We start from the raw sequence: 67069 nt of genomic DNA, 5'->3' as shown, positions 1-67069 counted from the left end.
ATATAATATAATTGTTTATAAATTAAAATATAATTAATATATAAATGTGAAATTTAAATTAATATATAATTTTAAATCCACCTATTTATTGTATAAATGAAATATGTAGTATTTATATATAGGCATTTTTTTAAATTAGTTGTTTTTAAGCAAAGTCTTTTTGTAGAAATCACATAAAAGACATAAGACTAATTGTTTTTAGTGAAATTTTTTAGTGATTTGTAATTTTACTAAATAATCATCTTATTTAAAATTAGTTTTTGATTGTATATATAAATTTAGCACCCTGAAAAACTTCTTTAACACTCAAATTATAGAAAGTCGATCTAACCTATTCCCTCCCAACAAATTAATGGTAGGATTCAAGAACCAGGTCTATTCTACTCTGTGTATAAACGCATAAAAAGTGATCGCTTTCATGGTTGTATTTTTGGTGGTCCACTCGATATGAAATAAAAACTTGTATTTTTGGTAGTCCCTCGATATGAAATAAAAACTTGAAATACTTTACAGTTAAAATCTTTAAGATATCTTAACCACCGTTAGGTTCATTTAAGATGCGTAGCCGTGCCGTTCATGCATTGTGATTAACTAATATTATATGTCATACGTGCATTTCAATAAATAAAACCCAGAGGCCAATCAAATGTTTTATTCATATGCAGGTGTCGTTATATTAGTGGAGGGGAATGTTAGAAGACCTCGTTGAGGTTATTTGTATTTTAGTGGTATTTCTTGGAATTTTTGGTGCATAAAATTTTGAAGTGAAATATCGATATCTGTTATTCAAACAAGTTTTTGATTGTATATGTAAATTTAGTATTCTGAAAAATCATAAAACGTTTCGATTGTGCAGGAATTATTCATCAAATTTGTGATTTTAATAATTTCCTAACAAATTTTAGAAAAATTAAAAACAAAAAAAAAATATTCTTAATGTTTTTTATATTCTTTATAAAATCGAAAAAATACTTTTTTGTTCGCGTCATCAGCCGTGTTTATTGACATAATATATAGACACTATTATTTGAATTTTTTTTCACATTTTTTATATTTTAAATGGAAAATAGTTTATTTCATGATAGCATTTAATGGTGGTTCTTCATTGTTAGTTTGAAATTTTATCCTGAAATGCTATGCTATAAAACTTGTTATTTTATGTTTGTGATATTTAAAGTTGAAAATAATTATATTATTTTGTATTAATGGAGAAGACGGTTACATAGTTGTAACGTATCTCCCTAGTTTAGGATTAGTTCCTAGAGTTTAGGGATTTGGTTGCAACTTCCTAATTCCTGGTGTTGTACTTAATGATGTAATCTTTCATTCATGAGTAATAGAGTGTACGAGAGTGATCTCTCTGTTCTAAGTGTAGTCTCCAGGTGCAGGCCTCACCTGTGAGCTACATCTCCTTCATTTTTCAATTCTGTTCACATTTTATCTTGGTATCAGAGCTCAGATTGGGTGAGCCTGATCTTGTATCACCTCTTGTGACTAAAGTGCCTTTGTGGCCAGCTTGCCTTGTGGCAGAATTGCCTGTGTGGTGTGAGGTGCCTCTGTGGCCGCGTGTACACAAAGAGCTTTGTGCTCAATTGAGTAGGTAGACTGCAGAACACCTGGCTCGGACTCGGATGTTTTTTGTTTCTCTGAGTAGAAGGGAATTGGCGCGCTTTTTGCACTGACAGTAGCGCCAAGAGCGCAATTGGCACGACTGTTGGTCTATTAATCGCGCCAGAGCTCCAAAATACTCAATTGGCGCGGAATATCGCGGATCTCTCGCGCCATCAAATTTTACTCTAACCAATTTTCTCTTGGCGCGGATTTTTTGCTCAGGAACACACCAATCCGCTCGGGAACACGCCAATCCACCTTCAAGGAGATCTGTGGGAAGCCTCATCTTCGTTTGGCGATTTGTGAGGGAGCAGATCGGAGAAGTTGTAGATCTATCTGGGAGAGGCAGATCAGATCAGTTTTGATCAGATCGATTTTTGGATGTATTGAAAAACGGCGGATTTGCTCATCGGAGCGCGACTGATTTTGCTGACTTATCAGATATTGGTAGATCTAAATCGGTGACAGATCGATTTGACAGGTATCGACTTTTTACTATTGGGTAGATTCATTTTTTGTAGACCTAATCAGAATGAGTAATACGATGGAATCCTACCTCCACGAGTCTGGCAAACTCGATGGATCTAACTTCACGAACTGGAAGTTTAAGATCCAGACCTTGCTTGAAGGTGCGAATGCTTGGTCCATAGTTACAGGTGATGAGCAGAGGGTGAATGCGGGGGCGCAGGAGCAAGACTGGGATAAACGAGAAAACAAGGCGAAAGTTTTGCTGAAAATGTTCGTGAAGGACAACATTATCCCACACATCAAAGACTGTAAAACGTCTGCAGAGATCTGGACGATCACTAAAAATCTGTATCAGACCCATAACACAAGTCGAGTTATGGCACTTAAAAGCAAGATATTTTCGATGAGGATGAACGAAAATGAGACTGTTGCTGCATTTGTTGCGCGAATCAAAGATGTGAAAGATGCATTGGGGAACATCGGAGAGGCGGTGTCAGACTTTGATCTTGTCTCAATCACACTGAACGGGATGCGAGATGAATTTCAAATGTTCATCACTGGATTGGCGGCAAGGGAGAAAGCGCCCACATTTGATGATCTGACAGGGATCTTGCTGCAAGAGGAGGAGCGGCGGCAGAACTTGAACCCCTAGAGTGATGATCTTGCGTTGATGGTGAAACGTCGATCATTCAGAGGGAAGCAACCACAATAGTAATCACAGCAGAAAGGAGGAACATCGCAGAAGCGTTCACATAAAGGTATGATTGCAAATGATTCCATAAAGAAATGTTATTATTGTGGAAAGAAGGGTCATATACAGAGTGTATGCTTTAAGAAGCAGGTTGATGATGCAAAGAGGAAGCAGGCAAAGCACATAGGATACTTTATTGAAGAAGGTGTTGAAGAAGATAAAGATTTCAGTCATGAATTTTGACTGTTCATAGTCAACCATGCCCTTTCAGCATCTGATGAGGACGATATATGGTATGTTGATTCTGGAGCATCCTCTCACATGACAGGTAAAAAGGAATTTTTTGATAGTCTTGAGGAAAGTACATATGGAATCAAAAATCTATTTAGGTGATGATAGTGGATACAAGATTAAAGGTTATGGGGTTATTTCAGTCAAGTTACCAAATGGAAAAATTAGTCATCTTCAGAATGTTTTATATGTACCTGGAATTAAGAAAAATATGATATCTGTATCCATGATAACTGAACAACATATGCAAGTCGAGTTCTTCAAGACTCACTGTGTGATAAAGGATTGCAGGAAAGAAATAGTTGCAACATGCGTGCGTGTTGGAAGCCTATACAGACTAGATGTAAAGAGTATATCAAAGCGAGCCATGGTTGCAGGAGGATCAATAACCAAACACTCTGGCATTAGAGATTCGGTCACTTGAATTTGCAGGACCTCATGCTATTGCAGAGAAAAGGTATGGTTGAGGGGCTCCCTATCTTTCGTAATATTCAGTTAAATTGTGATGGATGTGCCTTAGGTAAAATGCATAGAGAACAGTTTCTTGTGCATGATAGGAGGAAGGAAACAGATATTTTAGAACTAGTGCACACTGATATATGCGAACCTTTGCAGACAAGGTTGCTAGGTGGAGCGTATTATTTTTTGCTATTTACTGATGACTGCACTAGATACTCATGGGTTTATTTTCTGAGTAAGAAAAGTCAGACTTTCCAGTGCTTTAGAGAATTTAAAACCTTGGTGGAAAAACAGTTTGGTAAGAGTATAAAAATTCTCCATTCTAATCAAGGGGGAGAATACAAGCTAGGGGAATTCATGAAATTCTACAAATCTCACGGGATTGTTCAGCAGTTTACAGTGCCACACACACCACAGTAGAATGGAGTCGCAGAACGCAAAACCAGAACCTTAGTGGAGTGCGCAAGGAGCATGTTGCAAGGTAAGGATCTATCTAAAAGCTTTTGGGTAGAGGCTATTAACATTGTTGTATATTTGAAGAACAGAAGTCCTACCAGGTATCTTAGCTTCAAAACCCCTTTCGAAGCTCTATATGGATGCAAACCAGCAGTAAATCATCTAAGAGTATTTGGGTCAAAAGCATTTGCCCATATACCCAAAGTTGATAGGAAGAAATTAGATCCCAAAGCAGTTAAATGCATCTTTGTTGGTTATGGCACGAAATTTAAAGCATATAAATTGTTCAATCCTGAGACTCATAAGATATTTGCAAGCAGGGATGTAGTGTTTCATGAACAGGTACAGGAAGGGAAAGATGACATTGGTGGTGATTGGCACATTCCATTGTTGATGAATGAAAGTAGCGAGGATGAAAGAGAGCAAGAGAAGAAAGAAGAGCAGAAAGAAGAACAGGAAAAAGGTGATAAAGCAAGCCCATTTAAAGCTGACAAATTTGAGGTAAGTCCCCTACTAAGGAGATCTGGTAGGAAGACTCAATTACCATTAAAATTGAGAGACTATGCTTTGATGTCAAATGTTTTGAACATTGTAGAGCCCACTAATTACAAAGAAGCTAGTCAATTTAAGGTGTGGAGAGCTACAATGAATGAAGAGATGGAATCAATTCTTAGAAATGACACTTGGGGTTTAGTTGAACTGCCTAAGAATAAAACACCCATAGGATGTAAATGGTTGTTTAAACCAAAAACAAATGCAGATGGAAGTATAGAGAAATTAAAAGCTAGGCTGGTTGCAAAAGGATATTCACAGCAGGAAGGTATAGATTTTGCTGATACTTTTGCACCTAGAGCAAAGTTAAATACAATCAGAATGCTTATTACTTTAGCTACTAAATATAATTGGGAGCTACACCAGCTTGATGTCAAATCTGCATTTTTAAATGGTGAGTTAAAAGAGGAAATTTACTTAGTACAGCCAGAAGGGTTTGTAAAGCAGGGGCAGGAACATCTTGTTTGCATATTGAAAAAAGCTTTATATGGTTTAAAACAAGCACCCAGGTCTTGGTATGAAAAGGTTGATTCTTTCTTTTTAGAGTATGGCTTTCATAGAAGTTTGAATGACCCAAATTTGTATACCAAGTACAATAAGCAAGGGCAGATTATTCTTATTTCTTTGTATGTAGATGACATGATTATAACAGGAGATGCAGATGATTTAATCAAAGGAATCAAAAGGCTTATGGCACAAGTTTTTGAGATGAAAGACCTTGGAAGACTTCATTACTGTCTGGGATTAGAAGTATGCAGAGATACTGGGCAAACTTTTCTTACCCAAGGGAAGTATGCTAGAAATCTGTTAGAAAAGTTTGGTATGGATCAGTGTAGATCAGCAGCGACACCTTTGCAGCAGAATCTGAAGTTGAGCAGTGACAATGGCACTAAAGAGGTTGATGCTACAATGTACAGACAGCTGGTTGGCAGCTTGATATATCTTACAACAACCAGACCTGACTTAGCATACTCTGTTAGTGTGTTGAGCCAATTCATGTCAAAACCACTTGAAAGTCACTGGGTAGCAGCGAAAAGTGTGTTGAGGTATCTTTGTGGTACTGTTAACTATGGTATTTTATACACTGACACATCTGATGTTATTCTAGCAGGTTTTTCAGATTTAGACTGGGCAGGTAACTTGGATGATCGAAGGTCCATCACAGGTTACACATTCAGCAAAGGATTGGGGTCATAGCATGGAGTAGCAAGAAGCAGAGTATTGTAGCTTTGTCTTCGTGTGAAGCTGAGTATCAAGCATTGTGTGCAGCAACGTGTGAAGCGATCTAGTTGAGAAGGCTTCTCAATGATGCAGGAAAAGAACAGAAGAATTCCACTTCCATCAAAAGCAACAACCAGAGCACCATTAATTTGGCATACAATCCAGTGTTTCACAAAAACACCAAACATATAGACACTCAGTTCCATTTTGTCAGAGAGAAGATACAGTCAAAAGAAATTACTGTTGAATATTGTAAAACTTGTGACAATATGGATGATATTTTTACAAAGCCACTTGCACGTGTGAAGTTTGAATTGTTTAGAAGGATGCTAGGAGTCCAGGAGAACCCTTTCTCCATTAATGGGGGGAGTTGAAAATAATTATATTATTTTGTATTAATGGAGAAAATGGTTACATAGTTGTAACATATCTCCCTAGTTTAGGATTAGTTCCTAGAGTTTAGGGATTTGGTTGCAACTTCCTAATTCTTGGTGTTGTACTTAATGATGTAATCTTTCATTCATGAGTAATAGAGTGTACGAGAGTGATCTCTCTGTTCTGAGTGTAGTCTCCAGGTGCAGGCCTCACCTGTGAGCTACATCTCCTTCATTTTTCAATTCTGTTCACATTTTATCTTTTAATTTAAATGATAGTTTGATAACTTAATTATGACATATTTTTTAAAAGATTGTAATTATTAGGTGCATAGATGTGATTATTTTGGAATAAGACTATTAATTTTTTTAATTTGTATAAATTAAATAGCTGTTAATTTATCATTTAATAACTTAATTATGACAAACTTTTTCATTATATTAGAAAATTCATTTTTTATTTTTGATTAATATATATATTTTAATAATGAATAATTTAAAATAAAAATTTGTGATTATTAGGTGTATAGATGTGATTATTTTGGAATAAGACTATTAAATTTTTTAATTCATATAAATTAAATAGTTGTTAATTTCAATTCACTGTAAATATCAAAACATTTTCTCATGAGATTTTTATATTAAGAAAAAAAAAAAAAATAATATATATATATATATATATATATATATATATATATATATATATATATAATATTCAATTTAAATAATATGTCATTTTAACATTTACACGACTATTTAGTATGTCATATCTATATATATATATATATAGAGAGAGAGAGAGAGAGAGAGAGAGAGAGAGAGGACAAAAAGAGCAGATCAATTAAGGCAATCAATAAGCAAGTTGGAAATTGAAGATAATTGTATATTGGGATTACAAATAAATTAAATGTCAAAAATTGAGGGAAGTAAGTATTTTTATTACCACGTTAACCATATAATTAGTATTAACTTGGCAACACAGATTCCCAACATTTCCATATACCTCAAAGTTCCAAGAAATTTCTAACAAGATACCTGGTAAATAACCCAATTACTGAAGCAAACACTTCAATTGCTACACAATATTGATCTAAACACTCCTTAGAAGAATCCAAAGACCCATACACCTCAACTGTTATAGGAGTTTTTTGGCAACCTGCTTACCAACTTTGATACAATATAATTGCTATATTTTTCTTCTCAAATAACACTATAGTAAGCCTATTGCTCAATTTTGCATTTCTTTGAGAGGATGTGAATTTGACATATCCAAGAACCCATATTACTTTGTATTCCATATGAATTTACATTTAAGTTATGTTGCAACAATCTAATTTCATTTCTAGAGAATATCAATGAAATTAAGTTGAATAACTACCTTTCCAACCGAAAACAATGTAGTAGTTCTCTAAGGAGTCCTCACCTCGACTGATTGGGAAAATACAGAGGTTCTCTCAGTCCTCACTTCAACTGTTCTTGGGGATTTTTGACAAACAACTTACCATGCTTGGAGCTTTGTGACAAGATACTATCGACTTTGATACATTAGTTAGTTACTATACTATTTTTCTCCTCAAATAGCATTCCAACAAGTCTATTGGTCAACTTTGCATTTCTTTCACTGAACATCTCGATTTGATACAGAAAACCCATAATCCTTTGTATTCCATATGACTTACATTTATGTTTGGCTACATAATCTAATTTCCTTTCTATTGAATGTTAATGAAATTAACAAACTTTAATTAGTTTTCCAATATAGTTGTGGGAACACACAAAATTCACTCATATCAAAACAATTAATTTATACTAATGCAAACCATATACACACGATAAAGAATAATGAAGACTCATATGAATAATTTTCTTGTATATGTCATATATACATGGTTAAGCATAATGAATCATGTTTCAAATTCAATAATATTCGTTGTCACAAAGGATAGCAATCCTACTATGTTCCACAAAATTTCACATTAACATGTGATCCCGGAACCACTGATAAGAATCAAGTGCAATAAAATACTATATGACCAAAACCATTTAAAACTTCATTGGTTATTCACAAATTTGACACCTAGGCATGAACAATTGACTTATATTTACCCATTTTTTAATTTCCAACACCAAACTGGTATTGACATCAATGCTCATTTATAAAATTGGCACTAGAACTCAATATAACTTTGAGTTGTGTGCAAAAATGTGATCCAGGACTTCAGAGCTTAGGTTGTAACCTCATTTGTTGCAACTCCCCTACCCCCTCCTTTGTAATGACCCACTCCACATTTACCCACTTTAACAAGCCCTCTGGGTAAATGTGAACTGGAGTGCTGCTATGACATGACCTGACCTCCTAGCTCCAGTTGAGGAAGTGGGGCCTACACTGAGACTTCCTAACCACAACTTGACTTCTTATAAGAACTACAGATCACCTAGGAATTGAATAAACACCATAGGTGGTCAATCCCTGAGCTGGAACTTTGTTTTAGTGATCTAGACACCCAATTGCATCCTTGACATTGCATGCATGTTGTTGAAGGCTTGCAATCACACTCACAAGCCTTTCTCCATGCGGTTGTGACTTAAATTTCTCAGTTTAGTGCCTGCAATCCCAAGATTTGAGCCACAATTCTAGAACAGACTCCAAACCCCTGCCTAGAACTACTTGAGACTTCTCAGAATAATAAATGGCATAAGGACGATGCTAAACATAAAAAAAACTTGAACAAGAACTTGACCTAACTGGGCCTAACCATGACAGTCATTTCGTCAAACATATGGTGGACATGTAAGCTATAGGTCATGAATGAATATATGATCCTAGGAGTTTGAAACTTATCTGAGAATCACCAAGAAGGTCTAATGCCCTCTCATAATGCTATAATACTTTTTATCCCATGCATTAATTAACCATCAAATACTTATCAAATCCTGAGCAAATCCATAGCTAAAGCACATAACATATGCATGCTTAGAGGCAGCATATAACCAGATTATTAACCATGAAAGACCAACCATCAAATCGCCATAATAAAAAGTACAAGTGCTCATAAATTAAAATAGGAAAATATCTCTTATTAACTAATGCAAAATCCAACCAAGTCAGGGACTTCCATGTACCACCCAACCACATAATAGGATGAACCAAATATTTCTTTCAAGAAATCGCCCTCGTGGCATATTCCAAACACGAATGTGAGATCTCAAGACATAAACAACCAGGGATTTCCAGAGATTAAACCACCTCCACCCTCAGGCCACCGTGATGTAACCAAAACCGGTCAAGAGATCATGAAACGCAAACACGCTTGGATTCCTTAAATTTTCTTCACCATTACCTTGAGGAATTTTCTTGTCTCCACCCACCTTTCAAGGGATTCTAGGAGATTAAACCACCTCCACCCCAACCCTTGGGAATTTTCCTGAGATCATCTCACTCGGTTCCAAAACCTTTTGACAATCCAAAGCTCAACCAGAAAAGAAAAATAAAAAACAAAAAAAGAATCCCATCACACCATGGTTATCCAGGAAATGGCAAGGCAAGGATGAAACCACTGTCAGACCAGGAAAAATTGATTCCAATGACAACAAATGAACCAAATAAATCAATGCATGTACCATGCATTCACACATTAATCAGGAAATCACGCATGCAACACGTTACCTGCAAAATCTTCCTACTAAAGTTGCTTGATCCAACCTTCCTTGCTTGTCCTCTTCCTTCCTTTGCTTTCCTTGTCCTTACTTTTCTCTCCTTTCTCCAATGCTAGAATGCTCTAAGTGTGCAAAAGTATGAGAGAATAGAGAGAGCTCCAAAACTGAACTAACAAAAGCTGTGAACTGATCCTCAAAAGCCTTTTTATCATTGGTGCCTCTATTTTTCTTCATTTTCCTTCAATGTCCCTCTCATGCAAATTTTTTACCTTTCATATTAGTCTTCTCTTTTCCTTTATTTTATAAATAAAATGCCAAATAATGCCTCTTTGACTTTGCCAATTTCTGTAGCCATAAATAAACTGAAAGTGACACCCACTAGGTTGTTTTTCCCAACATTCTGCTTGGAATACGTGTCACGTGACCTCGGTCTTATTTTTTCTTTATTATCCTTTATTACATGAGCTTTAATCCTAGGTTGTTACAAACCCCTCCCCCTTAGGGGAACACTGTCATTGGTTTTCAATGACACCTATGACCAACTAAACCACTGAAAACCAAAGCATATTTCCCATGGATCTTTATAACACAACTCATTGTGGTATTTACAATAACAACCATACATAGATATGTACATATACCAAAAAAATCATTTCCCTCAACCGACAAACAATGAAGGATATAAAGTTTGCATTTGATCAACCATCTCCCATGTAGATTCATCAGGCACAAAGTGCTTCCATTGCACTTTAACTTGCATGACTCTTCAGTCTATCCTATGATACCTTTAGAGTCCTCTTGATAACCTACATTTCCTATTCCATCTCAACTGACATGTCTGGTTCAATTAATACCCTATTCACTAGATCATTCCAGCTGATGGGGGTGTTCCAAATTTTCCTGATAGATTAATTTGGTCTAGAAACCTTTACCGATATCAATTTCAATAGAGATTCTTCCATAGTTATAAATTGCAAGTTGCCCATGAGAAGGATCAATTGAAAGGAATTGGCCTAGGGAGTCTCCAATGCCCTAAAAGATTGAGTAGTGCCACATGTTGAACAGGTAGATTAGGAAGTCGGCCCCATATTGTCAGTTTGGTAATGACTATTTTTAGAAGGGTTAAAATCTAGGAACCATGAGGTTAGGAAGCATCCAACATTTCCCCAGAATCAAGGCCCTTTCGTTAAATTTTTATGGTAGTCTTTTTATTCAAAAAATGCCATAATGAAGTAGCCTTTGGAGCATAAAATAACCTTACAATCCTTGGTCCATGAAGAATAGATCCATTGGTAAAGATCAATTTTTGGGTGCCATAAACCATTGAAACGACATATTAGAGCCGAATCTTCAAAGAGTTGATGGAGGTCCTCAAGGGTAGGGTGATAGATATCTATGAAGGGAATTTCCTCATATTTTTCGACCAAAAATGACCCAGGATCCGCTTGAGACTAAGTTTCCTTTGGGGAGGGTTACGAATAGACAACATCGTTATAATAAAAGGCCCAAGAAGAGGAAGTCTCACCCACAATCCCCCTTCGTAAACGAAGGACTATAAAAATAGTGGCATCTTTAGCAATATTATATACTAAAAGGGGGAAAAGAGTCTTTTAGTTGCTTACCTTCAAATAATAGATGTTGAATGACAGAGGGAATACCCACCTGAAGCTCTAGGGAAATATTAAGGTCCTATACCAATTCTATGTAACAAATTCCAAGGGTCAAGGAATGCCAAGACGAGAGTTTGAAAAAGGTTTGAAAAGAAATGTGAGAAACTAGGGGCCGAGGGTATGGAATGCCCCTACCATCACTTCCATTGTTACCTTTAATGAGGGTTTCATTCAAATCCATATCATCTAGGGTTTTGGTTCTACCACTTTTCTTATGCTTGACAAGGTACTCGTTAACCTCTTTCATGACGGCTAAATTCATAGTCCCCATATATGTTCTGACACCCTTCTCATAGATGGTTCTCATAGGCCTTGCAACTCACCTCCTAGATTGTTGTGGTTGCTTTCTCCGCAGGCTGCCAAATCCACCAATGGATATGAGTTTTATAGCTAGACCAAAGTCGAAGAAGATGTTATTTCAATTTCCATAGTTGTGTTTTTTGAATAACAGGTGTGAGTATAAGGTATTTCAACTGCGAACAAATGAGCATGAGTCATAGGCGCCATGGATGAGAACTAGGTCTTTCAACTTCAAAGGTATTCAAAATAACTCGTTCAATTATCTATTATAAATTTGGAAAAACTTGAAAATTAAAACTATAATGACACTTTTTTAATTGGTATAAATTCGTATTATAAGAATTAAAATTATAGTTATACATTTAAATTCTAATATAGATTATTATGTTGAAATTAAAATTATAATAGCATATTTAAATTCTAATTGCAAGATGAGCATGGGAGAGATGTTTTTTCCTAATGTTACATCTAAAAATAATAAAATAATACTTAAATTAACAAACTAAATAGTAATAACAAATGTTTTTAATGTTGACCATAGATAAAATAGATTTATTTTTCAACTTAATTTTACATCAACTTTATATATAATAATAATAATAATAATTAGTATGATCGAGCTATGTAATCTTTTCACTACTTAATATGGAATTGATAGATGACGTGTACAAATAATATCATTGATATTACATGATATGTGATTCATTTTATGTTAAGTTAATATGTAATATTTAAAACAAAATTATTAATAACAAAAAAATATTTGTGTTGACCATAAATAAAATATTTCAATGGCTAGATTAAATAACATGATTTTATACTTGTAATTGGGGTTATGTTGGGCAGTTGGGTAGAATGGTTATTATCTCCCTCACCCAGAGTCAATTCCATGTGAGTGACATGATAATGAGAAATATTGTTGTAATGATTGTACATGCATATGAATATTGTTGTATTGACACTCATTCTCACCTTCAAGCTCAGAGAGAGAGAGAGATTTATTTCCCTTCAAAAAAAATGTCAATTGGGTAAATATCTTGGGTGATTGGGAGGAATAATTTGGATCCTCCTCACCTAGGTTCATTTCTCGCAAGTGACATGACGTGATCTGATGCAATATACAAAAATCACTATATCTTGCAAGATACATTCATCTCTTCATAATATCCAAAAAGAGACAAAAACATAAATAAATAAATCTTACTTTGGTTCTTATGCCAAGGTAATCACAGTGTTGCTCAAAACATGAATAACACATTACCAACATATTCGTCCTGTCATTCTGTGAATTTTGACTGTAGACTTGACCACCTTCTGGAAAGTGCATCACTACCTCGAACCTCGTGTCAAACATTAATGGAAAACATGGGCTTATACTATGGGCCCTTAGACCTGCCACTTTAATCTCCATTTTGATTGCACTTTCGAATTCCTTGTGAAATTCTAAGGAAAATGAGTATAAACTCAACTAGGTTCTGACACTTAATTTTGGACCCCTTGAAAACCTCCAAGATTCCAAAATAGACAAAATATTCTTAGAATATTCCTTGGGAATATTCTTTAGAATGTTCCACATAATATTCCCTTTAGAATATATGCCCACCTAAGCGCGGTTCCCACTCAGTCCCCTGCATCCCGTGTCTTTCCTGCTCTCTGAATTCAACATTCTGCCCTATCACTATTATGTTAGCCTCTGTCTTCATGCCAATGGTTCATGAGGATTTATATAAAGTGCATATGAGCCAAGTTGCCAAAAGTGGCCATTGGTGTGTTGGTTAGTGCAAATTTTATTATAGCGTATTGTTGGATGGCGTGATCGAAGGTCCCTGGGTCAAACTCACAGGTCTCTGGTTCTCTTTTTAAAAACATAATACAAAGAATTATATATATATATATATATATGTGTGTGTGTGTGTGTGTCGAAGATATATCTAACAGTGGAATATAGTGGTGCAATCCTTAGCCATTGGGTTGACATTGAAGAGGTTTGGGGTTCGACCTTTGGCCACGGCAAATTTTTGAGTGGTTAGATTGGGGTGGCCAACCACGAGGTGCCATGTGGCGCCCAATGATTGGGCCATGTGGTGGTCGTGGGTCGGTCCACGTCTCTGTTGCCTTGGCCAACCGAGTGCTACCATGTGGAGGCCTCGGGTTGATCCCATCGCTTGATGATGACTGTTAATTGGACTACCACGTGGATGGTATAGAGGATGCCACCTCATGCTGTTGACTTTGACTTTTTCCCATGTTTGACCGAAACTTTGATCCACCATAAATTTTGTATACTAACTTAGATTGAGATGCCATTTGTGTCATTTGAATTGGTTCACCGAGCTCTACGATTTTTTGATGTTTCCATAAAAATTTGAGCACTTTTATTTTTGAGGTTTTCAAGAGCCTCCTGGATCATGATGAAATTTGATGTAATTGAAGGAAAATGTATATTCCCCGTATGGATATATGGAAATATATCTAATAACAAAAACATAATTTTATATCAACTTTTAAATTAAAATATCTCTTATTTTTTCTCCCGATCAGGTTGTTGGAATTCGAGACAATGGTCGGGGGGTGTCGCCATCCCACCCCATGCATTCACACATGCAAATATATATTACCACCTTTCAATCTCATGGTAAACTTATATTTTATCCAAGCACTCTAGGTTGAGAGACCTTGGTCATGTGATTTTCCGTTAAGTGTGCAACATCCCCTCATTGCAAGTGGGACAATTCCTTGGTGCATAAGACACCGAGGGGCTGGTATTCGACTTTGAAAATTTAGGGTTTTGTGGAAAAGCATAGATTTCCACTTTGGTGTGGAGGAAAACTTATCTCCATGGCCATGGCTCGGCATGCATTAGAATTTTTAGAGGTTTAACTATTTGGTACATGTATCTCTAATGCATGCACTCGATGTTGAACAATAGTGAGAGTAAAAGATAGAGAAGAGTAGTGGAGGCACTTTTCGAGATGTTGATAGAAACCACAACAACAATATTTGCAGGGGAGGGAGGTGAAAACTATCAACTCACCGTCACGGTGACATAGGGTCATGCCTTGTGGGTTGACCAACACTGGGTAACTCTCCTTATGTTCAATTCCTTCTACTTTGACAATTTCATTACTAGTGCAACTTATGTTTGGTGATTTCTAGTATGTAGTGCTTAAAGCACAGTGGGGGTGAGCATTGGTTTTGGTATTTCTCATTCATAGTGGTTGTTAGACTCTTCCTGACACCCTTTATTTGCCTCCCCTCAATTTCTTCATTTCATTAGAATCCACCACAAACTTCCCTGACAATTCATGTTTCCCTGAGCTTTATTTATATTTGGTTTTCTAATTTACAATCCCACTTTTTTTTGGGTTTTCTAGGCAATATTTTTATTTTGGTACCTAGCAACCTAGTGTAATATTTCTAGACAGTGGATGAAATACAACTGGTGGTTTGGTGGAAGGGGCCTTCAAGGTCAACCGCGAGCCCAAGTCAAAGCTTAAGATGCATGAGCCATTTTTCACTCCTCCACTCCTTCGAAAATTCAAGAGGAAATTGGTCAACTTGGAACCTTGACCACTAGTGACCAACAAGCCTACTCAAACTTAGTAATTGAAGCTAAATAACCAATTGGTTTCCGGATCTTGGTCATACCAGGGAAGACAAAGCCAATAATTGAACTTCATTACTCTCTACTAGTAGATGAAGATACTCCTAGGTAGGGTCCTAAAGGAGAAAGATGAAGACATCAATGATATAATATCTTTCTTGAATGAAATCCAATGTATTCAACATTAACAATGCTCATGTCTTGCTATTTTGGATGCTCGACTTGCTCACATAGAAGACGATCTCTAGTGTGATACGAAACCTCCAACACTAGTAAGAACGAATGCCTAGGATCTAGCCCCAATGACTTAATTTAATTGTCAATGTTATGTTTAGCCACTTGGCATTTCTCTTTTACTTCTTGTAGTTTAGTTTATGTTAGTTGTCATAAACTTCATAGTGACAGCTTTTAACATTTTGAATCATCTAAATAATTATCCATGGTTAATAGTTTTGGTTTCCCTTGAGGTAGATTATGACTGGACATAGCATAGAAAATGATATCTATTTATTTATTTTTAATGAAAGAGTAGCAATTTTTACATTAACATGATAAACTATTTTTTGGGCCAGAACCTATACATTTTTCAAATTTTCATGAGCTTCACTGATCATTCTCATCCAAAAGAGCTTTCCCCTACACCTAGGAGTTCTTTTGGCTACAGACATGAATTGATATCTACCATAAACTCTACAAAAAAACACCTAATAATAGAACATACTTACAATACATCAACTAAGTCTGAAGGAACGACTTGAGCTTGATGGCCCAACTTTGGGTCTGTTTTGTTAGGACCTTCAACTCTTTCTGGCACCTCCAAGTCTAGTTCAGTTCCTCCTTGACTCCTTTTCCTTACCTGGACCGCACTTGTTTCCATATTCACCTGGTTATTATTTGATCCTTCACTGAGCACAAATTCCAATCTACTCATTTTGATGTTTAAGAAAACTTCCTCTACCTCCATGGATTCCTAGAGTTTTTCTAATTTCTTCTGAAGCAACTCACATTTCTTGTCTAGAAGAACTGGATGCAAATCCCTTTCCTAGTCTCTCAAATCACTCTGCTAATTCATGGGCTCCAAAGAGGACACTACCACTTCCGTCAACTTATCAATTATTTGGTTCATTCATGCTTGAGCCTGTTCAAGAGATTACTAGTATGTTGTTGCCATTGAACCCAACCTACAAAACAATGCCCCTAGAATACCAATTTCAAGATGCCATCTTGTATCACAATTGTAAGACAAGAGTGATAAACACACAACTTCTAAAGTAAAATAAAGAGATGGAGCTCCTGTCCTGAAATGGCATTGCTCAATGGAGGTTATTAATGCAAGGATTTCCCAATCCATGGCACCAAGGTAGCAATCCACTCCAAAAACTTCCATTAATTCACAATTGTTGCAAAGGATTATGGCATTTATTTTGAATCCTCTAAGTCTTGTGTGCCTCCTCGAGACACTAAGCATATTAATTTGAAAATGCCCCTCTTGCTATCCACATATCTCAATCAACCGCTAAATGTCTCTCCTCTTGGTCTCGTGTAAGATCCTTGGGTAGGTGTTATAAAGACCTGCTTACTACATCACCCTTTCCCATTAAACATATGCCACATATTCGATCTACATTGGAGTAGGTGCCAGATTTGATTCGATTATGGGTGTTCCAAATTATGGGTGTTCCAACTAATTTTCCAATTAATAAAATCACCATTTTTTCAACCAAGCTGCCCTCCCTTTTCATCAATAATCTATTTATAAATCATGGCAATGGGGTGTAAGAGACTTGGAGGTCATATATCTCCATCACGCTTTGTTCTAGCCTAGCTCATTTATTTTCTAATGCATCTACCTTAGTGTTCAGATGATGGAATATATGAAAGAATTTAACCTCCTTAAATTGCCTCAATTACATATATCCTTAACAGAATGGGTGGGTAGCAGTGCTTCGAGTTTCCTTTAGTTTATGAACCTATTTGATTACCAACATTGAATCTCCAAATCGCATCAATCATCAGATTCCTTTGGCTATGGCGGTTTCAAGCCCTTTCTAAAGAGATAAATATCATGTTTGATTATTTGTCATCATGAAAAAACCTCAGACAAATTGTATCTTTGTTTGATTATTAGGGCAAAGGACAACCCGTCCTGCCCCCGTCAACTTGTGACAATGATACGTATTGTTGTATGAAGATATTTTGAGGAAATGCGATTTCAAATTCACATATATATATATATATATATATATATATATATATCTGTGTGTGTGTATGATGATGATGATGATGGCTAATGTCCACTGAGACCAAACTTTGGTCTATCGGACCTAAAGAAACGAATTATTTAGTTTGATTTAAGATTTTATTCCTATGCTCAAAAATCTTGGAGAGAAACCTCCAGAGCTCACTATAATTTTGACAACGTAAAAGGCTAGGAAGGTTAGTACTGCAACAAATATTATGAAACTGATATCTAATGTGGTTGTACGTGGGACACTCTAAGAGGAAGTGATTTTCATCCTTGATATTCATATTCTCACAGAGATGGCAGATCCTTTCCATCCATGGTGTTTTAGGAACTGCCCAACAACCCATTTCACTATGGAGCTCATGAGAGTTCGTTCTAATCTTGGCTATATTAATTTTCTTCTTTGAGCTAGTTAAAACGGAGAGATACTTTTGATGTTATATGGTGGGGTTGATGACCTCCTTATAATATCTTAATTTTCTTTGAGCTGCTAAATCTTTCTCACACCACATTTTTTATTTGAACTTAGAAGTAACAATTTTTTTAATGTTATTCATGTTTTGCAATGCAACATTCTCGTCGATCTCCCAATGGTTTAACCAGGCCCTGGTGTCTTTAAACCAACCCTGTTTTAGCCTTAGGTGGTTTTGGTTGGAATTTAAAGCTAGCTTAGGAAGCCTTTGGTCTCCTATGTTATTGAGCTCGTGCTTGTATAGCAAAAGCCTAGTCATAGCTAGGCTCTCGATAGGGAAAATACCCACTTCTATAAGGAGAATATGATAGGGTGTATTGCTTTTAATTTTGAGGTTATACGTTATAAAACACTTTTGGATTTGCTCAATCTTTCTCCATGATTCTCTAGAGATGTTGCAACCCCAAACCTCACATCCATATAAGATAACAGGAGTGACTAAAGTTTCAAAGAGAAACTTCTTTCTAGCCCACATTACGAGGTTTTCCATTTTACAATTATTTTCAAGACCAAAATAAGCTTTCCATACCCCATTAATCCTTTTCTCAATGCTATAGTTCCAGTTGAGCTTGTGATGAATATCAATTCCTAGGTACTTGTAAGAAGACACTTCCTCCAAGTTACTATTGTTATACATAAAATTAGTGTAAGTTTCCTTCTTAGATTTGATAATCATAACTTCTTTTTTTTTCAGTGTTAACAGTCATACCCATGGTAGAGCAAAAATCCTTAAGAATTCTAAGTTTCTTATCAAGATCAGATCGGCACCTTGTGAGAAGAACAATATCATCAGCATAGAGAAGAAGGATGATGTCTATCCAAGCTAAGATCATGCCAACACAGCCTGCTTCCTCTAAAAAACCTTCTAGCTTGCCGATGTAAATGCCAAATAGGGTAGGGGAGAGGGGGCAACCTTGTTTAACTTCGATATTACACTTAATATCTTCCGACCACCACTCATTTCTCTTTAACTTGGCAATTATATTCTCATATAACCTTATAGTGGCAGCTCCCAACTCAAAAGGAACCTTTAGCTCTTCTAATCTATTCCATAGGTTGTTTCTAGGAACCGTATCGAAAGCCTTTCTAAAATCGACAAAAAAACAAAAGAGATTGAATTTATCATTGCGGCATTCCTCCACAATGATCCTAAGCATAACAAGTTGGTCTGTTGTTGAGTGTTGCCTTCTAAAATCCACTTGGCCTTTAACCCGCTTACCTTCACTTTCAAACCATATGCTCAACTTCTTTTCCAAAATAATAACATATAACTTGGCTAAGAGAGGGCTAATCATAATTATCCGATAATTAGAGGGGTTATTTGTATCCCTACTTTTAAAAATAGGGATAATGAGGCTTTGAGTCCATGGTTTAGGGAACCCTTGCTTGACTGCTTGATTGAAAAGTTTGTGGATGTGGGGGATGAGGACAGGACCTCCAATTTTTAAGATTTCTGCCTGGTAACCTTCAATATCCTTAGCTTTCCTATTTGCGAGGCGTTTAACCCCAAAATCAATGTCTTCTAATGAGAAAACTTTTTTTGTTATGAGCAGGGTTTCAAATTTATCCATGACATTTGGATATTCATAAAGCTTTTTAAGATAGGAATTCTAGTTGTGTAAAGCAATTTTATTATTATCTTTAGTTTTCCTAGTTAGATTCTGCCTCTAGAATTTCTTAGGAGCTACCTTAGAGAGATGTAAGAGATTCTCTTGTTTTTTACGAATATACTGCCTTTTTTCTTTTTAGTTAAGGCTTTGTATATTTTTATCTTGCAAATTTTAAGAGATTCATCAACAGCTTCCTTGATTGCTCTCCTCACACTTTTACAATCTTTGTCATACCATGGGTTGGTTTTTCTATTTCTTTTATTACTTGAAATTTCAATTGAGAACTTGTTAATATAATATGAGAGGGTTGTAATAAAATTATGATAGAGGTCTTCTATGTTGTCTATACTAGATAAAGGAAACAAATTCTTTTTTAATTCATTTAGAAAGAGATCGTTTTTATTTCTATCAAATATTAAGTTCTTTTGGCTATAAGGATTATCTTCTATGGGATCTCTATGCATGACAAAATTGAGAGTTATAAGTAAAGGCCTATGATAAGAGTCAAGCTCGTGGTCGTTTAATATGTTAAAATTTATTATTTCGTTGTATAACAGGAGATCAGAAATAACATAGTCTACGACGCTGCTACCAAGCCCATGGATTAGGTCATCTGGCTAGAATTGGGCCACTTCTTTAGACCATTGCAAATTATGAGATCCTGAGCACTAGAGAGCTTGACTAGCTCCGATCTAAACAAATTCTCCCCAAGGTCTTCAAAGCTCCTTTTGTACCGGCTAGCCAGAGTAAGGTCTTTGTCTTACCAAAGAAGATTAGGGTTGGAATGATTGCTAAGAAGAATAGCTTGGTTGCTTGAAGTTCAAGCATTAAAATCACCCATTAAAAGGATATTACCTTCATTCCTTAGGCTAGAAATATCATTCTCTAAACCATTGTAAGGATTATTTTTATCTACATTCTTTTTCTTATAGAAGTTAAAATTCATGGGGGGGAATAACATATTTCTATGTAGCTCTTTTTATCATTAATGTCAGTAATCTCTATCCAACTATATTGGTAGTAAGGGTCGTTTTTATAAATCCTAGCATAGGGGGAGATGTTCTTCTTAATGTAACGAGATATACCCCCATTGCCTCTACGAGAGGATCACTTGTTCCAGGTAGACCATAGTGCAAAGCCATCTATGTTAGGGACCTTAGATTCTTCGTGCTCCCAAGTTTCAACAAGAAATATAATATCAACATCATTCGAGATCCAACTTAGCTTGGGGCCTTTATTCCATGGAAAACCCCGACAATTCCATGAAAGAATCTGGAGCATGTTGAATTCATATATTTTTGGTTTCTATCTCGAATAACGACTTTTCTATTTCTGATTATTGCCCATTTTCCTTCCTTCCTAGCCTCTTTTACCTTTTGAACCTCCTTTCTTAATTCTTCTTGATCTTCTAGAATGAGATATTCATTTATAAATATTCTCGTTCCTTTTAGACTTGAGGTTTTACTAAGTATGTCATACTTATGGTTAGTAGAGCTCACCTTTATTCGAATCATCCTTCCTTTATTCTCAATTAATTTCCCCAACCTTGTTGCTTCTGTGAGACACGTTGTTTCGATTTGTAATCTATTATGTAATTTTGTCTGGGCTATGGCTAAAGTATCCTCCTCTACCTCCTCTTTCAAACCGAAGATTATAAGGTTCAAGGCCCTTTTGTTACACGCATGGTCTAATTCTATCAATTTTTTCATTTCATCTTTAATTGGTATATATATATATATATATATATATATATATATATATATATATATGTATGTCTGTGTCTCTCTTGTTTTGTGCGTTTTCTGTGTTTATATTTCTGCAATATTTTATGTGTTCCATTGCTCCGTAATATATAATTTTCTAACATACCAGAAAAATGAATTTATAAAGCTGAGCATGATTGTCTGTCTCATGTACATGAAAAATGAATTTATAAAGCTGAGCATGGGAATGCCCGCCTCAGCTAGATCATGAAAATATTATGAAGATAATGTATTGTATTGTATCTTATTACAGGTCTCCTTCTAGCTTGAAAGAACTTCAGATCCTCATGATAAAGCATTTCACCCGACATTGACAAATTAACGACCTCATGCTTTAGGGGGCAACTGTTATAGACATTTTTGGGCACTGCAACCCCAATCATAAATGTCAATAAAACAAGGGCTCTTAATTCCTTAAAGGTTTTGTTCCGAACCCTAAAAGAACAAGGTCAACTGATTACATCTTCTCCCAGAAGTTCTCCATGAAAAACTACTCAGAACTGGTCAAAACTGGACCATTTCACCTGCTCCATAGGCAAAGTGCGTTGCATCCCACCTAAATACACACATTAGGTGCGATGCATGTCAAAAATCCCTTCTATGGGGTGCGATGGGCGAGAAGGGACAAATGGCAAGATCAATCCGCAAGGTGGAGGAGCATGGAATCTTCCAGAAACCTCTCCTGTGACACTTGCCTCTCTGAATTCGACCAAGGATGAGTAAGAGATCATCAATCTCCAAGTGGAATCAAGAACTATCAGAGAGAAGACACTAATCAAATCTCAAAAGCTGACTCACCTCCCTTGCAGACATCTATATATGGATCCCTCATCCCAGAGATCCGGAGGCTGGAATTTTGTATCTTGTAAGGAAGTGCTGCTGGTTTCTTAGTGCTATATCATAGTGTTGGGTGATCTAAGCTTGTCATGAGGTGAAGAAGGGATTCTTGTTGAGAGGATGATGCTGGGTCAGAACAATTGGTTGTAATTCTCTTGGCTCTTTCTTGATTATCAATAAATCTATTCAAATTTTCCTCCATACACTTGTGTGATTGATGTTTTATGCATTTGTGTGGTTAATATACATCTGATCCTATATTGCTTATGATAATAGATCTATGTTCTCGTATAGTGTTATGTTGCTTTGATTCTATAGGTACTCTGTGAAGCTGGGTACACAAGAAAGCAAGTAGCAAAGGACTATCAGAAGAGAGAGGAATTGAGCAAGGAAGCAAGCGCAAGACAGAGGTTGGTCTCCTTTATTCTTCTCTCATCTATCTCTCATAAAGGAAAACAAAAGTGGTTTTAGTTAGTTTGTTTCTAAGGTAGCTACCAGCCTTAGTGGGATTAGCAGCTCTGCATAGACACTATTCCCAGTAACATAAGGTCAATATGAAGTTGTTCTTATTACAGAAAGAAGTGAAATTTTTTTCCAAAATCATTTACCCAAATGCTATGGAAGCTAGAGTTTGTTTTCAGCCTAACCTTTTTGCAAAGTTTGAGGAGACAATTGCATAGTACAAAGATTGGCATCAATACATAACTAAAAAATTACAAGTTGAAGTTTTTGAGCTAGATTTTCCTCAAAGTCAAGCTTGATGTGTCTAGTTTGTCTCATTAGGCTTGTCATATGAGGCTCTACCCATTTTGTCATATATGGGTTTTGCCTTATTGTATTTCAAAATAAAATATGTAAGTAGAAGTCCAATAGTTAAATGTGGAATATGAAAATTTATTAGTTAGAATAAAGACAAAAGAAGTCCAAAATTCATGAGGAAATCTCAAACGTCACAAAGGTAGATGAAGAGTCATCTCATTTGTTATAAATAAACTCTCATCACTCAAGAAAAGGGCTTGGAATTGGATATTTGGAGCCTTGACTTCTCTAGTCTAGCATAGGAAGAGTATCCTTCTTTGGAGAAGCAAGTGTTGGCTTCACGTTCCACTATTTGGGACAATGTTATATCAATGTAATTGTATGCTTGGAAATTTCACTTAATTATAAGAAGATCTCAAACCCATCATACCTTCGTGCATAAGTCATGAATGTCATAAGACTAATCTTTATATGTTTGTGCTATATGTTGTTTCATTGATGATAATGCTAATGAACTAATTCGTTTTCTTTAGTATGTAACATGTTGAATGTGTGTTTTTTATGTTATCATGATCATTGTTAACTTGTGAACTATTTTACAGGCTAAGTAATGGTCCTTTGTATTTCTCATGTTCCTCTTTTAAGCTAGTACTATTACTTTCTTCAAAGGGGCCCACTTATTTCCCTTTGATATGAATGAACCTTTCACACTTTACATTTGATATCTCACAACGTTCATACACTTTATATCACCACAGTCATGCATATGTCATCTTATGTTCATTGTAGCCAAGGAATATCTTTGAGACCATCAACTTGGCAATTGGTTGTATTCCAGCTGGGACTCTTGCTCCAAATGGTTCAGGGTCTAATTGGGACTTCACATCGGGTAGACTCCTTTCCCTGTTGTCGGCTTCCAACACTGTCAACATGATTTTGTTGTTAGAAGATGGGTCAAATAACGAGCTAAGCCCATGAAGTTTGTTTTCAACTTTTTATCTTGAATGGCTTCTTCCCATATCATAACCCAAACATACATTTCAAAAGTTACAAATCTAAAACTACCCGTGCGAATAATTCATGTCTTATGACTTCTCAAACCTGAAATTTCATGGTGAGGCTGAAACAAGTATTCTTGAGCATACTGTCAGCTTTCTTGACATTTGTGACTATTATAAAATTAATTGTGAGGATGTTGCTTGAAGTTTGTTTGTTCTCACATTTGAAGGATGTGTTAAACAATGGTGCTTTACATTACTGACTGCTTCTATTCATTCTTTCAAACAACTTGTCAAGGAGCTTCACCAATCTTTTGATAGGTATGATTATAAAAGTGTTTATAAGAAGATTATTCATCTCATAAAGAAATATGATGAATTCATTGAAGATTTTCATGATCGATTTATTCATTTCTATTATGAGTTTTCAGAGGATGACATAGATTGGAATTTTATGAAAGAGAAATTTTATTATCTTGTTCAAATTAATTTGAATTCGTGTTATGAAACTAGCTCACAATAAGATAGAAAAGAGAGATAAACACCTTAGAATTCAGCCTCTTCGAGGGGGAAACCTCCTTTACATTACACAAATGAACAATTCTTGGATGATTCAAATGAAAAAACCTCCTTTCTATATATAGGAGTCTAAGGGGTCACAATATAACCAAAGCCGACCTAACAATAATAATATAAGGGCACAAAAATAACAATAGTGGGCTTCTATGGGGCACAATAATAAAAATATGGGGACAATAGGGGCACAACAATAACAATAAGGGATACAATGACAATAATAATGGGGGAATCACTAGTATTATAGGGACCTAACATGCCCCTCTCCTTCAAAAAAGTGTTGTCCTCAATGCTTGAGTAGTTATGGATGCTTCTGTATAAAATTCTCATCCTCCCATGTGGAATCCTCAATGGGTAAGTTCTTCCACTTGATGAGATACTCTGAAATTGATCGATTTTGTAGCTATCGAGTTCTTGTTTCTTTAACTACTTTAGGTTCCAATATGATTTTTCCTTCCTCATCAAGTTCTGGCAATATTGTTTGAATTGGGATCTTGTCACCTATAACCTTCTTTAAGCATGAAACATTGAAAACTAAGTGCACTTGGGAAGCTGCAGGAAGCTCCAATTTGTATGCCAAAGTACCTATCTTTTGCAACACATTGTACAGACCATAATACTTTGGCGATAATTTATTATCCTTCTTCTCTTGCTTGAGGGACATTTGTTTTTATGGTTGTAGCTGTAGGAATACCCAATCACCTACATCAAATCTTCTTTCGCTGCGATGTTGATTTGCCTGCTATTTCATTCTATTATATGCCAAGGTGAGGTTATCCTTTAAGAGTTGGAGAACTTGTTGTTGATGCTCGATGTGATCCTCCACTACTTGAACCTTAGAATTTTCTCTTAAATATGATGTGATGGATGGTGGATGATATCCATAAAGTGCCATAAATGGGGTCATTTTTGTTGCAGTATGGAAGGAAGTGTTATACCACCATTCAACTAGAGGCAACCATTTGGCCCATTGTGTCTATTTATCAGATACAAAGCAATGAAGATATCCTTCCAAACATTTGTTTACTATCTCAGTTTTCCCATCAGATTGAGGATGATAAGATGATATATATATATATATATATATATATATATATATAATGACTATCCATTAATTTTTTTAAATATTATTTAAAGTATTATTTATAATTTATTAAGCAAAGTCTTTCGATAGAAATCACATAAGAACAATATTTGGCCGACGAGTTTGGAACCAACAAGTGTGGTTCATCATGAGGACCAGATGAAGAGGCAGACCATGGCAAAGGTTTAAATAGAGAACAATGTAGAGACACAATTTCAAATAATGGCTATATTTGAACAATAATATTTAGATTGTGATATTAATTTATTAATATATTAAAAACAAATATTATTATGTAACTAATATATTAAATGGTCAGTTTTTGAAAAAAAAATGATATTATTTTATTAATTTATTAAAAATATTAATAGGTAACGACTATATTAAATGGCTAGTTTTTGAAAAATAATATTTAAATTAATTTATTAAAACCAAATATTACTAATTTTTTAAAAATAATATTTATATTAATAAGTAACCACTATATTAAACAGAGAAATAATATTTAAATTAATTTATTAAAAAAAAAATCAAAGTCAAACTCTTGATAATACAAACTCTTCAAAAATCAAAGTCACAGAAGCTTGAATATAGATAATATTTATAATGTTTTAAAAAATTAATTAAAATAAATAGTTGTTTTTTTAATATTATTTTTTATTTATTTTTATTTTAAAAATATTATTTATTATTATTTTTAATGATTTGAGCATTAATTTTTATCTTTTACTAAGAATTAAGAATAACTATTATATTACAAAATATTGATTTAAACACAATTTACATAATCAAGTTGAAACCATGGACTTAGTTGGAATGGAGAATGTATGGACTACCATATATAGAATCTTACTATCTATAGAATCTAACCCTCAAGATTTTGAATAAAATGCTTCAATATCTACAATATTTCACTTTGTACATTTCCTAATATCGACCAACAAAACACACAATTGACAAAGAGAGTCAAAATGTTACATTAAATCATGAAGAGTTATTCATTTGCTTTGATTTCTAAGTCACATGATTAACCACTATAAGAAATTATTTGTTCTCCTATTTAACCACCATGAAGAATTATTCATTTACTTTGATTTTTTTACCCCAAATTAGCCATGTTTTCAGCTTTGAAGTTGTTGATCTGAAAACGTGGAGACATTTCTTCTTGGGAATACACTGATACAACTTATAAATCTTAACTTAACTTTCTTTATGAGGGGAAAAATCTATAATATAAATGGTGAAGTATATTCAAGAAATCACCAAAAACAACCACCTCAATTCTCTCATTCACAATTTGCTTCAAACCTTAATATAAGGCACATGCTTAAGCAATATTGTTGAATTTATGACCTAAACCCCAAACAAAACTATGTTCTTCTTGATTATCAAGACAAAAGATTCCTTTCTCTCAAAAATTATATATATATATGATATGTTATATTTGTTAAAAAGATAACAAAATATATTAGATGATAAAATTTTATATACCACTAACTTATAGATGAAATAGCATTTTCCAATAGAATTCACCAAAATCCGACAATATAATTTCAAGATTTTTTAGTGTTTCACATATATTTTTGAATGAATAAATAGATTCAACACCCTTGAAAACCCTTGACACAATTGAATTATACAAATTAAACAATTTAAACTCAAAGTTTTAAAAATCTACGTCGTATTTTAATTAAAATTAACGAGAAAAATACTCATAAAAAATACTATTTCTCTCGTTTACAATTTTCAATACAGTGTACATTAATTAAAATTAACGAGAAAAATACTCATAAAAAATACTATTTTTCTCGTTTACAATTTTCAATACAGTGTACTACCCAATAGGGTATTAACCAGTTTCTAGTTTACAAGTTTCAATACAGCATACTACTCTTTACAATTTTAAGAATGAACAAATGTGTTAATCAGAAACAGGTATCTGAAACATGAAGGTAATATCTTACGAGGAAATATTCTCCATCCAAGAATTTTCCATCCCAGGCACTTAATTTCAATTTTGTTGAATCCACGTATGCACTGTTATTTTGTTCATTTTGCTTCTCTCCTCCCTACTAAAGGTAATATTTGACGAGGAAATATTCTCCATCTAGGAATTTTCCATCCCTCGCACCTAATTTCAATTTTGTTGAATCCACGTATGCACTGTTATTTTGTTCATTTTGCTTCTCTCCTCCCTACTGAATATTTTCTGTTTATGCAATGGTCGAAGTATGAAACGAAAATTATGAACAGTGCTGATATCACTCAGAGGATCTTATTTTCCTTATTCTCCTTCATGAGCTATGCTAAATCTTTTATCTGCGAGCTAATTGATAGCTGAAATAGCTGACTATCTTGATGGACATCTTATCTCCTTCGCTGGGATTATGTTTTCCATCTTATCTAGATAATTTTGGTACAGATTGCTCGAGCGTCCTAAAGCTCTCATGATGTACTATCTGTTCATTATATACCTTATATAATATAATTACGCTTTTTTCGTTCTGAAAACAATTTTACGAACAAACAAATAGCATAGTTTAAAGAATTTATAAATTGGTTTCAAAAATAATGGAAAATTTAGTAAAAATATAATAAAATAAAATTAGGATTAGCAAAAATTTATTAAAAATTTTAATTTTATATTTACTATGTAATCTTTCATGGATAGCACATACCTCACTGGTTCCAAAAAAAATTGTTAGTGTAGGGAATTCAAAATGAGTTATCCCAATTTATGTTTATGAAATTCTTTGATTGGAATTATAGTACCTCTCAAACAAATACTTTGGCATAAAATATATCTCAAAACCTTTTCTAATTTATTTTTATTTTTTTGGGTAATTTTTTTATTTTTTAAAATATTTTGTGAAAATTTTATGATTTTAGGTGTTTAATTGTAATTTTTGAAAGTGCTAAATCTATTTCTATTTTTTTTTTTTTTTTTTTTTAACAAACTCGCCAAAAATCTACCATGAAGTTGAATTTGTGGCCTAAAATGTGTTAAATGGTATTAGCGTGTTAACCAGGAAATGTTTTAGATCCAATTAGATCTTGAAGAGATATTTTATTGAGTTATTTAGATAGTAATTAAAACGAGCTGAACTGTCAGGCATCACCAATGCATATAAAGGAGTGAAACGCATCACCGATGCATATTTATTAGATGGTAATTGAAACGAGTAAAACTGTCAGGCATCACCGATGCAATTAATTACAGGAATGTAAAACGAAGCGATAGCGGCACCACAGACAATCCTAAAAGAAGAATCCAGTCCGTGGTACAATGGATTCTAAAATCCCACATGGACAGAAAATGGTTGATCTCATTTCCGAAGGAGAAAGGCTCCAACTTGATCATTTCGATTGTGCACGTAATCCTGGCATTTGGCAGCTGCCATCTTTTCAATCGTCAGGAAGAATTCATCGGTTAAAACATCGGAAGCCAAGTGAGTCCTCACAACATTCTCGAACGCTGCCCTGTAAATGTTGGTTACCATCCTCCCGAACATCTTCTCATCGCCTTTTCTCACCTCTGAAATTGGATGCAAAGGCAACCCACCAAACAACTTTACTCCCTCCACAATCTCAAACGAATTCTCCATCTTCACTATGCTCTCCAACTCCTCCACACTTGGGGAGAATACCGGAAGGTTGAACGACTCCATTTTCTCCTTCTCAATCTTTCCCTGCACCTCATAAATCCATATTAATATTTTGATATCGACACAGAGAATTGGGTTGGATTCAACATAAGGAGAAGTATATATTACCTGTTTGATAAGCTCTTCAAACGCAGCTTGCATGTGATGAGAAATGTGTCCTATTGCGCTTTGCTCTTTTATGTCTGCGGAACTACGGCCTGCTAGACATATGAACATGCATCCGCCAGGTACCATCTCCTCTGCCCGTGCTGCTAGAAATGCACAAAAATCTTTGCGAAATTGGGAGAGATAGGCAGCACCCACTTCATCTCTGGATATATAAATTGCTTCTCCATTCCAAGCTGGAGAATTTCTATCTACAACGCTATTCGGAACCTGCAAATTGCATTTTAATTCAGTTATTATGCATCTCGCATAAGATACTGAAGAAATGGAAAAGAACGATGAAATGGCTATCGGTTTATATGAAGCAACAACAGGTTTATATGAAGCAACCATCTAAATTTGTAAATCTAAGACAAGTTAGAAATGAAAATCTCGAAGAAAAATAATATTGATTATTTGTTTGTTTTAGGATTTTTGATGATGGTAGAGTTTCTATTTAAAATGTTAATAGAGGCCTAAAATATTGGAAAAATAGAAAAGAATTATAAAATAACTATCAATTTATAAGAAACAATTACATCTATAAATCGACTTATATAAAGCAAAATCCTAATGATGAGAGGAATATCTATCCTAAATCATAGTTACCAAGTTCGAATTTGGATTCTGATTCAAATTTGATTCGATAAGTTAAAAATTTGAATCAAAAATTCGAAAAAAATTAGACAATAGACATCTTAATTTTTTTAATTTTTTATAAAACAATATTTTTATTCATTCTTTTCTGAATTTATTTTAAATTAAAAATCACACAAAACTTCTATATCTTTCAAAACTTATCTTTAAAATATATTCCTAATTCAAAAAGTTATTTATCTAAAATATTTATAATAATAAATAAAAATACATTTAACAAATATATAATAACCTACCAAATTTATCACTTCACAGTATAACAAATTCTTTCTTTATCTATTTTCTAAACTCTTAAGTGGTAAATTGATAAACTTTCACATTTTACTATGATTTCTAAATTTTCCCAACACTAATTGATTTTTAAACTTGTAAATTTCCCATTTCAATATGCTTTTTAATGTTCTTTCCTTATGCGTGGATGCCATACAAGTCCCAAGCTTCATAAATTAAATCAGATGCCACAGCCTTCGAAAAACAAGTAATGATGCAGAGTCTTGGCAGAAGTGCTGGAAGATTGTTTGATGTTGAGATTGTGCTGCACTGACCACAACCTGTGAGCATTGATCTACTTCACCTCTAAGCTGCAATTGTGTGCAATTGGCAACTTCGAAGCTGGCATTGCACTTTTGTTGAATGAAAGCTCTTGGATGGAGGAGACATTACTCATGTCTGATTTTAGCAAAGGTTTATATGAAGTTGGAGAAGACATTACTAATGTTTGATTTTAGCAAAGGTTTATATGAAGTTGGAGATTTACTTCTGGAAGATTTCACAACAATCCACTCATCATGTAGGCTTGTGATCTAATCAGACCTGTTAGCAACATCTTCAAATTTACAAACTGTGGCCAGTGCTATCACTATGTCCCTGGGAGGTCTTGAGCATTGCCTAACTTACCTATTCACCTCCCCATTGCATTCCCCTATTGGGCTTGGTACGCTGAGTGACAGAATGAGAGAAAGCACTGCACTGGTCCACCTCTTTTCTGAATCTCTCCAAAAGCATTTCTCCAGGAAATCCCGGATCTGAGGTGAAAGCCATCCAGTATCTCAGACAGCTCCTCCGTGCATCCATGATGTTAACCTGCTGATAGTTCTTATTGAATGAGCATCCATGATCTCAACCTGCTGAATTGTCCGTCTGGGTAAACTATGTAACCTTTATCAATTAAACCTGAGAAACGAATAGAATTTGGACGAATAATACGGTATTCGTACCGAATCCATGAATTATCGTATTTTTTTGCCGGGGCGAATTTGGTAACTATGCCCTAAATGATGTTAGACACAGGGAAAAAAATTATACCCATATCATATTCCAAAGAACAAATTCTACCCACGTCATATTCGAAAGACTAAATGTAGAAATCTGCACGCTCAGACATTGACACCAATTTATTATTGGTTTACCATTCAAAATTCTACAAATTCTCCTGGCATTAGATATAAATACTGTCTTAAACTTTACATAGTCATTCAAGATTTAATTTAAAAAGCATTTATGTGCTTTCCGCGTGGAAAGGGGCAAGGGAGCAAGATCATTTACCTGCGAAAGCCAGTGAAGGCTGCTAGAAGAGTGACAGAAATGGAGGCTTTTCAGTGGGAAAAGTCTCTTGTAAAACGATCCGCAGACCGCTGCTGCGGAGTAAGATCTCGTTGACGGAGGCTCAGTAAAACCACGCTCACCTTCATCTTTTTTGTGGGCATGCTCTGCTGATTGTTCATGTGGAGGCAGCGAGCGAAGGAGCGAGTTAAAATCGTTGGAAGGAAGATCAGCGAAGTAAACCTGAAATTCTGGCAGCTTCACAGAATGAGAAGTACACGTTGTTTGGACGGCTCGAACGATGGTGTCCGCCACTAGAAGAGTGTTAATTCCCGTTGCACACCCAAAATCTGCAATGCGAAATACACCATTTTCTCCATTCATGGTATCAAGTCTGAGATGCTGGGAAATTTCACGCTACAGAATAGGTTTTATCACTTGTATAATTCTCAACTGCTTACATCTCAAAACGATAAAATAACGTCAACAAAATTTATTGCTGTAAACAGAATCCAACTCCAAATATTATAATGTGTAAGCTATAGTTAAATTGAAATTATTAAATAAAATATAAACCTGTAAAGATAAAGAAACGCGAGCATAGCTGGTCTCTCCATCTCCGCCCTTCATGGCCAGCACATTCTCCATTGATTTCACGCAGTCCATCGTATTGGATTACTACAAAGCAAAGGGCCGGTTAAACACGGCTTTGTATCTAGAAGTGCTTTACCCTGCCATAGGGCATTTAATGCCTCTATGGTTACTGGTTCACATGGATGATGGTCATACACAGTATGGCAAAGATAAAGGCTCTTTTCCGACTGATGTGTTCGTCGATTACTCCGTCCCTCTACCGAGGTTCGTCTCCATCCCGTCGACTACCGTTCCTTTTACATCTATTTATAGAAAGTGCAGGCTGTCCTGATCCGTGTGTCAGCCATCGATCAGAAGTAGAATTTGGACAGTAGAGATTTGTGGGCACGCAATTGAAATTTGAAAATTGAATTAAGTAATAAATTTAAAAAAAACTGCGATTGTAAGTAAAAAGGAACTCCATTCTACCACAAAGAGATGAAAAGTAAAAGAGATGGCAAGTACGAAGCAGACGGAAAGAAAGCTCAGGTTTGGGAGGACCTTAAATTTTTTGAATACCGTGATGTGATTTTTTTATTATGCAGAAACTTCTTCGTAGGTTCTTCACCCACCCATTAAATTTTTTGAATACTGTGATTTTTTTTATTATGAAGAAACTTTTCCTAGGTTCTTCACCCCTCTGCCCCATTAAATTTTTTGAATACTGTGATTTTTTTATTATGAAGAAACTTCTTCGTAAGTTCTTCACCCCTCTGCTCCATTCAAGTCAAATTTTAGGCCAATGGGCCTCTTGGCCTCACTCAAAGTCAAGTCAATACACTCAGACCTATGTAATTGTCTTCCGATTTCCGAAATCGATTTCTGCATCTTTCATTTTCCTATTTTTTTTATGAGCGTTTGACGGAGGATGGAGTTTGCCAAAACTGCGACGTTGTGATTTTCTCACTATATCTCTCTCTCCTTATCACAATCACTTAGAATACACACCCACGTTTATACGAATCAAAACAAACACATCAACTCTCGCTGTTATTCACATTTTTAAAACTTATTTCCTAAGAAAGAGTGAGTTTCGAGGCGACGACAATTTTTCAAGATTTATAATTGAATAACAAAATTAAATAAATATTAATATTATTTTTAAATATTTAAATTTAACGTAGAATATTAAATTAAATTACTCACTGAATCTAAACTCTATGGAATAATCATAATCATATACACAGATACGATACTTCTGCTCATTTTTCGTTGGTGATGTTGATTTGAGCTGTTGAGTGATTATATGATTAATTAACATTAACCTCGCTTTTAATTCAATGTTTTTCGTCAACATAACCATCCCATATACAACATTTCGCATGTATTACATTATGTAATTCAATATTATATTATATCCCAATATTTTAAAGAATAAACGTAAATGGTAAAAAATATATTTTATTGGGAATAAAGGTTATAATAATTTTATTTTAAATGTTAAATAAAAAATTTATATTATTTATATAAAATATGTGTATTTTAAAGGAAAGTGATACTTAATATGATATAATAATTAAAAAAAAACCAAACTATTAAAAATAATAATAAAAATAATCATATATATAGATAATTTTGATTTAAAAATATAATATATTTCAAAGTGAATTTAAATTTATATTAAAATTATTTGAATTTAATTAATATATTTTGAAATCATATTAATAAAATTGTTTAAAAAAATATTAAAATATATTATCATATCTTCTTAAAAAGTATAAAAGATATTAAAATCATATTAAAGGGAAAAATAACAACAACAACAAAAAAGTTAAGATGAAGTGAGGGCAACGAAACCACAAAAAACATTAAGATGAAGTTGTCCCAACAAATATTAATAATGAAGAAGCCACAAACTTGAAATCCTTAATAATAACAAATAGAGTAGTCTAACTAGGCCACAATTTTACTGGAAAAATAGTGGAAATTTCAGCAAGATTTTGATTAAAATCCAGCAAAATTTTGGGGAAATCTAGGTTATAGTTGTCAAGCAATCCTTAATAATAACAAATAGAGTAGTCTAACTAGGCCACAATTTTACTGGAAAAATAGTGGAAATTTCAGCAAGATTTTGATTAAAATCCAGCAAAATTTTGGGGAAATCTAGGTTACAGTTGTCAAGCTTCATGATTTTGGGTGCCCTGAGGGTTTTTGATGGTGTTGAATCAACTTCCACCATCAAAAAAGTATTTAAACAACCTAACGGTTGGATTTTTTGAAAGAAAAAATGGTTGGATTATGTCGAAAATTTGTTTTCCAAGCAAAATTGTGATTTAGTTCCCGGATAGTAAGTGCGTTATTCAAGATATAATCGATCAAGGAAGTGACAATGTTCCTTTAATCATTTAATCGAGGGATAAGACTAGGTTGTATATTTGATTGTATTGTCATGAATTAAACATATCAGATTAAAAATGATTGGGATATTGTCTTACTCGTCTTTGTAGACCTAATCTTCTTTCCTCTAACTCAATGTCTCGCGAAATAATGGCCCAATTCCTAGCACATTATTCATTGGAAAGTGAATTTTTCAAAATAAAATCAAGCAGAGAATGAGCAATGTTAGTTTGATCATGGATCCAAAAGCCAAGGTTAGGTTGTTCTGGAGACTAAATTGTCATGGAACTAATGAGATTTCAAAAGATTGAGGGAACGAATCGTTCGCTAGTATGGTCGCCAAAAAAGATGTTGATGTTATTATAAGATTAAAAAATCAACTCCCTCGAATATCCTTCTCACAATGGGATAATGAGACACGCTAGCTCATATATGAAGGGGTGTGGGATTATTTTATGTATTTTATGAGTTTTTTGGATTTTTATCAAGTGTAGAAAAACAGAGTAGCAATTAAAATAGTTGTATATACATTAAGTACAATAATTACAATTGAAATAAAAAAAAATATGCAACATATAAATAGAAAATTCAAAATGAAAGATTAGACAAAAGTAACGAACTAATCGGAGCCCAAGGTTTTGTACAACATAAGTTGTTATAATTACAAACAAGGTAGTAAGCTAATTAGGATTGGGGCAACAACCTTGTAACATGTAGAGCATAAACTAACAAAAAAAATAAGTAAACTGCTGAGAAATAGTATAAAACAAATAAGATATAGAGAGGTATATAAACAGGTATTTTATGAATGAATGGCCGATTTTTATTGAAATGAGACAAAGTATAGCCAAAACTCTAAAATTCAATCCTTTGTGAAGACTTTTGACTAACCAAATCATAGACTATTGCAATATAAATCTATCATATATAATAATTCGAGCAAGAAACAAGAGTGGCAGCAAAATGAAATCCTTCAAGCAAGTAAGATGTGGGCAACTTGTTTTTCTGCAAATAACTAGTTGTTAGCACTAGTAGTAGATTCGCTTGACCTTCAAACAACAATAAAAATAATCAGAAAGACACAATATACCTAAATAGTAATTAGTAATTTCAAAGGAGCCACCTAGCTTGCCCGTAGATGATATAGATTTGTTGTCACCATCATGATTAGATTTAGAGTTTGTGAGAAACTATAAAAAATAGTGGCCAGAAGTTATAGCATACCTCTCCCTCAACGGTTCTACTTTTGCCTTCATAGATTTATCCTCTTTTAAGAAGGCTTCAAGCAGTTTTGGTAGTTTTTCTTTAGGCTTAAAATGATTATTTTCTTTAGTTTTTCTAATCAATGTTGATTAGATAAATAAGAGGAGAAAATTTTAAAAATTGTTAAAATAATTAAATTAAGACTAGACTCTAATAGGTCGGACCCTCTATAATCCATTTTTATATAAATTTCTTCACTTTTCAAAGATTAATGTCTAGACCATGGGTGTTCGTTCAACATAGTTGTGCAAACGTGTGAGGAGCATGAAACGTGGCGGGGAGTTCTGAACTATGAGCCGTCGTTCACTTTGCGCTCCCCCCTGTTGCGAGGAGGTCTTGATGGAAGGAGAGGCCTTGTGGGTGAAGGTGAATGAGTTATGGTGTCGAGCGAAAACCCTATCGATTGTGGAGTTTCGAGGGGTGGCGGATGGAACCACTCTAGATACCGATGCTTTTCGAAAAGCAATTGCTTTTCTGAGTGGATTCTCGAAAAAAGGAGGCGGCCAGCTTTACATTCCACCAGGCAGATGGTTAACTGGAAGCTTCAGTATCACATAACACTTCACTCTTTATCTCCATAAAGAAGTTGTCATTCTGGGCTCTCATCAGGTATTCCCTCCTCTCATATTTTTTTGCATTATTTCTCTCTTTCTAAGTGCCTACAGACACATGCCATTTATTATTTACACCTTGAAACCCTTTGACAGTTAGCCAGTTGTCTCTTAGAGTGGCACAAATCCATGTGAACACTTATTTATCGAGATATATGAAATTTGTAATGCTCCTCGTGAAAAGTTAATATCGGTAAATAGTAAAGTTAACCATGAACAAAAACTTTATTTGAAAAGTATAAAACTCTGTTGCTAGTATTATGATAATTAAAATTGTGTTAGTGCTATTTGATTTGAGCATATGATTAATCATGGTTAATAACTGTGGAGGCAGTTAAAATATAAAAAAAAACCTAACTACCTTCAGGAGGTATTTGAGTCCCCAGAGAAAAAAGGGGAAAGATTGCCAAGTCTGGTAAGGATCAGATGGCAGAAAAAAAAAAAAGGAATGCTATGTCTGGTAGGGATCAGATAGCATAGGAAAAAGGAAGAGATTTTCCTGTATTCGCTATGTCTGGTTAGGATCATATAGCGAAATCTGGCGAGGCCAATGAAATTGCAGTCAAGAGAGTCTGCAAAAGTGCTTGGGGGTGGAAGATCGAGAAGAATCTTCCTACGGACAGGTGGTTTGACAAACATTACAAGTAGGTTTGTCGTTAAGCAGGTATGGCTTACTATGTATATCCGCTGAGAAATTTCTTGTGTGGTTCTGTGCTAAGAGAATAGAGATAGTGGAAAGTAATCTGTCTATTTTTTTTTTTTTTTTTAAAGGAAAGAACATTAGATTCTATGTGACGGACAGAGACAGAACCTGCATTCTTTATTTGAAATAAAAGTGAAAACATAACGAACAGATCACTGTAATCTTGGCGGTAGCAAGGATTTAATGACAGGGAATAAATACTGTAAAACCCTTTTTCCATATTCAATAATCGAAAACGAAAGACTAGTAATCTTTGTATTCAGAAACCGGAAAGGAAATTATAAACATTCTCTGCTGAAAGAGACTGTAGCATACACTTATATTCACAAAAATGTACACAGAAAGTAAATCTGGTGTGACATGCAGATCAAACAAATCCATATACTAAACTATATTATTGTCCATAGAGAGGTGATGAAATACCTTAAACCTCGGTCAAGTGGACCGCGGGATTAACCAGAGATTGATAACAAAACAGGTTCAACTCAATAACATTTTCTTATAACCGCATAACTGTGTCACATGATTAGAAATATATATATACATTCACGGTTAAAATAATACGAAAACAAATAAGTATGAATGCCGAGGAACTGGCATAATAACCGTGGTCACATGCATGCTCAGCCAAGATTAACTTGCAACCCCGCTCTGGATGAGCCACTCTAGCCGAGCCGTAGCATGTGCTTAGCCAGCGGAGGGCACCAAAGTCGAGTCATGTAATATATGAATTCATTATCTGAAAAGAAAGGAAAACAATAGCTTTACCCTGAATAGGGAGATAATATAAATTAAACATTAAGTCTGCAAACATAGTACAGTACAGAGAAGACGGATAAACTGAAAAACATTATGTGTAGAGCTAAAAGCTTACTAAAACCTTCGTGTCTCATTCAAGTTATTTCAACAAGTCTAAATCAGGAAACAAACCCTTCCACTTCAGCACCATTGTTTAACAAGTTATTGTCGGCGTTCAAAGACAAAGCTAATAGTTAATAGACAGTTACACTTTTACAATGAGACATGGATGAAATGGTCGTGCTCGGTATGCAGCACCTCCTAACAAAGAAATCCGTCTAAGCAGGGGCGAAAAACCCGATAAGCAAAAGTAGAACAGACAAACTGTCAACAGGGAAACCCTTGAGCTTGCACAGGGACCCAAATCCGAGAGAGTGACACCCGACATCCCTGCCCAAGTGAACAAAAGTTCAGCCGTGGCCCTGAAAAGTCGAACATAGAAAGCTTCAGCAGTATATAAGCCTTACCTGGTATTGGGCTAGCAAGTAGCGTGAAGAAGCTTCTCGTCATCGAGGGCTAAACGACAAGCCATCCACCTGAGCACGATAACCAATTCATAAACTGAGAACCTGTTTAGAAGACAATGAAAGACTGAAACGGGAACAGAAAGACTTGTGCCGGCGGTAACCAAAAACTGGTGTGGCATAAACTATTACCCGAAACATCAAGCTTTAAGAAAATATGAACCAGGTTAGCTTAACATTTTACCTGAAGCCGAGGCGCGAAGTTGCTGGAGTAAGAAGGATTTCAGAACAATGCAATCGCCACAGTGCTGTGAGCGGCACAGTCACACTAAAATGAAAAATAGAATCAGTCGAAAAAGGGAAACACACCTCTTACAAATATCTCATCCGCCTTACCGCATCGTGGCGCAATCTTAATCCTCGATCCGGAGCAGCCTCTTACCACCGTTCGATGGCTCGTTGGAGTTCGGGAAAGATCAGGCGCGAAATGGCAAGCCCAAGGTATCCGGCCGTATGGCGCTTGGAGCCCCGGGCACGCGTAGTCACATGGCGGGTTGCCAGCTGACCGTTCATCCATCCAAATGGACGATGGTGATGTTGCCAGCGGGTTCAACGCACAGTTTCGGATATCTTGGGATTATAAACTGAAGTTCGACAGCAATTGCCATAAATCCAGCATTTAAGATTGACAACCACTCCATGCGTTGTATAGATCCCGCATTTGCAACCGCAGAGTTGTATTATGCCATTACATCAAACTTTGTCAACGTTCAACTATTAACGAACCTTTGAAATGGGTGATAGCATTGAAAGGAGGCAAATATATAATCAGCATAACCATTATATAGAGTGTGTAAGTATGTGTGTAACCATATTTATGTATAAAAGCAAAACTTGAAACTGTGCTGCTCGATAAACCGAGACACATGTAGATATTACAAAAGTGTGTATTCAAGAGATAAACCGAGACACATGTAGATATTACAAAAGTGTGTATTCAAGAAATATTAATATGGATCGCATGTATAGTTTATGCATGGTAGATAACCAAAAAAAAAAATTTACTTTACTTGTATAGCAAGGGAGTGTGACAAATTGGTATCAGAGCCAGGTTTACAACTCTGTGACCTTTGGGAAAATTTCAATTAACACAGCAATGTAAATATACATAGTGTCATGACAAAAGTTGAGAGTATGTTAAAAACAAATTATATCTGTTTAATGAGTTATTCTTAAGCAGGTAGCAGCAGAATGAGGAGAGCAAGTAGCACTCCTCATGGAAATTTGGATCAACCAGATAATGTGGGGCAACCTCAGGGAAATCCTGAGCTTTGGGTGCAACTGGGAGCTGAAGGCCGCAATACTGATTCGATGATATTGAGGACAGTTCAGGAACTGAAGGACGAAATGGCCCGGTTGCGTGAAGATAACGCGAGATTAAATATGGAACAGGAGAGGATTCTGAAAAGTTTATCTGATAAGCAACATCAACAGCAGTCACATCCGAGGCCTGAACAGACACGAGTAACAGATGAACAGAGCTATCACACTGAACAGGAGGAAGCGGAGGACAGAGCGGAGACGCGAGGAGAGAAGTCTGTTAATGCTTCTGAATATCAAACTCCAAAAAGACCGCGGATGGAATTACAAGGGGAGTTTCGGAAGATTAAACCACCTCATTTCGATGGGGAATCAGAAGAAGCTGCAGAGGCGTGGCTAATTAATATGAATAAGTATTTTCAAGTATACGAGTATGATCACCATCTTAAGGCAAGGCTGGCTATATTCCAGCTGCAGGCCAAAGCCACACTATGGTGGGAGGAGGTCAAGATGGTGTGGGGAGTGAGTGAGCAGGATGTGACCTGGGAAATTTTTCAAAGATATTTCAAGGAGAAGTACCTGACAGAACGCTTTTACGATGAAAAAGCGCGAGAATTTCATGATCTGCGGCTTGGACAGCAGACCATTGACGAGTTCGTAACTAAATTCACATCCCTGCTTCGCTATGTGCCGTATATTCGTGAGGAGAAGGCTAAGGTACAAAGGTTTGTTAGTAGCCTACCTCTGGCAATGCGAGAAAGGATAGAGTTTGATAATCCGAAGACGATGGATGAAGCAATTCGGAAGGCGAGACTATGTTATCAGCAAAGCAAACAAAAAGGAGAAAATTCTGGGAAGCGTTGGACAGATAAGAGGAGCAGCAGAATGCCTGTGGGAACTAAGGGAACTCGCAGCAGCTTTCAAAAAGGATTCTCGAAAGGGGCCAGTATTAGAAATCCAACTAAAAGTCAGAACAGATTCAAGCCTCCTGCTGAATCTAAATATAGTGAACAGCAGGTTAGATTGGATAATGAAGGCTCAGCTAGGCCACCCGTTCAGTGCTGGGGTTGTGGTGGACCCCATTATATTAAAAATTGTCCTCATCGGAAGGAAAGCGATCAATTGTCCCAGATCTATGAAGCTTCTACAGTAGGAGATGTGGCCCGATCCATGCCCAGAATAAATGCAGCACTGGAGGATCGACAAGCTGATTACCAGCCAACAATGATAGAGTTTGAAGGTAAGATCTTTGATCGAACTGTTTCTATTTTAGTAGACCCAGGAGCTACTTTAAGCTATGTAAGTCCCAAAGTTGTGGAAAGCTGTAGTTTGCAAACTATTAAGTTTAAAAGCCCTTGGTTAGTACAGCTGGCCACTGGGGCCAAAAGACGAGTACTGACTAAGGTCAGCAACTGTCCATTAAGGATAGCTGGCCAAACAATAACAACGGAATTAAACGTACTCCCTCTTGGATCCTATGATGTGCTGATAGGAATGGACTGGTTGGAACAGCGATGGTCTGTAATTAATTGTAAGACGAAAACAATTTCTTACCGAGATGAACTGGGAGTGGAAAAAGAGATTCAGGGCATCCAGAAACCAGTGCAGATTCGGCCAATTACGGCCTCACAGCTGGTTAAAAGTGTCCGGAAGAAATGCCAGATTTATGCAGTACAAGTAGGGTACGCAGGGACTGTGGATAAAATTGCAACTGTTGAAAATATACCGGTAGTGCAAGATTTTGCAGATGTATTTCCTGAAGAGATCCCAGGGCTGCCGCCCAAAAGAGATTTAGACTTCACCATCGAATTGGTACCCGGAGCAGCCCCAGTTTCCCGAGCACCCTATCGGATGAGTGTGCCGGAATTAACTGAGTTAAAAATGCAGCTGCAAGAGTTGTTGGACAAGAAGTATATCCGTCCCAGTGTATCCCCTTGGGGAGCTCCTGTGTTATTTGTGAGGAAAAAGGATGGAACTCTGCGTATGTGTATAGATTATAGACAGCTGAACAAATTGACAGTTAAAAACAAATATCCATTACCCCGCATTGATGAGTTGTTTGATCAGGTAAAGGGGGCGACAATCTTCTCAAAGATCGATTTAAGATCGGGTTACCATCAAATCAGAATTAAAGATGAGGACATAGCCAAAACAGCTTTTCGTACTCGTTATGGACACTACGAGTTTGTGGTACTGCCTTTTGGGTTGACCAATGCACCGGCGACATTTATGTGTTTGATGAACAGTGTATTTCATCAGTACCTAGACAAATTTGTGTTGATCTTTATTGATGATATACTTATATACTCCCGGAATATCAAGGAGCATGAGGAGCATCTTAGAATAGTGTTACAGACATTACGGGAGCATCAGTTATATGGTAAATTCAGCAAATGTGATTTTTATAAAGAACAGATCCAGTATTTGGGCCACATTATTACGAAAGAAGGTATAGCTGTGGACCCCGAAAAGATCAAGACTATAATGAAATGGCCAATACCCAAGGACGTAGCAGATATCCGATCCTTCATGGGGCTGGCTGGATATTATCGGCGGTTTGTAGAAGGTTTTTCCAGGGTTGCCTACCCTATCACCTCTTTGCAGAAGAAGGGAAAAATATTTAAATGGACAGCAGATTGTCAACGGAGTTTTGAACAGCTCAAACACCTACTTACCACTGCACCTGTGCTGTGTGTGGCAGATCCCGAAAAAGAATATGTAGTTTGCACGGATGCAAGTAAAGAGGGCGTAGGTGGAGTGTTAATGCAGGAAGGTAAGGTGATTGCATATGAATCCAGGAAGTTAAAAGAACATGAGCAGAAATATTCTGCCTATGATCTGGAATTAACCGCGGTGATTCATGCATTAAAGATGTGGCGCCATTATTTAGTGGGGAGAAAATTTTTGCTGATGACTGATCACCATAGCTTGACTAGTTACTTTAGTCAACCAACTTTAAACGCAAGACAAGCAAGATGGGTGGACTTTTTGGGAAATTTCGATTTTGAAATTAAACACTTGAAAGGAAAAGAGAACAGAGTAGCTGATGCACTGAGCCGAAAAGTGCATTGCATTTATGAAATTGGTATTAGTCAAGGATGGTCCACCCTTGACAAAGAGATTGACGAGGCTGCTGCACAAGATCAGATTTACTTACAAAAGAAGCAATTAGTACAGAATTCAAATACCCACCTAATACAACAAGGGTACACCTTGAATGCAGCCGGAATTTTGTGCTACCAGAAGAAGATTTATGTACCCAATCAGAGCAGCATTAAAGAAAAGATTCTGGATGAATATCATAAAAGTCCTTATGCAGGACATCCGGGTTACCAGAAGTTAATCACCTCGCTGAGGAAAGAGTATTACTGGCCAGGCATGAAGAGGGATGTGATAGAATACCTGGCGCGTTGCTTAGAGTGTCAACAGGTGAAGGCTGAACATCAGCACCCTGCGGGTTTACTACAGCCATTACCCATACCAGAATGGAAGTGGGAGACCATAACCATGGACTTTATTACGGGTTTGCCAAAATCCAAAAAGAACAATGATTCTATAATGGTGGTAGTAGATAAACTCAGCAAATCAGCTCACTTCATACCGGTTCAATCCACTTATCGTGCGGCTCAGATCGCAAACATTTTTATGCAAAATATATTTAAACTTCATGGGCTGCCAAAAATAATAATATCCGACCGTGATGTTAAATTCACCTCAGTTTTTTGGAGGACCTTGTTTGAAGGTCTAGGAACTCAATTGAACTTCAGCACCGCGTATCATCCGCAGACTGATGGGCAGACTGAGCGAGTGAATCAAGTGGTGGAAGACATGCTGAGATCTTATGTGATGCAGCAACCTACGCGATGGGAGGAGTATTTACACCTTGTAGAATTCGCTTATAACAATGGTTATCATGCATCCTTGAGGATGAGCCCATTCGAAGTGCTTTACGGCCGGAAATGCCGCACACCCTCCAGTTGGGGTGGACCGGAGGACAAATTCTTGCTGGGCCCTGAGATGTTGGAAGAGATGGAAGTCATGGTAAAAAAGGTTCGAGCTAATTTAAAAATGGCCCAGGACAGGCAGAAAAATTTTGCAGATCGGAAGAGAACATTTAAAGAGTACCAGGTGGGTGAGCATGTGTACATCAGAATACGAGCTAGGAAAAGTACTCTCCAATGGAATGCTTGTGCCAAATTGGCACCGCGCTTCTGCGGACCGTTCCAAATTCTGGCACGAGTGGGGCCGGTAGCTTATCAGCTCGCCCTACCCAGCCATATTCGGGTCCATAATGTCTTCCATGTATCAGTTTTAAAGAGATATGTTTATGACCCTAGGCATATAATAAGTTGGCAGGACATTCAGGTAAGGGAAGACTGTTAATTAATATAAACTGAAATAGAATGTTAGTAAGCAGCTGATCTGATTATTATGTGTTTCAGGTGGAACCGGAAGGAGAGTTCCTGGTCGAACCAGTGAACATACTAGATCGGAGAAGAGTCGAGCTGCGGAAAAAGGTCATCAACCAGGTTAAAGTGCAGTGGCAGCACTTTGGGCCTGATGAGGCCACCTGGGAAAATGAGCAGAGTATGAGGGACACTTATCCCAGATTGTTTTTGAATGAGCAGCAACATCGGGACGATGTAGGACTTCAGGAGGGGGAGATGTAATACTCCTCGTGAAAAGTTAATATCGGTAAATAGTAAAGTTAACCATGAACAAAAACTTTATTTGAAAAGTATAAAACTCTGTTGCTAGTATTATGATAATTAAAATTGTGTTAGTGCTATTTGATTTGAGCATATGATTAATCATGGTTAATAACTGTGGAGGCAGTTAAAATATAAAAAAAACCCTAACTACCTTCAGGAGGTAGTTGAGTCCCCAGAGAAAAAAGGGGAAAGATTGCCAAGTCTGGTAAGGATCAGATGGCAGAAAAAAAAGAAGGAATGCTATGTCTGGTAGTGATCAGATAGCATAGGAAAAAGGAAGAGATTTTCCTGTATTCGCTATGTCTGGTTAGGATCAGATAGCGAGATCTGGCGAGGCCAGTGAAATTGCAGTCAAGAGAGTCTGCAAAAGTGCTTGGGGGTGGAAGATCGAGAAGAATCTTCCTACGGACGGGTGGTTTGACAAGCATTACAAGTAGGTTTGCTGTTAAGCAGGTATGGCTTACTATGTATATCCACTGAGAAATTTCTTGTGTGGTTCTGTGCTAAGAGAATAGAGATAGTGGAAAGTAATCTGTCTATTTTTTTTTTTTTTTAAAAGAAGGAAAGAACATTAGATTCTATGTGACGGACAGAGACAGAACCTGCATTCTTTATTTGAAATAAAAGTGAAAACATAACGAACAGATCACTGTAATCTTGGCGGTAGCAAGGATTTAATGACAAGGAATAAATACTGTAAAACCCTTTTTCCATATTCAATAATCGAAAACGAAAGACTAGTAATCTTTGTATTCAGAAACCAAAAAGGAAATTATAAACATTCTCTGCTGAAAGAGACTGTAGCATACACTTATATTCACAAAAATGTACACAGAAAGTAAATCTGGTGTGACATGCAGATCAAACAAATCCATATACTAAACTATATTATTGTCCATAGAGAGGTGATGAAATACCTTAAACCTCGGTCAAGTGGACCGCGGGATTAACCAAAGATTGATAACAAAACAGGTTCAACTCAATAACATTTTCTTATAACCACATAACTGTGTCACATGATTAGAAATATATATATACATTCACGGTTAAAATAATACGAAAACAAATAAGTATGAATGCCGAGGAACTGGCATAATAACCGTGGTCACATGCATGCTCAGCCAAGATTAACTTGCAACCCCGCTCTGGATGAGCCACTCTAGCCGAGCCGTAGCATGTGCTTAGCCAGCGGAGGGCACCAAAGTCGAGTCATGTAATATATGGATTCATTATCTGAAAAGAAAGGAAAACAATAGCTTTACCCTGAATAGGGAGATAATATAAATTAAACATTAAGTCTGCAAACATAGTACAGTACAGAGAAGACGGATAAACCGAAAAACATTATGTGTAGAGCTAAAAGCTTACTAAAACCTTCGTGTCTCATTCAAGTTATTTCAACAAGTCTAAATCAGGAAACAAACCCTTCCACTTCAGCACCATTGTTTAACAAGTTACTGTCGGCGTTCAAAGACAAAGCTAATAGTTAATAGACAGTTACACTTTTACAATGAGACACGGATGAAATGGTCGTGCTCGGTATGCAGCACCTCCTAACAAAGAAATCCGTCTAAGCAGGGGCGAAAAACCCGATAAGCAAAAGTAGAACAGACAAACTGTCAACAGGGAAACCCTTGAGCTTGCACAGGGACCCAAATCCGAGAGAGTGACACCCGGCATCCCTGCCCAAGTGAACAAAAGTTCAGTCGTGGCCCTGAAAAGTCGAACATAGAAAGCTTCAGCAGTATATAAGCCTTACGTGGTATTGGACTAGCAAGTAGCGTGAAGAATCTTCTCGTCATCGAGGGCTAAACGACAAGCCATCCACCTGAGCACGATAACCAATTCATAAACTGAGAACCTGTTTAGAAGACAATGAAAGACTGAAACGGGAACAGAAAGACTTGTGCCGGCGGTAACCAAAAACTGGTGTGGCATAAACTATTACCCGAAACATCAAGCTTTAAGAAAATATGAACCAGGTTAGCTTAACATTTTACCTGAAGCCGAGGCGCGAAGTTGCTGGAGTAAGAAGGATTTCAGAACAATGTAATCACCACAGTGCTGTGAGCGGCACAGTCACACTAAAATGAAAAATAGAATCAGTCGAAAAAGGGAAACACACCTCTTACAAATATCTCATCCGCCTTACCGCATCGTGGCGCAATCTTAACCCTCGATCCGGAGCAGCCTCTTACCACCGTTCGATGGCTCGTTGGAGTTCGGGAAAGATCAGGCGCGAAATGGCAATCCTAAGGTATCCGGTCGTATGGTGCTTGGAGCCCCGGGCACGCGTAGTCACATGGCGGGTTGCCAGCTGACCGTTCATCCATCCAAACGGACGATGGTGATGTTGCCAGCGGGTTCAACGCACAGTTTCAAATATCTTGGGATTATAAACTGAAGTTCGACAGCAATTGCCATAAATCCAGCATTTAAGATTGACAACCACACCATGCGTTGTATAGGTCCCGCATTTGCAACCGCAGAGTTGTATTATGCCATTGCATCAAACTTTGTCAACGTTCAACTATTAATGAACCTTTGAAATGGGTGATAGCATTGAAAGGAGGCAAATATATAATCAGCGTAACCATTATATAAAGTGTGTAAGTATGTGTGTAACCATATTTATGTATAAAAGCAAAACTTGAAACTGTGCTGCTCGATCAACCGAGACACATATAGATATTACAAAAGTGTGTATTCAAGAGATAAACCGAGACACATGTAATATCACATGTAGATATTACAAAAGTGTGTATTCAAGAAATATTAATATGGATCGCATGTATAATTTATTCATGGTAGATAACCAAAAAAAAATTTTTACTTTACTTGTATATCAAGGGAGTGTGACAAAATTTAAGAAAACCTAAGAATTGAGCGCAAAAACATTGAGATTGCTCACGACACATATAAATGATAAACATGAATCTAAGAGTGTTAGACACGAAATCTTCATATCTTTGAGTGTGAAGATCATTTCTATTTTCTTTTATGGAAGAAAAAACACGTTATTTATTTTTAATTTACTAATATTTAATTTTTTACCTCTCTAAATTAATCAATAATTATTTATTGTTAATTTTTTATTAATTTCATTTTTTGAAATTTAATTTATTAATATTATTTTTTTTACCTTTCTAAATTAATCAATAATTATTTATTGTTAATTTTTTTATTAATTTCATTTTTTGAAATTTAATTTACTAATATTAATTTTTTTTACCTTTCTAAATTAATCAAAAAATTGAAATAAAGCTAGAGATAAAGAATACAATGAATATAAATTGGAATTTTTTTGTTAATTTCATTTTTTGAAATTTAATTTACTAATATTAAATTTTTTTACCTTTCTAAATTAATCAAAAAATTGAAATAAAGTTAGAGATAAAGAATACAATGAATATAAATTGGAAAAAGAAATTAGTTGTTATCTTTTTATTATTATTATAATTATGAATAATTTTTATTAAAATCGAATTATGATATTTCTTTTTGAAATTTCAATAAATATTTTACCTTATTTTTCATAAATTATTATTATTATTTGTAATTTAATAAAATATTTTATATATAGATGTGATTTTTATTTTAATATTAAAATTTTTTAATTTAAACTTAATTATCAATTAAATCAATGATAATGATAATAATAATAATAATAATAATAATTCTTTAATTTAAATTATAAATTAATAAGTATTACTAAACAATAACATTATTTAATACTAATAACAATAATATTATTAAAAATATTTTATTAATAATTTTAAATAACATTAATAACAATAACTTTTTTATAATTTCATTATAAATAATTTATAATTGGTATTAAATATTAATTTAAGCTTAGATTAATTTACTAATATTAATTAGTATAAATAAATGAACTTAAATTAATTATTAATTAATTAATATTACTTAATAAATTAATAAGATTGAATTTGGTCAACCATAATTGAATGCAGCCAAACATGCTTAATCATATTTAACCATGGTCAATAAATGTTAATCATTGTCTACCATGATCAACGTTGGTTAATCATGTTTGAATATGGTTGACCATGGTCATCCATGATCAACCATGGTCAACGACAGTCAACCATGATTAACCATGTTTGAATTTCATCAACCATGATCAACCTTGATTAAAGTCTCTTTGATCATGATCAATGATGATGGTCAAGCATGGACAACAATAGTCAATCATGGTCAACCATGTCTTATAAAATTAAACATGGTCAACCATGGTTGAGTGTCACATTGTGAAAAAGATTGTCTCGATATGAAAATCAACCATGGTCCCACATAGCATTGTGACAATGCGTGTCTCAATATGAAAATCAACTGTGGTCAACCATGTTTATTTTAGTGTTTATAATAGTTATCTTAAGGTTTATATGCCTTAGTTTTATAATATTAGTCCCTTGGGTTCATAATCCCTTTGGGTTTTAGTATTACTCCATTGGTTTTATTATTCTCTTGGATTTATAATATCAATCCCTTGGGTTTATTATTCTCTTAGGTTTATAATATCAATCATGGTCAACCATCACCAATCATAGACAACCATGGTCAATCATGGTCAACCATGGTCGAATGTCGCATTGTGACAAGGATTTTCTCAATATGAAAATCAACCATGGTCAACCATGTTTACTTTAGTGTTTATAATATTTATCTTAGGGTTTATATACCTTAGGTTTATAATATTAATCCGTTGAGTTTAATATTATTCTCTTTGGTTCATAATCCCTTGGGGTTTTAGTATTAATCGCTTGGGTTTTTATTCCCTTGGGTTTATAATATCAAACCCTTGGGTTTATTATTCCTTTGGGTTTATAATAGTAATTATGGTCAATCATAGCTAACCATGGTCAACCATGGTCATTGTGATAAAAAATTTCTCCATATGAAAATCATGGACAATCATGGTCAACCATGGACAATCAGGGTCAACCATGGTTAGCCATGGTTGATCATGGTCAACCATGTTTTATAGAATCAAACATGGTCAACAATGGTCGAATGTCACATTCTGATAAATATTGTCTCAATATGAAAATCAACCATGGTCCAACGCCACATTGTGACAAAGATTGTCTCGATATGAAAATAAACCATGGTCCAACGTCACATTGTGATTAGAATTGTCTCAATATGCAAATCAACCATGATCAGCCATGTTTATTTTAGTGTTTACAATATTTATCTTAAGGTTTATATACCTTGGGTTTATAATATTAGTCCCTTGCATTTTATATTGTTCCCTCAGGTTCATAATCCTATGGGGTTTTAGTATTAATCCCTTGGGTTTATTATTCCCTTGAGTTTATAATATAAATCCCTTGAATTTATTATTTCCTTGGGTTTATAATATCAATCATGGTTAACCATGGTCAATCATAGCCAATCATGGTCAACAATGGTAGAATGTCGCATTGTGACAAATATTGTCTCAATATGGAAATCAACCATGGTTAAACATGGTCCAACATTGCGTTCTGACAGAGATTATCTCGGTATGAAAATCAATCATCGTCAACCATGATCCAACGTCACATTGTGACGAGGATTATCTCAATATGGAAATTAGCCATGGTCAACCATGTTTATTTTAGGGTTTATAATATTTATGTTAGGGTTTATATACCTTGGGTTTATAATTTTTATCCCTTGAGTTTATAATATCAATCTCTTTGGTTTATTGATCTAAGGGTTTATATTCCTAGGATTTAATATTATTCCCTTAGGTTTATAGTCCCTTAGGTTTTTAGTATTAATCCCTTGGGTTTATTATTCCCTTGGATTTTATAATATCAATCATGGTCAACTATGGTCAACCATGGTCAACCATGTTTTATAAAATCAAACATGGTCATCCATGGTTAATTGTGGTCAACCATGGTGGAACGTCGCATTGTGACAAAGATTGTCTTGATATGAAAATCAACCATGGTTAAGCATGGTAACCACCATCCAACGCTGCATTGTGACAAGGATTGTCTCAATATGAAAATCAACCATGGTGGACCATGTTTATTTATCTTCGGGTTTATATACCTTGGGTTTATAAATGATTAGTCCCTTTCATTTAATATCATTCCTTTGGGTTCATAATCCCTTGGGGTTTTAGTATTAATCCCTTGGGTTTATTATTCGCTTTGGTTTATAATTTCAATTATATCCAACCATGGTCAAATGTCTCATTGTGACAAAGATTGCCTCAATATGAAAATCAACCATGGTCCAATGTCGCATTGTGACAAAGATTTTCTCAATATGAAAACCAATCATAGTCAACCATGGGTCAATGCCACATTGTGACAAGGATCAATATGGAAATCAATCATAGTAAAAATTGTCAACCATGTTTATTTTAGGTTTTACAATATTCATTTTGCCACATTGTGACAAGGATTGTCTCAGTATGGAAATCAATCATGGTAAAAAATAGTCGACCATGCTTATTTTAGGTTTTACAATATTCATTTTAAGTTTATAAACCTTAGGTTTATATTTTAATTTTAATGTATATTTAATTGAATATATTTATTTTTAATTATTATTATTATTATTATTATTATTATTATTATTATTATTATTATTATTATTATTATCATCATCAATGATTTGTGTTGGGCATATATCGATTACACTTACTAAAATAATTATTGTTATGAGAATTATTATTGTTAATTAATATTAATATTTAATTAATATTATTATTATTGATATTTAATATTATTATAAAATATTTAAATTATATTAAATAATTTAAAACTAATTAATATTAAAAAAAATCAAAATATTAAATATTAAGTAATATAAATTTATAAGTATTATAATAATAATAATAATAATAATTTATTGTAATTATATTATTTTTATTAATATATATTTACCAATGCATAAAAATGAAATCTTCTCCTTATATCAACCACATTAATATTTGTAATGTTATTATATAATTAATATTTGTAATTTCTGTTGTTGAGTGATGCCTCCTCATCACGCCACCTCGTTACGCTTAGGATCATTGCGGAGGAATGTCGTAATGATAAATCCAATTTATTTTGTTGCTTTGTGGACTTTAGAAAGGTTTTCGATACGGTTCCTAGATACAACCTTTGGAATAGATTAGAAGAGCTAAAGGTTCCTCTCGAGTTGAGAGTTGCCACTATAAGATTATACGAGAATGTAATTGCCAAGCTAAAGAGAAATGAGGGGTGGTCGAAAGATATTAAGTGTAACATCGGAGTTAAACAAGGTTTCTCCCTCTCGCCTACCCTATTTGGCATTTACATCGATAATCTTGAAGGCTATTTAGAGGAAGCAGGATGTGATGGCACGATCTTAGCTGGGATAGTCGTCATCCTTCTTCTCTATGCTGACGATATTGTTCTTTTGACAAGGTGCCCATCTGATCTTGATAAGCAACTCTGGCTTCTTAATGATTTCTGCTCTACCATGGGTATCACTGTTAACACTGACAAAACAAAAGTTATGAATATCAAATCCAAGAATGACACTTATGTTAATTTTATGTATGACAATAATAACTTGAAGGAAGTGTATTCTTACAAATACCTAGGAATTGATATTCATCACAAGCTCAACTGGAACCATAGCATTGAGAAAAGGATTAATGGGAGGTGGAAATCTTATTTTGGTCTTGAAAATAATTGTAAAATAGCAAACCTCGTAATGTGGGATAAAAAGAAGTTCCTCTTTGAAACTTTAGTCACTCCTGTTATCTTATATGGCTGTGAGGTTTGGGGTTGCAGCATCTCCAGAGAATCATGGAGAAAGATTGAGCAAATCCAGAAGCGTTTTATAACTTATAACCTGAAAATTATAAGTAATACACCCTATCCTATTCTCCTTATAGAAGCAGGCCTTTCCCCTATTGAGAGTCTAGCTATGATTAGGTTTCTATTGTACAAGCACAAACTCAATAACATAAACGATCATAGACTTCCTAAGCTAGCTTTAAATTCCAGCCAAAACCACCTAAGGCTCAATCGGGGGTGGCATAAAGACACAAGGGCTTGGTTAAACTATTGGGAGATCAACGAGAATGATGCATTGCAAAACATAAATAATATTAAAGATATTGTTACTTCTAAGTGCAAATAAAAAATGTGGTGTGAGAAAGATTTAGTGGCTAAAAGAAAATTAAGTTATTATAAGAAGGTCATCAACCCCACCCTAGAAGATCAAAAGTATCTCTCTATTTTAACTAGCTCAAAGAAGAAAATTAATATAACAAAGATTAGAACGAATTCTCATGAGCTCCATAGTGAAACAGGTCGTTGGGCAATTCCTAAAACGCCATGGATGGAAAGGATCTGCCATATATGTGAGAATAGGAACATCGAGGATGAAAACCACTTTCTCTTAGAGTGCCCCGCATACAACCACATTAGATCTCAGTTTCACAATCTTTGTTACAATACTGACCTTCCTAGCATTACAATGTCAAAATTATAGTGAGCTCGGGAGGCTTCTTGCTAAGCTTTTTGAGCATAAGAATAAAATCTTAAATCAAAATAAATAATATGTTTCTTTAGGTCCGATAGACCAATGTTTAGTCTCAGTGGACATTAACCACCATCATCATCACTATTATATTAATTTAATATAAAACTTATTATCCATTTCTATAATTTTTCTAATATAAAAGTTAGAAATTTTATTTAATTTTTTTTGGTGCCATATACGGCCTAACTTGGTAACCATCCATTCAACCATTGTCTACCAGAATCTAATATTTATACGGTTTTTTCTTTTAAAAATTGTTCAATGGCATTTTAGGAAGTAGATTGTTCGGATCCTAATGAAAAATATATAAAAACACTTTGTTTATGTTTATCAGATATTTTTGATAATGAAAAATCTATAATCAATATAATGAAAAATCTATGATGAAGGAAAATCTATGAAAACACTTTGTTTATGTTTATCGGATATTCTTTATAATGAAAAATCTATAATCAATATAATAATAATACAAGAAGGATGACCACTTTAAAACCGTAGCATTGTCAATTACGTGCGCATGACGCTAGTCTAGTGTACCTTGACCACGAGCTCATAACTTCGTCGGGTACCATAACATCTTCTATAGCTACAATGTTGTCTTTCTACAATGTGTAATTATAGTCATCAAATTAGATGTAAAAATATCATGTAATTAAAAATTTAAAATACTCATATTTCTGTTGGGAGAGGATCAGTTGGATCAATCTGATTCTCCTTTTATTTATGAAATGAATGTTTATCATTTTTTTTTTCAAATAAGTCTATTTATTTATTTTGTTAAGTATTTATCGTTATTATGAAATTCATTTTGGAAACAATTTTTATTAATCCTTACCAACTTAGGATTCTAACAATAGATTTGCAATTTGATTTTGATTTATACAAAACATAAATTCCAGTATTTTTTATTATATTTGACAAAAATTAATTTGTCAATATTTGATTGGACAAAAAATTTGATATCTTATTTCAGATTTAACGCCATCTTTCTTAGTCTCACGAATAAATTCTCTGCCATTTCTCTGAGAAGTTGGGCATTCACACTATAGAATGACACCTGCATTACAGCATAATGAACAATACTTCATTCAACCAAAATCTTTGCAACTGTTACTTTCCACCAAGGTACCGAAGTTATTTACTTCGTTAATATAGCTGTTTTACAAAATAGATTCAGAAGATATATTTCCATCTTCAATTTTTTCCTTTATCTAGTTATTTTTTGCTCAAGTAAGGAAACTAACATCCAACTTTCTATCCTGAACACTTTTATAGAAATGGTCAGAAGACAGCCACTTTTCTGTGACTATTCAAAAATAAGGCTTTAATAGTTGTTCGTTGCTCACCTACTTTATTTCTCCATGTCCCTACCCACATTGGTTTTTCTGTTTTTCTAGTTTTGCAGTGCATTCGAAAAGAAAACAATTGCAGGTTCTTTCTAGAATGGTTAATGTTATCTACATGCATGTTGGTTTTCATCAGTAGTAAGTTGTTTAATAGATGCCAGAGACATGCAACTACCGATGGAAAGAATTTTGTTCCCGGATTACTGTCCCAAGATGTGAGGTGGAAGATGTAATTTGGGCTACAACAAAAAATTTACTTTAAACAATTAGTTGTCTTTTTTCTCTTATAATTATCCCCGCTTTTTACTTTGTTTCCTTTCGAGCATCCAATTCTCCTAACTTTGTCTGTTGTTTCCTTTTTTAACTATTCTAAACGAAGAATGGAAAATTGAGTTGTGCAGTAGGAAAATTGAGTTGTGCAAGATTTCCTCCACACTATTACTTCATTTCTGTTTGCATCTTCTACAGATCGGAACGTACATACAATAGTCAAGATGTCTTTGAAAACAAAATTTAAGTACAGTAATGTTTATGTGAATTATGTGGAGTTATATCAAATGCAACGAATTAGTTTCAGCATTAAATATGATCCAAAATGCCTTAGATCCTATATTGTATATTCCAACATATGTTGAGTATTGGTTAGCCTACATGTGTACATACCCTGAGAACATTTTTAAATCCATCTCTAAAACATGGGAATACATTTCTAACAAGGCGGCCTAGCTAGCGTTCCCTGCTGCTGAGTTTAGTTATTGAATTTTGAAAGGGATAAAATAAATGACACATTTGAATAAGGGCTACATTGTAGACACTCTTTCTTAGTTTAAGTATAGTTAAGTTAGCGTCAAAGACATACATGGATGGGCAAACAAAGTGTTTTCAGTAGTCCTACAACACTGCTAATGACCTGGGCCTAGGAATAGTACCTCTAACAACTAGAGTGGTGTGGATCAGAAATAGTACCTCTAACAACTATTGTGTGGAAAATTAACAATAACTAGAAACAAATAATATTGATTTACTAGTATTGGACACAATCTATTGATAAAATGTATTTTTAATATAAAAATATTTAATATTTAAATGATAACTAAAAATAAATGAAAAAAATATATACAAAATATAATAATGATGAACATGAAGGAAGGTCATGTTGTATAGCAGTTGAACCAACTAAACATTGAGCACGGGAGCCTTTCATGGATCATTCCCAGTAAATTTCATGTAGGATAGAATCAGGGGTGTTTTTTTATTAAGGTTCTCAGATGGTGATTTACAATTGTTGCAAAGCATGTTCTCAGGGATTGTTGTTTGAATATCTAATGAGATTTAAATGCTATTGAGAAGTTCTTTGGCCACACAATGGAAGAGGCAAGAATGTTAACAAATTTGATCAACCAAGAACACCTCACACAGAGAAGCCTTATGTGTCATAGGTAAAAGGGAGGAAATCAATCTTATTAACCTACAGATTGAATGTAGATGAACAAATAAGGAAGGTTTTTGGTTTGAAAGTGGCATCTACCATTTGTTAGCATGTTTTGTCTCATTTTACTCTTGCCCATATGCCATCACTTGTACATCAGCATACTTCAACAATGGGAGGTTTCCTTTGGCAGCCTGTCACGTGTTGTCACTCTGACATAATCCAATCTCTTGGCTACACGGGGGCTTCACTTAGTGAACCTCTAACATAGAACGTGTGTTCGTGGTATACTAAATAATACCTTTAATTTGACTACATATTGGAAAATACCTCTAAAAATCACTTTATTTAACCCCCTAACAATACTAGCACAATACACCTTCCCAATTTAAAAAGCCCCTACTTTCACTAGATATTGTAGGTATTCATTTTTTCATTAACATTTTTACCGCCCCTTTATATTTATATCCCTTTATTTTCATTAACAATAGTAAGCATATTCTGCACCTAGAAAGAATAATCTAAATACAAGGTAGCTGAAAACTTGAAAGTTTCAATAAAAAAGAGGCAGATATAAGTTGGTTTATTTACAAATAAATATTATGGAAAATTTGAATGGAAAAAAAATATATTTGAACTCTCGATTACATTTATCTTCTATTGAATACTGAAAAAGATACACTACAATAGTTCAAAATAAAACATCGATAACCAAAATAATGGCGCACCTTTCATTTTGCTTATAGAATAGGAAGAGGAGATAAAGTACAATGAATATGGACACATGAAAAATCCTATCTAGTTGGACTTTGTCAAATCATAGCCCTAACATGATCACCTAGTGCACCATAGTTGCATGGTAAGAGTGCCAAGTAAGTGTGTCTCCATCAAAAGATGAATTGGAGCATGCAATAATGCATCCCTTCCTTGAGATCTGTGTCCTCTACCTAAGATGGGAATTTATCATGCATAAGTATTCTAATTGACTAAGGACATGTAGCCTCTTAATAAGAATATATCACGCATGTTAAAAATAACAAAAGAAAAGCTCTTATAATAGAAAAAATCTATCCAAAACTGAAATTTCTAAATTTGAAACAACATCTAAACTAGAATTAATTGAAGGTGGGACACGCGTGCCCTTAGCATGCATGCACTCTCTTCCAAACAATATTCTATTTTACTATCTCCTATGGAATGCATGTGCCCTCTGCCAAGCAATAGTCTGTATCACTGTCTCCTTCACTTTAATTCAACCTATTCATCACTAATGTAAGGAAATGGTGAAGGTACCATTATTGTTGTCTTCTCCACTGCCCCATCATTGGGAGGATTACTAGTTTAGAAACAAGTAAAAAATCATAACTCACACATTAGACATAGATCATAGAGTTATTAGTAATGTGATGCATGCTTATTCTAGAGAAAGGTTATTTGGGAGCGGGAGAGAAGCAGGAAGCGACAGTAGAAGCGGGAAGTGGGAGTGGAAGCATAAGCGAGAAGTGAATTTTATATAATATCTATTTTTATATTGTTTGATACATGTATATCTAAAAAAGCTTGTAGAATGATGAATTTATGATAAAAAAACATAAAAACATGGATTAAACCACATAACATCATTCATCTAGTAGTTATAATCTTCATCAACCACAGGTCCACAATTACAAGTTCTCATTTATATATCATGTAAGTGTGCACATAACCAAAATAACATCTAGTGCAACCCATATCTTAACCAAAACTACATCAACAAATAGGCTTTGGATGGCCTATAACATCCAAAGAAATCATGCTACAAAAAATACCTACATATCATCAAAATCATTTCCTATCTTGGGATCTTTGTCTTTAATATCACCCTTTAAGCATTAACATAAGATAGAAAAAATGTAGCATGTCAAGTCAATATTTCATTTGAGTGACAAGTACATTTTTAGTAGGGTCATGATAGAGGAGTTTGACAACCAATGTCATTGTAATCAAGGCACATAAACAGCTTGGTTCTCTTGATTAAATACAAGTTCCATACCCTAGTACATGACAAAATCCAATGGAAACATTGGAATCCCCCCAATCCTGAAATCCTGAAAAATTAATAAGTCTGCTGGATTTTAAGTGAGATCTAAAATTCTACTTTCTCGATATGAAATCTAATGACGTCAAAACCACTCTCAAACATCCTGAGTCATTTCATGGTAATGTTAAAAATTTAAGTATAAGGATGAAAATGAAAGATAAGGGAGAATGTCACTTTTACTTTAAGAATTTAACATTACCATGAATTGCATGCCAATACTAGGGCCATAGGTTTGAATATTAGGCTACTATGGACCTAATATTACCATATTTTTTTCTCCCCCCCCCCCCCCCCCCCCCTCCCACAATACTCTTGAACCTCTATCTTCTCCATCCCACTTGTTTTGGCCTCTGCATGGCCAATGTATTGTATAAACAATACCTTATAATACACGTATTGTTATATAACATATAAAAACCCTTTATCCCCCTATTATATGATCAATATATTATTTCATTTTTTCCTCATTTTTATGCTCCAATATGAATGCACGTGATATGGTATTTCTTTGTCACTGAATCCCCCGTGCTTGGCTAATACATTGATTTGGTTTGATTGTGCCTTGTCTCTCTCTCTTAAAACTATCAGTTGCATATTGCTTTTGATAATATTGCAGTGATATGACCAACCATTGTGCATTTACTTTGATTTATCATTCACTTAAGGTGCACATCCACCTTGTTTATTCTGATTCAATTCATTGTTTTAACTGTCTCATGAATATGATGTCAACCACTTTAAATTTCATTAAGAATCTATCCTTGCTTTCGACTGCTTACAGGCAACTCAAGGGTAGGTTGTGTGTGTTAATTATATTGGATTCTATGAAAGATTTGTTTTGATTGATAACAACATACAACCTCTAGGGACAACCCCCTAATATTAGAACAACACCAATCCAACCACAGAGATATCCAACAGTGACTAGGGTTAGTTATCAAACTGCAAGATTTTCTCAACATTGCATGTACTGACTATTTATGTTGGATTCCTCGTAGCTACACTCATTATCAAGTTGTCTGTTGAGACAACCTTTTGATTTTCATGCTCCCTTTTCAACCACTTCACCAAGAATCTCAACTCTCTTCAACTTAAAGTCTTCAAAGCAACTTCTTGACCCTTTGATTTTTCAGATAGCTTCAAATCTTAAATTTCCTTCAAATAGCATTCAAAATCTAGATCCCACTGATAAGTTGACTCTCACCCATTAAGAGGCCTCAAGCTGAAGTCAATTTTTTAATGAGTTCTTCCTTTGACTAGTTACCAACTTAATCAAACCTCCCAAATACAGTTTATGACTTTATGGTTGATTGTCAAATGTAAATATCCAATATCAATTTACAAAAACTATAAAAAAACCATTTTCCTCTTATAAATTAAAAAAAAAAAAAAAAAAAAAAAAAAACATGAAATAAAATTCAGCAAATTGGATTTAATTTTCAAACCAATTTTATTTACCATAATATCAACCATATTTTCAGTAGTAAACTCAGTCCTACGCATAATTTTTTTAGTCAAATTCATAATGAGATAAAGATTTCTCTACTAGTATACTTATAAAGAGATAGTTAACAAATATGAATCTGCAGGACCAACCTTTGTCGATGCAAAAGCTAAATTACAAACTAATCTCTAAAACGATTACAAATATGACATAATTCAAATCTTAGATGAATTCTATTTTAAGAAAGTGAGATACAAAACAGAAAATGAGTTGTTAAATTGTTATCCTGGTTTCTTTTTAAAGCTATCGAGCAAATCCCAAACAATGATAATTAGCACAATTTCATAACAACTATTATTTTGAATAACTAAATATGCATATGCAATCCCCATTATGCTCTTCAGGTAGAGTTTTCTTTGGAGATAAAATAAGAATTAGAACTTAGCTGAAGGCCAAAACACAAAATCATAATGAGTATCATACACAAGCAAGCTTCTTGAAAAGCATCCAAATTGCTCTTCACATTGCAACAAACTCTAAAATGGTGCTAATTCAATGTTCGAGAACTTTTAAAGAATAAACAAATGATTAAATTCAGATTCGAAGGATTAAATTCAGTTTGATGTGCGTATACTCCACCAGATCTATGAATATGATTTTGCATGAACTCTAGCCTACTTGTTTCTTCATGTATATCCCTGCGATTACTTGTAGTCATGTAATAACTCACTGATGTTATTTCTTATTAAAATTACACGAACCCTGCAGGTTTAATGCATATGTACACAGGTAGAAGATGCCCACAAATTATAAAATAAGCTCTTGACAAAAAATAGGCAAGATGTCCACACATTGTTTCACTTCCATAATATTGCATTATATTTGGATGTCGTAAGTGACTAAGCATAGCTATCTCATGTTGAATATGTGAGAAGAAAGAATTTCAATAGAATGTAGGAAAAAGACGGTACCAAGACTAACATACTTCAGATATTGTTCATTAAAGGGATAAATTTTGTATAAACGACCAAACAAAACCTTGAATATGCAAAAGAAGACGATAGGGGGCATTTCTATAACCACACAATCAATTCCAGGAATGAAAGACATTTGATTAACTAACCTATGCTAGCTACTTTACACATTCCTTGGACTTCGGGTCATCATAGAAAAGCGTAACTTCTTTCATTGCACACATTTCTCCACTCTCACTACAAGATAGAGTATGAATTTAATAAAAGAATAATGTCATCAATTGTTTGCCTGCATCTTTAAAGGATGAATGCAATGTAGGTACAATATGAGCAACAATGAAAGAAACAAGACAACAATCTACAAATTGAACAAAATCTTATGATTCCAATACACATGACTAAGTCACTCTCATCAAGCAAAATTGCATAGCCACCACCATAAAAAAATATAAACTATTAGCTATGTAGCCATTCCCAACCAATAGTTTATTTACCAAATAAATATCAAAGAAAGGAAAAACTATAGTTTTATGCACAAAGTAGATCATAACAGAGGAGCATGCCACATTAGGCCTTCTTAGCTACATAGAAATATTTAAGCAAATGACTAAAGCAATCCGCCTAGCATATCATTTCATGAAAAGCAAGCAACAAAAACCTGGATAGTAGAATTGAAACAACAAGAAAAGCGCCCTAAAGGTTAAAGAGGATGCTTGTTTAGTATTCTATTGTATCCTATATATTCAAAAAGAGTGTTGAAAGGTCCATAGGCAACTGCATAGAACTTGGATACTTACTTTTTGAAACCAACATACACATGGCCGAAGGTCCCTCTTCCCAACAGTTTCCCCTTTTTCCATCGCTGCCCAAGGCTTACGGGGTTATCTTTACCACCAGGACTTTGTGGACCTCCTGAAGATGTGGCAGAGTTGGTGAAGGGTGAAGAAGTAGAAGAGGACCGCGACAGTAGCGGCAATGGATGACATTGATGCCTTCCCTCTTCATGTCTGCCTTTTGGAGACTCGGTACCTAATCCAGCGGCTCAAGGATGAAGAGGAGAGACCACAACACTTTGAGCTCATGAACTTGGACCTAGACTCCTCATTTTTAGGCTTAGGCTTGGCACCGGAAAACCACCCCTGTTCTGCTGCCAAAAGGGTTGTCCCACCATATCTCCGCCTATGGAATTTTGTCCCGAATTGTAACCCGAACCTGGGCTCAAGAAATTACCAAATCCAAACATTGTGCCATCCATATACGGCTTCACCACATACAAGCCACTACGTGGAGAATGCTCCGGGCTAAAAAAACTTCCTTGCACTAGATGCCGCTTTGATCAAAGGTCGCTGCCAAAAAATACTAGACAGGTATCCCCTATCGAGGACGCCAAATATTTTCAAGTCAGGCAGGGGTATTAAATTGACGTCTTATCTTCTTACATTTTTACAAGGTTTCATAGTACATAAGCATCATTGCTAAATAAGAGCCAACCTAAATCAACCAGGCGCAATTTTAAAAAATCAAATTAAAATATTAAAAAAATAAATGTACTTTCTGGTGTAATTTTTGGTCAAATCATTGTTTAATAAATCGAATGCATATATCCACTGTTGCAGGGATAATAAGGCTGTATACCAATTCAAATATGATGGTCTCTGTATCACCAACAGCAGCACTAAATACCACCCACCCCAACATTAAATAGTGTGTAATAGGATTGATAGTACTCTATCCATGTATCTTTTTTGATATGCCCATATAAGGAAATTAATATGTATTGAGTAATAACTATTGTATATGCATATTTGAGCGAAGTGATTCAAGGTTCTTGTAAGTATAAACTTGTGTTTTCTTTTGTTGATATGCTGGAAATAGTAAACTACTTTGGTATGCACGGAGAGTAAGTGTGAGATAGTTCGAGTTTAGTCTATATTTAGAACAGTCTAATTTAGTGTGAGTAAGTCTAGTTAGAGTTTATGGTGATTCCATAATTAGTGTGGTCTTTATAATATACTCGTGATTGGAGCATTATATGAGCCAAGAAAACCAAGAGTTGCACCTCTATAGATAGTTATGTATGTGAGAAGTTTTATAAATAGAAAATTAATTTTGTGTTATTTTATGTTTTTTCTTCGTCTTTCTATCAAATTGGTATTAGAGCTAAAGTATTAGAGTTGAGGCAGAGATACAAGATCCGAAAAGCCTGCAAAGCTATCAAGAAGAGTGTCGCTAGAAAAAGGCCTAGCATTTTTTTTTAAATGCATAGAAGGAAATCATCGCAAAATTAAAACTTGCGGGCACAACGTTTTGAAGAAAATTAAAATGCAATCATCGCAAGATTAAAGAATGAAAACGCTACATTTTGGGTATATTGACAAAACAACAGTTTTTTGAGATTTCACCACGGGCATCACCTGTTCAAAGGGGCAATTCTTAATAGCCATGCACTAATTCAATAATTGACCTAGTGCAAGGCATTGTTATTCGTATATAATCATGCATACATTATAAATATGTGCCCATACTTATTTAAAGAGGCAATTCTTAACAACAACACCCTAAGCCAATCATTGACTTAGTGCATGGCATTGTTATTGATATATAATCATGCATACATTATAAACCTATGTACATACCTTGTTGAAAGGAACAATTCTTAACAACTATACATTAAGCCGATCATTCACTTAGTACATGAGATTGTTACTCATATATGGTCATGCATACAATATAAACACGTGCCCATATCATCTTCATCATGAGGCATCTGTACTCCGTGGTAGTTGGTATCCATATCCTTATTAATTTCCTGCCACCCCAAGGTTGAGGTGACATCGATTTAGACGATGCAATCTCAATTAGAATTTGAAGACTATGGTTATACAAATCGAATTTGAGATTCAAAATGAGTGGGAAATTTTAATATTATTTAATTAATTGAAATTTTAAAGGGGGACTGAATTTGGATGATTTGTGAGTACATACTAGTTTCGTTGTTTCGGGATATGTTGGCTAAATTTTGTTTCGGGATCTGTTGGGATAAGGTTATATTTAATTAAGTTTTCACTCATTACATCATTCTTTCTCCAATCAATCCATCCATCTTGTAGCGAGTCTGTTGTAATTTAGATGTTAAAGGGCATTTCTGTGTGTTCGTGTATGGAGGTTGAGTTTATTCGTTTTTGTGGAGGGGTTCGTCCATTGTTCAGTTGGTTAATGTTATGTTAATATGGGTTTTTTGGGCGTATGTTTTAATCTTAATGTTGTGTTGTTCGGTCTGTATGCAGCTGTACGAGAATAATTATGAATGAAGAAGAGATAAAGAGAAGTGAATTCACACGCTGGCCACAAATGAATTTAATTTTCAGTTTTTAATGGATCCAAACTATGAGACATCCATTTCATTCAATTCCAACTGAGCCGATATTGGTTTTTACAGGTGATTAAATCTTAATTTTATGTGGTCAAATGGTGTCAAATGAGATGGTAATCTCCATGTAATTGTGCGACTTAAGCTCGTTAGTTAACATGCTCAAAATAATTTAACGAATGGTTATTTTCATAGTAACTCAGGTACCGTTCCTAGGCATTGGAGAGTACGTACCTTACGCTCTTGTGTTCTTGGGAGCTTGAGAGCTGGTAGGAAGCTCTCAAAAATCATCGGGAGCTTCAAAGGATACTTTGGAGGTTCACTGCAACAAATTTTGACTTTTCAGGTACTTATTTTGAGCAGATTTTCACCTTTGGGGTACTTATTTTGAGCAGAGAAGGTACCATTTGTTTATTTTCTAAGTGATACGTGACAGGTTAGGTGGGCTCTCTGATGTCGTGGAGATATAGCAAATGTTTCAATAAAATATAGACAGAGGCTAGTCATTCCTTGTGAGGGTCTGTTGCAAATTTTGAAGTTCAACAATTGCAAATAAGTCTACTTTCTTGAAGTCTATCTTGAAGTTTTAATGATAAGATTCAACAAATTACAAGAGGGTGAGAAAGAGAAAGAGTAGCGTGTTAGTCAGTTTCATTTTATAAATTTCCAAACTTAAATTTTGAAGTTGAATATAATATAGTGTTGCATGAAATCACATAATAATCAAGTAATAATAGGTTTTTTTTTGGGGGGGGGAGTTCCCCATGTTAGCAAATTGTTGATACATTAATATTTTAATATTTTGTGTGAGTTTTTCAAAGTTCAATATTTTACATATTTCATTACAAGATGGAATCTGCAGAATGGTATTTAATTAGCGAATTTTAAATGGAAATAAATTAATTATTTTATTTTTATTTTTAATATATATTAAATTTTAATATATTATATTATTGCCCGTTACCACTTGAATTCAAAACTGGTGCATATTTTGATTCATTTTCGTCTGAATCCTATGATTAAAATTACCTCGTGCTCCAAAATTTTTTATAAGGGTTTTTTCTTTTTAATTGTTAATTTTAAAATACATGGAAATGTATGTTGTGATAAATGTTATGATTGAAATCATAGCTACCAAGTTCGGCCGTACTGGCCAGAAAAATTCGAAAATTCGACAGTACGATTCGGTTCGGCTGCAAATTCGGATATTGGAATTCGATACGGTTATTTTGTTTTCAATAATTTTTTTATATTAAATTTTTTATATAATAGATCGTAAATGGTGAGTTAAAAATATGACAATTATGATGGAATTTGTTAAATAATTTTTAGTTTATATTAAAACATAAGTTATAATTTAAAAATATTATAATTATCATCGAATTTAAAAAAAATTATTAATATAAAATTTAATATTTAAAAATAGATATTTTTATATTATTTAAAACATTAAAAACAAAAATTTCTATATTAAAAAAACTAGAATTAAGATCTAATTTAGTAAGAATTTTTGTTAATAAAAAAATTAATATTTAAAAATAAAAATAGAAATTTCTATATTAAAAAAGTATATTAAATAACAAAATTGCATATTAAAAAAATTATAATAGTAAAAAACAATAAATTTTGTATTAAAATATAATAAAAAATAGTAAGTTTATACTTGTTAAAAATAATAAATTCTTATCATAAAGAAAAATAAATTCTTATTTATAAAATATATAATTTCCATTTTTTTCTATTTGAATTTCATAATTTTCCTCTTTCCCACGAGTAACGAAATCTAAACAATGAATTAATGTTCGGGTGTGCTTCTCCCCTCCCATCTGTTTTGAATTCTGTAGAATGTTTGAAAGTGTGCTTTACTCAAAAGCTAATTCTAAAATGAGAGATTTAGGTTGTTTTAGTTACTAATAAATAATGTTGTTATTTTTCATTTTTAAGGGTTATATTAAAATTTAGGATTTGAGGATGTGATTTTTTAAAAATATATTGTAAATATTGATTTTTACTTTTAATTTAAAAATAATTTTATTTTTGAAGATCTATATTTTTGAATTTTTTTTTGTAGATTTGGGTTGTTTTAGTTATTAATAAATAATGTTGTTATTTTTCATTTTTAAGGGTTATATTAAAATTTAGAATTTGAAGATGTGATTTCTTTTTAAATATATTGTAAATATAGATTTTTATTTTTAATTTAAAAATAATTTTATTTTTGAAGATCTATACTTTCGAATTTTTTCGGTATTGTAAAATTATTTTCCCTTGTCTAAATAATAATAATAATTTGTATGTATTAGTAAAGAGAGGTTAAATAACTTCTTTTAAGCTTTTCCATAGAATGTTAAATATTTGATTTTAGTAAAATAAATATTTACTTTTGTTTTTAATAAAAATAATTTACTTCAAACAAAATAAATATAATTAAATTATATATATATGAAAAGGAAAATTTATATATTTTATATTTTCAAACCACAAATTTTTTTACATTATAATTAAATTGCAGTCAAAAAAAATATATATTAAAAAAGAAAGTTTATATATTTCAGATTTTTAAAAGGTAATTTTATTGTTGTTCATTCTATATTCATGCCATTTTAATATGAGGAAGATATATAATTATGTTAAATTTTAAATTGACAAATAATAAAAAATAAATATATATATTTTAGTTAATTTTAATTAAGAGCATTATAAATATCAATAATCTTTTTCTCAATATGCTTGCTCACTTTGATATTGGAATTACAACCAAGTATGAAAAAGATGTACATATATTTTACTGTGGCTCTCACTTATAAATAAAATATTTTATTTTCATCCTAAAATATTTTATTACTAACCAAAAAAATTGAAAATACAAAAATTCAGTTACTACCTCATAAAAATAATAAAATGAAAATTTCTAATTCATTTAATTCTTAACATAAAATTAATATATCATTTAAAAAAATATAAATAATAAAATTCAATATTACTTTTTTAAATCAATTTTTTTTTAATCAATTCTATATAAAATTGAGTAAATATTTGTTGAGATTGTAAATTAAATATATTGCAATAATAGATGTAATGCTTCTAATTAGATGTGTAAGGCTTAGTTATGTACACATATATTCATTTTAAGTTTTATAAAGGTCAGATTTGTAATGCTTATTTGGGCGACACTATCCATGGACCTACATATAAATGATTGAATTCCAGTTATTTGTGGTAAACTCCCACAACTCTGGCGAAACTTATAATACCTTGACTTTTACGACACCCTTACCACATGGCGTGGGACCCACCATGAACGGTTTGTATCTTAGAAAAGAAAGTCC

The 67069-nt window shown here is 34.3% G+C and overlaps 1 pseudogene; it reads right to left on the bottom strand.

Moving 5' to 3' along the window:
* Window positions 1-28946: 28946 nt before the first annotated feature.
* On the bottom strand, window positions 28947-32372 carry LOC149151235 (indole-3-acetate O-methyltransferase 1-like; annotated as a pseudogene).
* Between the last annotated feature and the right edge of the window lie 34697 nt (window positions 32373-67069).

This window comes from Pinus tabuliformis, chromosome 9 (assembly GCF_031772625.1).
Source record: "Pinus tabuliformis cultivar Carrire ecotype Pingquan chromosome 9, CPIR1, whole genome shotgun sequence".
Classification (NCBI taxonomy): Eukaryota; Viridiplantae; Streptophyta; class Pinopsida; order Pinales; family Pinaceae; genus Pinus; species Pinus tabuliformis.
Note: the sequence above shows the minus strand (reverse complement) of the source record. Positions and strands in the feature narration are given on the sequence as shown.